A 70,479-nucleotide genomic window follows, 5' to 3' on the forward strand; every position below is an offset into this window, starting at 1 on the left:
GGCCCTAAAATGAGGGAGGAAAAGCTGCTTTTGGGTAGGCTACAGCTGTGGCTTACCTAGTAGAGGGAGGGTCAGAGAAATGGGAAGGGGCTTCCTACTGGGGGCCTGGGTGTGACCTGTCCTGGGTTCACTGGCATTTCCTGTTGAACCAAATCTAAGAGACAGAGCCAAAGGCTTCATCTGTTCTCTAGGTGACCCATAGTGCTTGCCCTGGCAGAGTTGTGTGCGGAGCACTGGGCTTTATTGCTCTGGGCCCTGGAGACCCATAACATGATCCGGCTATTCGACACCTAAAGAAACAAAATCAGAGATTGGGCTTCTGCCACTTGCTAGCATTTTGACCTTCTTTGCATTGGGTTTCCTCCTCTACCCCAGAGAACTATTGTAAAGATCTCTAAAAAGTGAAGTCAGCAGAGACAAACAAAACCAGGTCCCTCTTGAGCACTGTTGACAAAGCTCGTGTGAGGATAGACTGGAGCCCTAACTAAAATAGAAACTATGAAATTATGATAGAGACTCTCTGTAAGATAATATCCTTACAGACTTGTTTCCAAAACTTCAAAAGCACAAAGGACTCAACATTCATGTGATCCCTTTAAAAATAAAGGATGTCTGTAAAATGAAAGACACAATGGCCAAAGATAACGAACAGATAACAGACTGGGCCAGGAGAGTGCAGGAACACCATCTCTAAACCAAGAGGAGACTCAGATCTAGAACAAACAGGACCTCCTGCTCATCCACAAGACAGAAGAACTGAATGGAAACACCAGCAAAGCATAATGGGTAATTTTCCGGATAAGAGACTAAAGATCTGAGCAAACACATGGAGAGAAGTTTACTGGGTACAGCGTAATGGCAGGTTGAACTAAGGAGATCTCCCTTTCCACCTGTTGGGCAAAATTTTAAAAGCTGAGCGACACCTCCCGGGTCAGGGATGTGAAGCCCTAAGTTCCCTACATGACCGAGAGTGAGGTGTAGGGGGTGTAGCTTCTGTGCAGAGCAATCTGCCCTATTTAGCGAGACTATCTCCACCTACCAACCGATAACCCATAATCCGCTCCTGGGACTGTGTGTGTGTATCCTGAACCCTCTCGTGCAGGGGACACGTGCATGTGATGCTCATCATAGCCGAGGGCTCTTGTGGGGGCTAAGAACTGGGTACAGTCCAGGCTGCTTCGGGGCGGGCATGGACAGGTGTAGACCTGGCGGTGGCATTCTAGGGATCATCACACAGCCGCGAGGCGGGAGGGTAGGTGGGTCACACCAACACAGTGCCACGGGAAGAAAGCGCGCATGCGTCCTGATTTACAGGGACATAGCCAGCAGGACTAAAAATGCAAATACATGTGTAGAAAACAAACAGATTCCAACACCACAAACGGGGGCAAACAGGAAACATGTCAGGGTGGTTGTTTGTGGGGGAAGGGAGAATGGGAATTGCGCTAAAAGGAAGACGTTATTTAGAAAGAGGGTTTAGCCCAGAAACTGGTGCTCCCGGAGGGTTCATGGTTATTGGCTCACCAAAAAAGAACAGTGCAGTGTGTTAACTGTATCTTAATAAAACTGGAGGGAAGACAAGGAAAAGTCCAGACAGTGAGTGCTACTCCCCAAGCGCATACTTTGGTAATAAGCTCCAGGAGGAGACAGGGTTCGACGAAAATACACAACTTCAACAATGGTGCAGGCTCTTTGGAAGATAGTTTGGAAGTTTCTCACACAGCGAAACATCCTCTTACCATACGATTCAGCAGAATGCTCCTTGGCACTGACCCAGGGGAGATGAAAACACGTTCTTAAAAACCCTGCACACGATGTTTCTAGCCCTCTGATTCATAATGACCCCAACTTGGGAGCAGTCTGGATGTCGGTCAGCAGGTGACCAGATGAATAACCTGGTCCACCTGGACAACAGGATATTGCTGGTGCTCTCTAGCCATGGAAAGAAGTGGAAGAAACTTCAGAGCATGATACTAAGTGAGAGAAACCCACCTGGAAAGGCCGCATACTGTAATAATTTCAACGAGGTGACATTTTGGAAAAGGCAAAGCTGTGGATATAATAGAAAAGACAGCGGTCGCCAGGCGTTGAAGTGGCGGCGTAAACCTACAGGGCGCAGAGGGTTATGAGGGCAGTGAAGATACTCGGTATGCATGTCCATATACATTCGTCCAAACCCATAGAATGTACAACATCAAGGGTGACCCCTATAGTAAACTGTGGATGTTGGATGATCGCGATGTGTCAATTAAGGTTCCTCCTTGTTTTTTTTTTTTTTTTTTAAACTACCATTCTGGTGAGTGAGATGGGTAATGGGGAAGGCTGTGCATGGGGGCGGGGCCTGGGGTGTGAGGGGACATCCCCATACCTTCCCCTCAGTCTGTTTGTAAACTTAAAACTGCTCTTACAAAAATGAGGTCTTAAAAAAAAAAAAGAAAAAAGAGACAATGCGGCCCACACCTGTCTTGTGTGTGCCATTTTTCAGGGGCCTTGAACAGTGTCTGGCAATGAATATGTCTTGAATGATGGAGCAGAAGCGGGTGAGTGTCTCAGCAGAATGCTTGAGTCTTCTACACCACCCGGAGGAACATTCTGGCCCTGTCCTCAAAGGGCTGAGTTAGAGCTGACCACGTTTTTGTATTTCTACATCTCGTCCACCGAGATCTCAAAGCCTGCACCTGTCAGCCAGCTGTCCCTACAATGCCACCTCCCTTGAGTTAGACCTCAAGACCCTTGCTGGGAGCTCTGGAGGCTTCCACAACTTTCCATGAACCCTGCTGGAGGAGCCATCCCCTGGGTCTGTAGATCCAGGAAGCGCTAGCATTTGTTTGGCTCAGGGAAATGAGTCAGCCTTTTGCCACACGTGGATCCAGACGGAAGGGACAGCAGACTTCAGGGCGTGAAGAAACACATCTGACAACTTTGTTATTACATCAAGAAAGCTGGAGTCAGCAGGGGCACTCGGCGGTCAGCAGACCAACAGGATGTGACAGGGTCTGTTCTGACCGCACCCCTCCCAGCACTTACAGGACAAGCCAAAGGGGAAAGCCCAGGCAGCATGACTGGCAGAAAAGTGGCCGTTTGGACATCTGTTTGCTATTTTACAAAACCACGTCTTGAACAGATAAGGCAGGGCCTTCTTGGTGTTACCGCGTGTGCGCAGACCAAACGGCTTCAGGAGAGTGGCTCCTGACCGTGAAAACACCTGTTCTGTGACCCTCACACTTGACACCATCACTTCCTGGTGGCTGGGCTTCCTTAGCGACCTTTCTTTTTTTTTTTTTAAAGATTTTATTTATTTATTTGACAAAGAGAGACACAGCGACAGCGGGAACACAAGCAGGGGGAGTAGGAGAGGGAGAAGCAGGCTTCCCGTGGAGTAGGGAACCTGATACAGGGGCCGGGATCGCGACCTGAGCGGAAGGCAGACCCTTCACCGACTGAGCCCCTCAGGCGACCCTCCTTAGCAGCTTTTAAGGGACATTTGCTTCTGCTCCCATTTTGCTCACGGAGGCCCTGGGCTTCCTCTAGGAACGTCAGGGCAGCGGTGTCAAATGTTGGTTGCATGTTAGAATGAGGCAGAGAGCTTTCTAAAATCCCAGGACCCAGACTGCACCCAGATCAATTAAACTAGAACCTGTGGGAGTCGGGGGGTGGGCATCAGTGCTCCCTAAACTCCCCACGGTGGTCCCCGTGTGCTGCCAAGGCTGAGCAGCACCGTTGTTGTAAAGATCTGTTCAAGTGTGAAACGATCCCATCAGTGAAGGCTGGTGCCCCCACTTTCGTCCTGGGCGTTTCCTGGGCCAGACTGTAAGTAAGAATCCTCTGTCCAAAGCCCATAGTCTGCTGGCCCTCCCTCTGTGGGTCCCAGGGGATGTGGCTTTGCTGAGGGCACAAGTGTGACCAAGGGCCTTCAAGCCCTACCAGCCATCAGAGCCTCAGTATCTCTCCTCCTAGATCTGCCATTTGCCTGGTGCTGATTGGAGGGGACTCTGGGACCCACACTTTTTCCTCCCGCTCTCCCCAACTCTGCCTCAAGACGGTCTAGTTCTCCTGCCATGGAAGGGTGGGACTAGATTTAAATGGACAAGATAACAGATGTAACTGAGAGGGTGTGAGAAGATTTGACCCTATCTGCCAGAGTTAGGGTCGGCACAGATCCTGGCAACCATTTGGGCTCTCCTCCTAAGAGAAACTCTCCAGATAGCTGAGACTAGAAAGGACAATAGCTAATACTTTCCTTCCTTCTGTTCTTTCTTTCTTTCTCCCTCCCCTCCCTCCCTTTCTCCCTCTCTCCCTTCCTTCCTTCCTTATTATCTGAGAGAGAGAAAGAGGAGGAGAGAGGGCATGTGTGAGAGCAGAGGGGAGGGGCGGAGGGAGAGGGAGAGAAGCAGACTCCGCGCGGATCATGGAGCCTGCTGTGGGACTTGATCCCACAACCCATGAGATCACGACGTGAGCCAAGAGTTGGACGCCCAACTGAGCCACCCAGGCACCCCAACACTTTCTTTTTAAGTGATGGTAAAATAGACGTGGCCCAAAATTTACAGTTTTCACCATTTTTAAGGGCACAGTTCAGTGGCATTAAGTACATCACACTGGTATGCCAGCGTCACCATCATCCTTCTCCAGAACTTCTCCATCTTGTGGAACTGAAACTCTGTCTCCATTCAACAAAAATCCCAACTTCCCCTCCCCCCCACCAGCACCTGGCAACCACCATTTTGTTTTCAGTCTGTGAATCTGACAGTGCTAGGTACCCCGTAGATGCAGAATCCTAGAGTATTCGTCCTTTTGTGACTGATTTATTTTCCTTAACATCACTTCCTGGAGGTTCCTCCATACTGAGTGATACTCCTCTGTCTGAATAGACCACATTTCATCCATTCCTTCATCAGAGATGGACACGTGGGTTGCTACTACCTTTGGGTTACACGAGAACTAACACTTTCCGAGCACTCTCCACGTGCCAAGCGCTCTGTGAAGTTGTGCACTCATTTTCACATTCACCTGTGTAATCCTCCCGACAACGTGTGAGTTAGGTTCTATTATCTTTGCCATGTTTCAGACGAGGGAACTAAGACACAGAGACGTAAAGTAGCTTGCCTGGGTAGCCAAGCAAGTCAGGACTCCAGCCCGGCTTGTGAGCGCAGCAGATTTCGCTGGGTCGCCTACCTGGGCCAGTTGTCTGTGATACAACAACAGGAGGGCACTGTGGCCACCATGTGTTCAGATTATTTGACAGGTAGGAAAACTGAGGATGTAAGGTGTGAAGTGACTTGTCCTGTAGCTATGGTGACCATATTATCTGAACCCACACACCAAGATGCATGGCTTCATTTTTTTTTTTTTTTTTTAAGATTTTACTTACTTATTTGACAGAGAGAGACACAGCAAGAGAAGGAACACAAGCGGGGGAGTGGTGAGGGAGAAGGAGACTTCCTGCTGAGCAGGGAGCCCAATGTGGGGCTGGTTCTCAGGACCCTGGGATCATGACCTGAGCCAAAGGCAGACGTGTAATGACTGAGCCACCCAGGCACCCTGGGTTTGATATTTTTAATACATCTTGGTTTAAAAAAAAAAAAAAGTCAAGGGAGGTTGGAGGAGTAATTTGAATGAAACCTAAACTATCAGTGGTGCTGAATCATCTTGAAGGTTTATAATGGGCTCACCTAGGCAGAACATTCTGGATCAGCGCTGTTCTGGAGGACTTACGCCCCTCCCACTGCAGTCCGAGTTCCGTCTTCATTTAGAGATCACCAGACATGGCTGAGGGAGCCCTGAGTGTGACTCCTCCTGGTGGACGTGGGTCATATCAGGAAGAGCTGATTTCTGCTCCTGCACAACATGGCCCGGGGTTTAATCCCGCCTGGTCGCAGCCTGGCTCACAGGACACGTAGTCTCACAGGGAGACCAGGGAGGACAGAGGAAGTTAGATTAACTCAGTCCATGGGAAGGACGCACAGCAGGGTCTTGGGCTGGAGAGGACAAGGAGACTCTGTTTCCAAGGACTCTTGAGTCACACTTTCCACCTTCAGATTTCATCACGTTCACAGTTCGCAACAGCCCCCTGGTAATCCCCACCTCGGGTCCCAATGAGCAACTCATTTTCACATCGCTACCACATAGATCTTCTAAGACGGGAGGTTACTGTCCTCCTCAGAAACCCACAGTGGCTCCCCATTGCCTGCAAAGTATAATTAGGGTGACCCCACCCGGCTTAGGATGTCCTCCATTCCTGAGCCTCAGACTTCCTCCCCAGCCTCATCTGCGACCTACTTCCTCCCCATGCATACGCTCTGAGACACTCTGTGAGCTGCCATACCTCCCCTGGATCCCTTTTCCTGCTCATCCCACACCCTCGGTGCCGCCTCCTCTGCAGACCTGCCCCTCCCGCTCCTTCCTCAATGCCATCACTGCAGATAGCAGGTGGGTCTACTCAGCCCTCGTGGGGTCCTGTCTTGCCTTCCCGTAAGGTGTTTGCAAGCATTTCCCCATAAACACAGTAAGTTCCTTGAGGGCATTGACCATGAACTCACCTTTGTGAGGGCAGAAACCCGAACTCTGCTAGTTCTCGGCAATATGATATCCTCTCTGGGTACAGCATCCTTTCCCAACCACCATCTCTCTGTCCTTTTTTGTGTTACAGCAATTCTTCAAATGGAATTGGAGGAAGGTGATGAGTGTTGAAAAGCGGTCATGGTGAACATTGTTCCTGCCTAGAGTCCAAGGCACTGATGACCTAGGGCAGGACAGAGTCTCGAAAGGAGGACCACTCAAACAGGCAGCTGCGTAAAAGAACAGCCCTGTTTTGTCTCCTGTTGCCTCGACCCATTGCAGATGGAATGTGGTCCCCAAGGAGTCACCAAAATTCCTTTCTCTAAGCAGATCCCCTGGAGCAAAAGCCCAGCACATTCTACTCTAGGCCTCTAGTAGCTTTTGCCTCATTCAGCATCAGCCTCCTTCCTTAGTCCTCTCCTCTTGTCCTCAGGCTGGTCCTTGCCTAAATCCCCCAAACTGGATTGTCCTCTTGGGATCAACTCACGTCAGTGATGCTCTATCTTCATTTGGGTGTGCTGTCCCCAGACCCCTCGGCCCCTCACAGGAGGTTGTTTGCTACAATAATGCAGAAGAACTAGGCCTTGGTCTACATTGGAGATCTTTCTGAGCTCCAGATCAGGATTGCTGACTCCTAACTGAGTCATCCCAGCTGGGCATCCCAAACAGCCACGATGTCCCTCCTAACTCACTGAGGCTCTTACTGGGAGGCATAAACTTACACTATTGGCCTCAATTCCTTACCCCTCTGTCACCATGCAGGCAGAGTAGATTCCCCCAGCCCTTGATTTTGGGCTTGGCCATATGATGTCCTTCAGTCAAGGGCAAAACACTGCCCTGGATGAGCTTCTCACAACTGCCGTGAGAGGAGCTTCCTCTGGGTAGCTCCTGTCTCCTGCGTCAAGCTCAGAATGAACACACCTGATAGGGCTTCGGTGGCCGATGTTCAAACCTCGTGGGAGGAGCAGACGGACCAGAGCCAGGGGCCCTGCTGACCCCCAGAGCTGTGAGAACAAAGGACCCTGGTTTTAAGCCCCTGAATATTGGGCTGGTTTGTTACACGGCATTTTTGTAGCAATAGCTGACCCATACAGTCTTCCATACAGGTGAATGTATAAAATAGAGGCACACAAATTAAGATTAGTTTCACAGGGAAAACCCACAACACTGCCACCAAGGTCAGGAAGTGAAACATGGCTCATTGTACCTCCATGTGCCTCTCCCTGATCACCAGCTCCCATTTCTCCCTCAGCCCTTGAGGGGATCACAGTTTTGACTTCTTAAAAAATACAATTTTTTACTTTTCTTCATACCTTAGGGTCCAGATATGCCTCCCTCACTTAGATAGTTGGCTTTTGATTGTCCTTGTTCTTGATATAAGAGAAATCTTCTGGTTTGTGCATTCTGTCCCCATTTTATTGGCTCGATACGCTTCATCATAATCACCCTTATTGCTACACAGAGCTACGTGTGTTCATTTCCATCACTGTGTGATGTTCGTTATGGGAACAAGCTATACTTTATTTATTCTGTTGATGAGTAGTTCAGATGTTTCCTGTTTTTGTTATTACAAGTAATCCTGTGGGAGCATTCCTATGGATCAGGGGTTGGCAAACTTTTTCAGTAAAGGACCAGATAGTAAACCTTAGAGGCATTGTGGCCACATATGGTCTCTGTTGCATGTTCATCTTTGTCTTAAAATACATTGAAAAGGCGAGGTCTGGGTGTAAGAAAACCAGTGGAGGAGATGAAGCAGGGCAGTGACAGGGCTGAACTCTGCTTTAAAAGGATCACTTTGTGGATTTGGGGAGGACAAGGAAGGAGGTGGGGAGACATAACAGAAAGTTACTGTTGGGGTCTCACGACAGTGGTAGGAGCTCGGGCCAAGCTGCCTAAGTTGCCGGGCCTCAACCTCCTTCTCCAGCATCAGCCTCTGCTTCTCCCCCTTAGGTGCCCACAGCTCCAGCCACCCTGACCTGAGCCAGTGTCTGGGTCAGCCTGCTCTCTTCCCTCAACTCCCCACATGCCATTTCTGCAATCCCTCTCTGCTAACCCAGCAAGCACTGTTCAGATAGCCTGTGGATCCTTCCAGGGTGGATCCCTATCCCACTAGACTCCTCCTGCAGCCAGTGAGGTCATCCCACACCATAAGATGTAATGATAAATGTGATACAGACCCTAAATCTGTTTCCTCACTGAACTTTAGACACCTCTTATCTTTGGGTTTTATCTTTATAATTATGCCTACCACAGGCCATTGAGTAGGCACTGTAGACAAGAACATGGAGCTCATCCATTATCTGGTAACCCGGTTGGAGATCAGCAGGGGAGATACAAGGCTGACTATGGCGATTAGGAAACAGGGCCACGCAATGAGCCAGGAGGCTGGGTCACAAGGGAAGAGACAGTTTGGTAAAGGGGTCAAACCACCGGAACTTATAGGGTATGTGGACTTCTTGAAAGAATTGAGGAAGGTAGGGATGTCTAAGCTTGGCTTCCAAAGCAATGGGCCCCCAACGATGCTGGAGAGAGTGAAGCTAGAGGTGTCCGGGGCTGGAACTTCCCTAAAGAGGAAGCGAGGAGCATACCTAATTGCGGCGTAACAGATACATCTCTCTTATCTCTTGTCTTGCCAGTTAGCAAGTGGTTTACAGCCGCCCCCGTTGTAAGATGTGACCACAGGCACCGTTCCTGTTCCGTGGGAGTTCCTGGCTCTGTTCCCACCTGTTCTCCAGAGAAGTTGCAACACGGGGCTAAATTCATGTATTAAAAAAAAAAAGGAAAGTCAAACCCTCCAGTTAGTTGGCTATTGAGATTCTAGATAAAGAAAATGGAAGGACAGAGGGAGGAAGAGAGGAAGAAGGAGGTGGAGCTGAGCCAAGGGGAGGGACAGAGAATACTGGGGAAGGATAAGTACATTATTTTGCTTTATTTTGTTGTTGTTAAATAAACTTTTATATTACTTATAATAGTATAAGAAAAAATGTGTTTTACTGAAACACAGAAAATTATTTCAAAATGGGGTTGACCATTGTTTCCCAAACTTTCAGGAACAGGGACCGATCCATGTATTACCAGTTCAAGAAGAAGTAAGTATAAGAGTGAGGAGGAATTTTCTAGAATGTTTCATAGCAATCTGAGAGAATGATTTTTCTTCCTTTCTCCCTCCCTCCTTCTTCCCTTCTTTCCTTTTCTCTCTCTCTCTTTCTTTCTTTCTCTTTCTTTCTTTCCTCATCCTTTTTAAAAGATTCTTTATTTTTAAATAATCTTTACGCTCAACACAGGGCTCAAATTCACAACCCTGAGATCAAGAATTGCATGCAATCTGAGGGTTTTGCAGGGGCGGGGGGTGGGAGATCGGGGTGCCAGGTGGTGGGTATTATAGAGGGCAGGGATTGCATGGAGCACTGGGTGTGGTGCAAAAATAATGAATACTGTTATGCTGAAAATAAAAAAATAAATTTAAAAAATTTTTTTAAAAAAAGAATTGCATGCTTTACCAACTGACCCAACTGGATGTTCTAGAGAGTGATTTTCTCATTGTTGAGTCTAATAATGACAAGAGAATTTATGTTTTGTTCTTTTTAAAATTTCATTTTCTTCAGCAGGGCAAACAAATTCCTTCTCTAGGTTTTTCAGCTATCCTGTGGGTTACACTGGTTTAATACGGAATAACAGGAGAAAAGTATGCACATTTATTTAATATAAGTTTTCTGCAACCTGGGAACCCTGATAAGGGTTCCATAGTAATGAAGACCCAGAGAAGTGACAAAACTTACCTGTTTTGACACCAGGTTGAACAAAGAGAGGCAACTGTAGGTAAGTCACTAAAACATAGGGGAGGCTAAGGGAAGAGAATTATTTTAATAATGTCTGTACAGAACTTTCTCAACTTCAAATTCCTGCCCTTGATGATAAGAAATATTAAAAGTCTTAGGAACCAAAATGCAACTCTCTGAATGGGTTTTCCCCAGGACCACATCTGCCCTCCAGGTGACTGTCAAGATCTCCACGGGTGTCAGAGCTGTTGAAGGCAGTTCAGAATGTCCTGGGTCCTGCTGAGAAATGTCTGCCACCTTAAGCTTCTATCTCAACATTTGAGGCAGGAGGCTATAAACCAAAACTCAAAAGAAGCACTTCTTCTTCTTCTTCTTCTTCTTTTTTAATATTAAGTACAATGTCTTGCATATAGCAGACATTTAGTATTGTTTTTAAAGATTTTATTTATTTGAGAGAGAGTGCAAGAGGGGAGAAGTTCAGCAGGAGAAGCAGACTCCCTGCTGGGCAGGGAGCCTGATGTGGGAATTGATCCCGGAACTCAGGATCATGACCTGAGCTAAAGGCAGATACTTAACCAACTGAGCCACCCAGGCATCCCAAAAGAAGTTCTTCTGAAGGAATCCATAAAGTCCATACATCTACTTCTGTCAGGGAGGCCAAGAAGCAAGTCTTCAAGGAACTCTGAGTCCAGCTGGGAAGATGACACAGCACTGAACGTGCCAAATGACAACGTGGCGACTGGTACAAATATGGTATAATACATTTGTCAAAGCAGCACGTATGCATGTGGAGTTCAAATTAATGAGAGAAATTACTGTGTGAAGAGAAGCTTTTTTGAAGATGGTGAGCTGGGTCTAAAAGGCTGGTAGAAGTTTAATGGAGAGGGAGTGATTTGTTGTTTTGCTTTTTGGCTAGAAGGCGAAGGAGAGAATGGCAGTAGAGTCATGCTGGCCGGAAGTGACCTGCAAGTGACTCAGGTCTGTATCTTGGGGTTATCTGCACGCCAAGGAGTTATAAAACCAGACTCAGAGAGCACCCATGGTGTTGCCTATAATTGCATGAATTGTGATAAGGAAGAGGTACTCTGGAATTAGGGTTGGCCAACCGGGGTGATGACATCTCTGGTCATATATAGTGGAGGAGAAGTAGGAAGCTTGGCATTTCCAAGGAGAATGGTCAGTGTCATCTAAACATAAAATGAATGTGAGTGTGATTGTCTGGAATATGCAGAGGGACCTGTCCCCATCCCAGCCCCTCTATAGTCAGCGTGATCTGTGGGTACCTCTCCCGTCCTGAACCTTGTGCTCTAGATACGTTCCCAGACACACGACGCAGAGAGAGGGTGGGGGGCTGCAAGGTAGAGCTGAATTCTTTGCCCAGAAGAGAGGCCGCTGGAACACAGCCTGGGTAGCTTCTGGCAGGGTGGGACCATCAGTTCATAAGTTAAACCTCTTTCTTTCTGGGAAAAAGGTGAGGTGGTTATTTTTCACTTTCAGAAATCCTCAAGAGACAAAACCAACATTTAAGGACCAGAGGGGAAACAGAACAGATGGTCTGCCAGCTTTCTCTTGCTTAGCACTCAGAGTGGGCCAGTCCTGCAGGAGGCTTGCGAGCCCTTGCTGGATCCCACTATCCAGGATCCTTTGCCTATTCATGTGTAGATACCAGTGTAGGGAACTGAGAGGTAGGGAGCAAACAGTACAGCCCCCACAGCCCAGAGAGCCTCTGCTCTCCGAGCTCATCATGTTCCTCCACTCTGGCTCAGCTCCCGAGTTCTTGCTACCCAACGTGGTCAGAGGCCTAGGATCATCTAGATTCTTCCTTCTCTTTTGCACTCCTTCCCCTCATCACCCTCCTCTCTTCCCTCATCATCTAACTCATCTCACACTCTCCATCTCACATACGCCCGGGTGCTGGGTATGGTGGCTCTCCTTGAGTGCGAGTCTAGATGTCTCCAGAGTGTTAAGTTTAACAAAAGATAAATAAAATTTCTCAAATTGGTCCCATCGGCTCTGTTTGGAACCCAGAAGCTCCCTGCGTCTTTACTGTCTCGGTGCCTCCCGCCCTTGCCCTGCTCAGCCCCCAGCCTCCGTCTCCCCCTACCAGCCAACCTTTGAATGACCAATGTTTTTCCCTCCATACTGAATGTACATGTGGTGGGGGGGTCCCCTCCTTCTACACAATGATTTAAACTGCTTTCAACTCAAGTTGCTGTGAAATGTAGGGCAAGGTTAAGCCCTTTGCCAGGCATGAGTTCTCCTGGGGACCAGGGCTTGGGACCCCGGCTCTGGTCCAGGTCCAGTGGCCCCAAGGTGTAAAGAGGAGCCATACCTGTGCTCCAGTTCCTTCAGAATGACAGGCATAAACATGCCACCGATCCTCGCCAGTGCTTTCGCTTTCAAAGGGCTCTGAAGACTATTACCATCTTGTTTGAACCTCAAAACAGACCCATGGGGAAGTCAGGGCATGTTTTTGGTTCTTTCCCTCTGTGTGTTCTTGGTAAGGCATGAAATGCACGCTTCCCCCAGAGGAAGGCTGACACATGTCGGCTTCCAGCAAATTAACCACCTCCTCGCAACTGACTGACTTGTCTGAAACACGGTTCCAGTGCCAAAGCAAATAGAAAAGAGAAGCCTTGTAGGAAAAAGGAAAGCAGACACAAATTTCAGCTCACTAGGATGTATTTTTTTTTAATTTGTTTTTTATTTTTTGTTTCTTTGAGATTTTATTTATTTATTTGACAGAGAGAGACAGCCAGAGCTGGAACACAAGCGGGGGGGGGGGGGGGGGGTTGCAAGAGGAAGAACCAGGCTCTCTGCGGAGTAGGGAGCCCGATGCAGGGCTCCATCCCAGGACCCTGGGATCATGGCCTTAGCTGAAGACAGATGCCCAATGACTGAGCCACCCAGGCGCCCTAGGATGTATTTTTAAAGGCATGTTATTTTTATGCAACAACAACAACAACAACAACAAAACACTGATTCTTTGGGTGGCCAGCCCGAAATCCCGAGGTGAGCTAATGGGCCCAGAGTAATTTTAGTGGTAAGAGTGAGGTATAATAGCAGCGGCAGACTTATCTCCTGATTCTCTTGTACCAGGAGCGGCAAGAAGAGGTTTTCTCATTGAATGCACAATGACCTTGACATATGAATTGCTCACCCTGCACATAGATGAGGAAACAGAGAATCCCAAGTCCTGGAACCAGAAATGGGTTACCTGATCCCCCGACTCCGTGGCCCATGTCTCTTAACGGCTGCACTAGAGGTCCCCTGGCTACACCAAATGGTTTCCTGGTTAGGGTCAGAGCTGGGATGACACTCGGGCCTGGGATCTCTCCAGCATAACCGTTGTCCTCTCAAATAGTAGCCAAGGGCTCTCCTGGACGCATGGGGGTGTAGCCGGCAACATCCAGATGGTGGGAAACTCTTCACGTCTGCTACAAAGAAATGGTAGTGAAGGGAAGAATCCAGCAGGAAGTTCAGAAATTTAAGAGACTGAAAAGACACATGTCATTAAAGATGCGCAAGCCTAAATAAAATATACGAGGCACACCTGGGTAAGAAACTGCCAAAAGCTGAAGTCTTGATTGCTCTACAAGGCAGGAGGAGAGCTCCCGTTGGGGGAGGGGTGTGGTTGGTGCGGGGAGGGGGGGGGCCCTCAGAAGGGACCCGGGGAGTGGCTGGGAAATCTCTCTTGACCTGGGTAGCGGCTACCACCCCGTGTTCACCTTCCACTGATCTGTTAAGCCGTATGTTTGCTTTGTGTGGTTGTTCTATTTTAAAATTCATTTTATTGTTGTGTGTACTTGGGTTTTATTTGACAGCAAAATGAGTTTAAAAATTTTCCCCAGGGCTAGTCCCAGGGCTGCTCCACGAAGGCCCCTCCTTCTGGTGTCTGTCCTTCCGTCCTGCCTCGGCCATAATCTTGATCCATTCAGAACTTTTCTAGGGCAGGCAAGGTCCAGACAGGCTTATTGCAAGCCCATCTGTGTGTGCGTGTGTGTGTGCGCGCGCGCGTGTGCATGTCCCCCTCCCCCGTCGCAGATGTCCCCGCCTCACTTCTCAGATACACTTTTCTGGGTAGAAGCCTCTCTGTTCACAAGTCCATTTGCCTCTGTGGCCACTTTCAATCTTCACAACTCAGGCGTGAGAAGATCCCCCCGGGGGGAGGAGTCTGACCAGAGTCTCTGCTCTCTGGGAGGTCCTTAGTGCTCCCAAATTGCTTCCTGAATGGAACTTCCCGACGTGGCTTGCAGAGACCTTCTCTCTCAGTTGCTCATATTGGTTTCACTGCCCACCTGGTTGTCAGGTAGGCTTCCTGTTTTTTGGGGGGTGTTTTATTTTTTTTTTAGATTTGTTTATGAGAGAGAGAGTGCACCTGTAGGCACACACACACAAGCAGGGGGAGGGGCGAAAGGAGAGGGAGACGCAAACTCCCTGCTGAGCAGGAGCCGGAGTTGGGGCTCAATTCCAGGACCCCGGGATCCTGACCTGGGTGTAAGGCAGATGCTTAACCGACTGAGCCACTCAGGTGCCCCAGACCTCCTGTTTTTCCCACAGAAAGATCACCTGCCCATCTGCATCTGCTCGTTTCCTCTCTTTCTCTTCGCTCTGGTTTCACACTAATTTTTGCTTTTTTTTCTGCTTTTGGGTAAAAAAATGAAAGGAAAAAAACGGAGCAAGAGAAACAGAAAATAAACAGACCTCCACTGGCTCCATCCCGGATGCTGTCCGCTTGGCCACACGTGCCCTCCACTGCCCCAGGGTAAGGAAGTCACCCCTCCCTGCCCCCATCCCTCACACAGGCCCTGGTGGGAGCGGGCGCTGGTGTCCTGCTGCCGTCTGTGGGGAGGGGGTCCTGTGTACCTCATGGGGCATTTGTACTGTCTCTTCTCTCCAACAAGGCGAGAAGAACCTCCCTGCAGAGGAGCTCAAGGGTCCCCAGAGAGGCCTGGGCAGAAAAGATAAAGTGGAAAAACCCACAGTCAAAAAGGAAAGAAAAACAGAGGTGTGGCCTTAGAAAAGGACAAATGTCTGTGTTTCCCAAACACGGCTGCCAGATGCTAATGACACACACAGGAATTCTGTCTGCCTTTGGTGTCCAGGGGGCCATCATCTTTTCTTTTTTTTGGTCCAGAACCAGTTTTTACTGGCTAACCAACTCTGAGGTCCTTGCGTTTTCCTTGGGTCTGTTATTTCCCCTGCTGCCTTATGGGCTATTTTGTCCTGTCTGTTTTCTCTCCTGCTGCCCCATCCTCGTTGGCCTGGAAAGATCCCAGTGAACGCCATCGGTCTGGGTGTGCACCAAGAGATGGAGCGAATGAGGGACTGGGAACAGAGTCCCTTCACTTTCCGCCATCTTAGCGGTTCCCCTTCCTGCATTCCGTCATTTTGACAATCCTAGAAGTACCAGTCGGAGAACAAGCCTTAATAATAAGTCTTTGCACTGTAGTGAGGCTCAGGGGGACCAAAGTAGCAGGAGCTAAAGGTGGAGTTTGAGGGATTGCAGACGAGGTATGGACAAGGTCCAAATGATACCCAGACCTGTATGAACTCAGGGTTTCCGCAAGCAGCAAAGCTTCCTGGATCCACAATGACACCTGAGCCGTGGCTTTGTAACCCCTCCCTGTGCAGCGGACGTGCAGATACTCCCCACTGGGGATCAGTACCCCGTGCCGGTGCCTGCTCCGACCCCAGCCCCCTGTGTGGGTGGCACCGATAACTGGGACAGGAACTGCCTTCCTTCGGCTCGCAGCTGGTGGAATCTGACAGGTTTGCGGATGGAAATCACGTCCTGGCTCATACGGGTAATTCAGCCTCAACGTGAACACACGGCATGCCAGAAAAATCCAAAAGAAAGTAAATTTGGGGAGTGCATTCGTGTCGTAAGGCAGCCGTAACAAATTACCGCAAACTGGGTGATTCTGAACAACAGAAATGCACCGTGTCCCAATTCTGGAGGCCAGGAGTCTGGAATCAAGGTGTTGGCGAGGCCGTCCTCCGTCCTAAGGCTCTAACGGGGGAGGATCTTTGTTTCTTCCAGATCCTGGGGTCTTCAGATGTTCTTTGGATTGTGGCAACATCATTCTGCCTCCGCGCCTATCTTCACATGGCTATCTCCTCTATGTCTGTGTCTTCTAGGGACATTCGTCATTGGCTATCGGGCCCACCTGGGTAATCCTGGATGATCTTACCATGAGACCTTTAACTTAATTATATCTGCAAAGATCATGTTTCCAAGTGCATGGACATATCTCTTTGGGTTCCACCACTCAAGCCTCTGTCAGTGATATTCCCAGGGTTTGGGAAATGCCCTTGACTCCTTCACGTTGTCATGCCTGTTGTGCACCTACTATGTGCCCGGCACTGTTCTGGATGCTGGGGACACAGGAGAGCAGGTTTCTGCTCTTCATGGAGCTTCCATCCTAGGGGGAGGCGACAGGCCATATCTCATTAGATAAATAAACAAAAAATATTAGGGAATGGCGAGGGCCCTATGGGAAATGCAACGAGGCCCCATAATGGAGCAGCAGGGTGGCCTGCTCCAGACTCAAAGGAGGGGTTTTTGCTGCAGAGGTGATGTGAAGTTGGTGTTCGAGTGCCAGAAGGCGCCACCGTGCGAAGACGTGGCAGAGAGGCTGCACGAACAGGGGCCCTGAGGTGGGAGTGAGCTGAGTACTTTCGAGAAGCAGAAAGACAGCCAGTGAGGCTGGAGCTCGGTGATCAGGAAAGCAAGTGACACACGATGGGGCTGGAGAAGCAGACGGAGTCAGATCACAGGGGCCAGGAGGCCAGGTTGGAAGCTTGGTTTTATTCCCAGAGCCAGGGGAATCTGTTAGGTTTCAAATAGGGGGACACTGTGAGCTAACCTAGGATCTGGCTGTTCAGTAGGGAATGAACCAAGGAAGGGGCAGGTCTACAGAAGAGGCAAGTTACAAGTTAGGAGGTTCCTTCTGTGACAGCCAGAGCAGGGGGACAGGAGTTTGGACCAGGGTCTGGTTATAGGGGTGGAGGGGAAGATTCCAGAAGCCTCCTGGAGGTACAGGTGAGCAGACTTCCCACAGACTGGTCCTATGGGGTTAGAAAAAGAGATACTCAAGAATACATCTTAGGTTTTAGAAGCAAGCAATTGAGTTTCCTTCCCCCCGCAAAAAAACTATAGTGAAATATGTATAACATAAATGTTACCACTTAATCCATTTTTAAGTGTACAGTCAGTGGCATTAAGTACTACCATGATGTTTTGCAGACCATTGCCACTACCCACTTCCAGAATTTTCCTGGGTTTATTTTTGTGGACCGAATGATCTGGTACTCACTGGATTCCATGGAAAGCAGAGACCGGGGATTTTCTTGGCAGTTGCTGCTACCACATGCAAGGACCTGTCTCTGATGTTTCCTCCAATTGTTTCCTGTGGGCTCCTGGGCACTGGGAACATGATGTCATCTTCTATTTTTCTCTTGATTTTGCCTCAGCAAATCCTAGGAACAACCCTGGGCATGGTGCTGAACAGTGAGTTCCTCTTCACCTTGCTGAAGACCAAGCCCTGGGGCTCCATCCTCCCTGCCTCCCTCCCACGATGTGCGCACGAGTGTTCTGAGCAGAGCCGGGGTTAAAGTCCCTTTCACATTAACCTGAAGTCTTGCTCTCTCTTGCCCACAGCAGGGAATCGGTTACAGAAAGGTAGGCCGAAGGACAAAGAGGGCAGATGTCTCCAACTGCAACCCTAGAGGAGGGAAAACAGGGCTGCAGAGCCCTGCAGAGAGGGTGGGGAGCGTGGGCAGCCGGAGGGCCTGGTTTGCAAAGACACCTTGGCCTCTAAGAGCTGGCTCTAGGGAAGTCTCTAACTATTAAAAAAAGCAAAGTCCGCCTGTGGAGAACTCTCTCTTGGGAATGCGGACTAAGGTTGTATGCGCCCTTCCTTCCCGCTCCCATCTTCGGGACAGAGCTCCATGGAGTTATGTGTGTGAAGCAGTAACATTTTCTTCTAGGGTTTAACTCAGGATTAAGACAGTGCAGATCTCTTATTTTTGAAATGGTTGCATTTTGATAGCCATCTGGAAAGATGCTTAGTGGGGTATCCTGTAGATACTCCCGGAGAAGAACTGTCATAGGGTACGTTGGCAAACTAGTTTCAGAGACTGGCACAGGGGAAAACCAACTCATCTTACCATCCTACTGCTCTAAGGAACTTACATAATTTAATCTCCGTATCAGGTTTCACCCAGCCTTTCAAGTAGAAGCAGAATTTATACTGTGTTCACAATGGTCACCAGTCACAGAAATTCAGGTTTGGTCTGTGTTTCAGATCAATTATAAGAGCAAGCGAGGCCAGGCCAGGGTCTTACAACTCCTGCTCCCAACACCGCATGTGAGCTTGGTGAGGGTCATCGTTCATTCTCGGGCACGTCTGTCCTGAGCACTCTCTATGTGCATACTCCTGGTAAAGACTTATGCAAAAAAGAAGATAGCTTCTGCTTTGAAAGGTGGACAAAGACGCAGACATCATGTTCAGGGTAGGATCTCATCTCCCACAATAATTAGAAAGGTAAACCCCCCGGAGACAAATGCAGGGAGAGGGGAGGACCTCAGAGCCAGGTGCGCCCAGAGGGGCTTTTCACAAGCCCTCTCAGAAGACCCTCCTCTTAGAGAAGTCTTTCCTACCTCTGCAAACCACTGACTCCCATCTTCATCCGGCATCAAACCATCTACCTCTAATTCACTTTATAATATTTGGGCAACAACTTCGATCATCCTTTTTTTTCTTTCAAATTATTTTTGGACACATGACGGATGAAAACAAGCATGTTCCTCAACAGCCTTATTTCATGCTAATGAGGATCCCTGGGTGTCAGAAAGAGCAACAGCTCAGCGAGGGTAGGTTTCCATCATCCCAGCTATGGGGAGAACCACTACACCCCAGACTCAGTTCTCAAAGCTCTAAGCATTCAGATGGAAAACACGCTGCATTTCAGGGGCTCCGCAAACCATTACTATATCAAGCCAAGGGCAGTAAAGACACCATGTGCTATTCCTCCCAAGTCACCCCAGGGGCAAGAACCCACTACTGGTTTACTTGTTAACCAGTGTGGAGCAGGTAAACCTAGCCCAGCCCGTTCCCCTGGGAGAACCGGGGCTCGGTGGCCTGGCCTGTCCTCTGGCATCACCAGATGGGTATTTAGGGTTAATCGCATATAGGAAGTTAAAACCACGCTTAACACTTTGGATGAACTAAAGACTTTCTGCCTCAGTTTCTCTACTATTTCATTTGCCTTCTCTTTATTTTTTTTAAGATTTTATTTATTTGACAGAAAGAGACACAGCAAGAGAGGGAACACAAGCAGGGGGAGTGGGAGAGGGAGGAGCAGGCTTCCCGCAGAGCAAGGAGCCCTGTAGGGTCTTGATCCCAGGACTCTGGATCATGACCTGAGCTGAAGGCAGACACCTAATGACTGAGCCACCCAGGTACTACATTCACTAGCATCACTGGACTGGGACCCCGGTGATATTTTTGGTTCCATGTACCCCCAACTGGTCAGACTCTAAATTCAGCCTCAGCTGGAAGAGAGTCACCAGACAACTGAGCTCTCCCTAAATTCTGGGGTCAGCCACTCCCCAAAGCCCAGGCTTTCAACACACATGGAAACAACAAATGAGGGGAAGCTGGTTATTGACCAATGAGTTAATCTTCAAATGGCCGTCAACAGCTAGGTATTTGTCATGTCTACAAAAATGTATGCATTGCTAACTATGGGTCAAGGAGCAGGCAACATGTGCTGAGGGTTTCAGAAGTAGGAGGCACGTTCTGCTCTTTGGAGATACTGAGACTCTAATGTAAATGAGGCAAGGTTTACAGAACTCTGTTCTAAATTATCAGTAGAGGGGTACCTGGCTGGCTCAGTTGGTTAAGCGTCTGACTCTTGATCACAGTTCAGGGCTTGACCACAAGGTTGTGATGAGGTCAAGCCCAGAGTTGGACTCTGCACTGGGCATGGAGCCTACTTAATTTTTAGAAAGTGATTCACCTGAACTAGATGCTTGGACTAATTGATCTTGGATTTTGCTTCCCACTCTGCATCTTTAGGGATTTATGAGATAAGAAAAGCTTTGTGGCTGAAGACAAAACACAACCTTCTCTCTGGTGGTGGTAGCCAGTCTCCAAAATAGTCCCCAGTGACCCTTGTCCCCTGGTATTCATGCCCACATGTAGTCTGCTCCACACCAAATAGGGCTGACCTGTGTATCCAGTTGGATGTTGTGGACAAGATGGGATGTGACTTCTGAATTTAGGTCATAAAGGACATCAAGGCTTCTGCCTGCTCTCTCGTGAGCTGCTTGCTCTGTGGGAAGCCAGCTGCCATGCTGTAGGGACACTCAAGCAGCCCTATGGGGAGGGCCCTGTGGGAAGCAGTGAGACTTCCTGCCAACTATCAGCGCTAACTTGCCAACCTTGTGCACAAACCACCTGGGGAGCAGATCCCCAGCCCTATCCAGACTTCAGATGGACCCTACTCATGGTTGACATCTGACCACAGCCCCATGAGAGACTTGGGGACAGATCTACCCAGCTAACCAGCTCGCCAATTCCTGACCTACAGAAATTACATAAGATAATAAAAATTTTTAAAAGATTTTATTTGTTTATTTGAGAGAGAAGGAGAGAGTGAGAGAGCAGGGGGAGGAGCAGAGAGCGAGGGATAAGCAGACTCTGCACTGAGCGTGGAGCCCAATGTGGGGCTCGATCCCACCACCCATGAGATCATGACCTGAGCTGAAATCATGAGTCAGGCGCTTAGCTGACTGAGTCACCCAGGCGTCCTAAGTTTTTGTTTGTTCGGTTTATTTATTTATTTATTTATTTATTTATTTAAGTCACTAAGCTCTGATGTAATCTGTTGTGTGACAAGAGACAACGAATACAATGGCTTTCATATAGATGCCTCAAAAACTTAAAAACGAGAGAGCAATTCTAATTACTTGAAAAGCATTTAAATGTTTTTATTATTCCTACAAACAGTGAAAGAGACAGAGGGTGAAATGAAAGTCTTAGAGAAAATGAATTATTTCTTTAAGTATTATGGGGATTAGGTCACAGAGATAAAAAGATGACCCAGATTTCAATGCATTGTGTCCTGTGCTTGTGCTATCGGGTAGATTATAACTATTTCAAAAACAGTCTGGCATGTCATATGTGGCTTGATAGTGTTAGGGTGGAGGAGCAAACAGAGCATATGTGTGAGTTAGAAAGAAGCCTTGCACCATTTTAAAGGACTGGAAGTACACTCACTAGCATGTTCTATGCATTCCCATCATTGCCACTCTGTGTTTCCAGCTTTATTTATTTTTTTAAGATTTTATTTATTTGATAGAGAAAGGAGAGAGAGAGAGAGCACAAGCAGGGGAAGAAACAAAGGGAGAGGGAGAAGCAGGCTCCCCACTGAGCAGGGAGCCCAATGTAAGGCTCGATCCCAGTATCTGGGGTCATGACCTGAGCTAAAGGCAGACGCTTAACGACTGAGCCACTCAGGCGCCCCTGTTTCCCATTTAATAAACTGTCAAGATTGATTCCTAGAGAAAGGGTCAATACGTGGGCAAATTCCTGTTTGATAGGCCTCCTCAGCTCCAAATACAGAAAAGGAGGAGTGGGTTTAAAATAATAGAAGAGAAAATAAAATGACAACAAAAAACCCTCCAAAGATGGTTTCCTATGACTGCTTTAACAAATTACTGAAAACCTTGTGGCTTAGAGTGACACGAATTTATGGTCTTGTAGTTCTGGAGGTCAGAAGTCCAAAATCAGTGTTACTGAGCTAAAAATCAAGGTGCCATCTGGCCCGTAACCATTCTGAAGACTCGAGGGGAGACTGCTTCCTTAAAACTTCTAGACGCTGCCTGGCTTGACTTACAGCCCCTCTGTTCTCCAAGCCAGATTTTTGTCTCTGCTGTTTCCAAGGTCACATCTCCTTCTCCGACTCTCTTGTCTCTCCCTCCACCACCACATGATCACATCAGCCCACCCAGAGAATCCAAGAAAATCTCCCCATCTCAAAATCCTGAACCCATCCCATCAGCAAACTCCCTTTTGCTGAGTCAGGTAACTAGAATATGGACATCCATCTCTAGGGGCCCATATTATGCTGACCCCAGGTGGCCTCAGAACCACAATGAAAAACGGAATGGAAATGCACTGTGGTTAAGTGGGATCCCAGATCTCCAGGCCCAGAGGGTCCATAGAAGCCCACATTTTCATTCCTGGGTGGTCACAGGGACTGAACTTCTCAAATTAAACAGAGCCAGACCTCTGCACGAGGTTGTGGGCTGGGCCAGGCCAGACCAGGCCAGGAGCAAAACTTTATTGCTGCCAAACACTATCTAGGCTAAGATGTATATATAACAAGCTCCAAGTCCAGAGAAGTGGGAGGACCACTGGCTCAGTGCTTGGATTTGCTTCATCCTTAGTCTCGGGTGGGGGGGAGAGGTGGGAGGGGGCAGAATTTCCCAACTGTCATAATGACAGCCTGTTCTGGCCTGGAGCCATTGAGGTTGGGAGTGAGGCGAGTGCAAAACCGTAAGACTGGGAGAGGTGAGCACTGAGCAAGAGAGAGATGAGAAGAAACAAACATACAATAAACTCTGAACCTAGTCCCTAAACATAAACATAATAAAACCCTGACAGAATTCAATAGTAAGTCCATCAACAGAATCAGTCACTAGAATTCGAGTTTATTCTGGTGAAATGGATCTAATAAGTTAATCAGACAAAGAGTTTATGGTAAGTATATTTAATTTGCCTGAAGAGATAGACAAAGTGGTTCTGGGTGGTTCTGGGTTGTAGTGTTGCTGAGGTGTTGCCTGTGTTTGGGAGAAGACCAACACTACAATTTGTACTTTGTGAAAGGAGTGTGTCCCTACTGTGGAGGCCTTTTGTGAGGATCTCGCAACTGGGATATTAAGGCCCATGCTTGAGAAGGTGGTTCCTTTGTCAAGTGTATTGAAACATCGTGGGAGGCCATGAAGACCCAGAGGTGTCAAGTTCAGATGAGGAAACAGTTCTGAGACCACAAGACTGACATTTCCCACTACATATTTTATCCACAGCTTATTGGCTTTTTTGTAATAAAAGAGTCTTTCAGAGCAGCAATTCTAATGTCATTCAGGTCATTCCAAAGATTTTTAAAGTGCTCGAATCCACTATACCCGCAATGTTCAGCTAAGTGAGCTTATAGTTTGTAGGCAGGCAGAGAAATGGCCTCATTTGGAGACATAAAATCTTTTGCATGAGTAACCCCCTTTTTGGTCAGTGGGTTTCTAATAAGCAACTACTGTATACAAATGTTAGGCCATCTTGCCTGACATTTAGGAATAGAGTGCTCTTATTCATAGCCTCTAGGGTTAAACTGTAGGTTGGTAGAGACATACTGTGGTTGCTCTGGAATCAGAAGGATGAGAGTTCACGTCCATGTTGCTCCCTGGGGGCCTCTTCTGGGTCCAGAGCAAGCTGGCTTTTGTCTTCGGGACTCAATATCCACATCTGTAAAATGGGGAGTACAGTAACTTCCAGATAGAGTGCTTATAACACTGTATCACAGCACCAACCTTCACTGAGTAATGCCCATAACATATCCAACAGGTGTTAGTGACATAAAACAAACATAACTGATCTGCAAAAGAATTTACAGTGCCAATAACTGAAAAGATGCAAAGAAAAGGGACAATGTGGCAAAACAGTAAAACCAGTCAGACAGCCTTCCAGTTGGAGGTGGGACATTTCAACAGTGGTAGGAAAGGACCTAAGCTTACACATTTGGAGTCTTTGGATATGTGAATCCTTTATTCTAAGGGGCCATTGATTAATCATGTTGTATGCAGCCGCTTTCTGATCTTCACTTACTAGAGGAGGAGTTAGACAAGGAGATATACCGAATGTCAAATACATACGCTGAACCAAATTACAACTATCCTCAGAACGAAGAAGGAAAAGTTCTAGTCTTATGTTTTTAGATGACATTTCATTTACTTATAATTATATTTTTGTAGAGTATTTGATCATCACAATGGAGTGTTTTGCCCCTCTCACATTCTCTGCAGAATGCTCCCCCTTTGAATAGTTCCTGCTCATCTCTGAATAGTCATCGATGGGAAACATCATTCTAACTGGTTTGGCCCGAAGGACTTAACCAGGATGTCACCAAAACAGAAGGTAGAATGAAAGGTTGGGGAGAAGTGTTTAATTTCACTGTAGACAAAAGAAATAGATATAAAGATGAGCTGCTGTTTGTATCTGTTCAATTAATAAGGATTTTGAAACATAACGATGGCCAACATAGGCAAGGCCTTGGCAAAACGGACACATTTTGTAGATTTCTAGGCGGTAACGACAAAACAAAAACCTCATTGTCCTCAAACTCATCAAAGGGAATATTTAAGTAAAACATGTTGCCCACAAGAAGGGATTCCATAGCCCATAAAAGGGAGACTTGTGAAGTGATAGCATGATAAGACACACATGCATTAAAGTAACAAAAGAACACAAGGTTGTTGGGACACCCTGATTACAGCTGTGTTTGAAAGAAAGACACAGAGCCACAGGAATAAAATATAGCCACAGTGCCATCAGGTGGTGAGAGTCTGGTGATCACCATCTAGTTCTATATTTCTCATTTCTTTAATAAGGATATATTGTTTTGACATTTTCTTTTATTTCGAAGTTTATTTATTTATTTATTTTAAGTGATCTCTACACCCCATGCATGACTCGAACTCATGACCCCGAGATCGGCAGTTGCACACTCCTCTGACTGAGCCAAGCAGCAGCCCCTATCTTATTTTGAAAACTGGATGTTTATGATGTAAACATCCAGAAGGGGGACCGTCACAGCTCTCACGGTGATGAAAGCCTAAACTGCAGGGACGGTGGAAGTCTCCATAGCAGTTTCCTGAAGGATTCTAGAACATCCCTAAGAGCCTCAGAGCATACGAACCCTAGTGAAAAAGCCTTTGCCAGTGATCTACACTGAAATAACCAGGGCTTTATTTTCTATAAGATACCAAATAATCACTTTGATGGGATTCTTTTCAGCCACTTGTTCTGGTGCCACTTGAACCCAGCATTTTCTGTTCTGTTGCCCGACTTGTGTGAAGCCACAGAACCTAGACTCCCAAGCTCCTGCCTCTTGAGGACAAAGAATAACCTGGTGGACAGTTTTGGAGAAAACTGTGTGAACCCACAGTTTAATAGCACATAAAGTCCTTAAACCTTTCTTTGTATTTTACCTTCTTCCCCTCGTTCAGCCCATCTCCAGCCAAACCCAAGTTCGTCCACCTGATGCACCGCAAGCAAACAAAAACCGACACCAAGCTTTTGCAGTGAGGAAGGTAGGCTGTTTTGTTGCTGTTGTTGTTGTTTTAAAGATTGATTTATTTATTTGAGAAAGAGAGAGAGAGAGAGATTGAGAGCACAGAAGGAGAAGCAGACTTCACTAGTGCAGAGAGCCCGATACGGGACTCGATCCCACGACCCCAGGATCATGAGCTGAGGCAAAGGTAGACGTTCAACTGACTAAGCCACCCAGGTGCTGTGAAATAGGCTATTTACTGGTATGGTACCACCCAGGAGAATGGGGAGCTCATACTCAAAAGTCCCAAAGGCCCCGATGGCTTACGAGCAGGGGTGCAAATTCATGGTGAGGGTCTTGGATCATGCTGATGGGTTAGGGACTGAGTCAGCGGTAGTATTTCCTTTCTCGAGGCCCTGGTGCCTGGCAACTTCTTGCTGGTTTCAGTGTGATTGCAGCGAGGAGGCCTTTCAACTTAGGGACCTGGGAACCGCTAACCCTCCTGGGCTGTTTGCATTCATGACGTCATCTCTAAGCGTACAAAGGCAGAAGTCCTATATCCTGGGACTATTGCTAAGCTACAAAGTTACTATTTTTTTTTTTTCTTGCAAACACTGCACATTACATTTGCTATTTCAGGCAGGACGGCATCCCACAGACCACTGAGGAGGCAACTTCAGGTTATTTCCTGAGGCCGGTTTGCCGCTTTCTCGGACAGTGACTAGAGGCTGAGCCCTGTGTCTAAATTGCGGAGTCTGCAGGGGCGTGCACCCCCCAGTTTCACATAGAATGTTTTCTTTTTTTTTTTTTATTTATTTTTTTCTTTTTTTTTTTTTAAAGATTTTATTTATTTATTTGACAGAGAGAAATCACAAGTAGGCAGAGAGGCAGGCAGAGAGAGAGGAAGGGAAGCAGGCCCCCTGCTGAGCAGAAAGCCCGATGCGGGACTCGATCCCAGGACCCTGGAATCATGACCCGAGCCGAAGGCAGCGGCCCAACCCACTGAGCCACCCAGGCGTCCCACATAGAATGTTTTCTTTCAGCTTTTCTGAGGACAGGAGATCTTTGGATAGAACTTCAAGTCCAGGAGCGATGTCATGACAAGAACCCCTCTAGCAGTTAGGGTTCCAAAGCAGTTCCAAGCAGTTAGGGTTTCCTGTTTTCCTGCAGAAAGCCTCTAGAGTTCCTAGTTTTCTCAGGAACCCGCAGTGCCTGGGGCATGCCCTGAATGCCCCTACCATCCAGGAAGAGCTCTACATTGATTTTCTCCTCTTAGAAGAAAAGGGGCAGAGTATAGTTAAGAGATAGCAAAATGCAACATTATTGATAAAAACAGAACATGGGTACGGTCTTTTTTTTTTTTTTAAGATATTTATTTATTTTAGAGAGCGAGAACGAGAGAGAGAGAGCAAGAGACAGAGCAGAGCATGAGAGCAAGGGGGGCGGGCTACAGAGGGAGAAGCAGACTCCCGCTGAGCAGGGAGACTGATGCGGGACTTGATCCCAAGACCCTGGGATCATGACCTGAGTCGAAGGCAGATGCTTAACTGACGGAGTGACCAGGTGCCCCATGGGCACAGTCTATGACCAAAAGGGAGTTATACCCTGACTTGTATGTACCTAGTAAATCCCACAAGGGGATAAAGTTTTGTTTTTTTGAAGTATATCTTTTCTCAGATAATATAACGTAAGAGACGGAGAAAGTGGAAAAAGTGGAGAGCCCGAATTGCTGTGAGGAACACTGATTTGCAAAACTGTCACATTGTTTAAAAAGAAATTCTAGCATTATCCAAGTGGCTATTGCTGGCAACTTTATAGCGCACTTTAAAACCTTGGACTGGGATTAGACAGTCTGCCAAAAAGCCACTGAGTAAATAAAAGCAGAAATTCTGGCTTCTCAGTTCATTGCTGAAGGGGAGTGTGAGCGGCCCACAGGGCGGCAGTCCCCAGTCTAGTTCTAGGGTACGACCCCCACCTTCCTGGTCCAGAATGTTCTCATTCACAGAAGGAAATGTTCTTAGGCCTCAAGAGTGCTTTATCATATACGAATAGAATTCCCAAATCTTCTCCCAGAAAGTTCTTCCTAAATTCAGCTTGAACAGACATATTTTCCCACCCTCCTTGTTTTCTCTTACCAGCTAGGATATGTTGTCAGCTTCCCCGGCTCTTGAAAGGAGCCATTCATAGGCAGAAGGGCTCTTTGTAGAGAAACTTGTATAACGCTGGCCAATTCCTTGAAGCCGTGGTTGCCGAGGCTGATCCGTAGGCTGGCTTCAGTGGGAGACAAGGATTTTACTGACTTGGACAAAATGAGACAGATAACAATGCCAGAGCTTTCCACATGGGAATGTATTTATCTCAGTGGGATGTATTTGGAGATCGTGCACCCTCTACTTTAGGTAAAATCTCTCTTCTTTTATAATAGCAGGATCACAGTAAGAGGTGGGTTTAAAATTCAAACCTGCATATTTACTCAGTAAAATGAACCCGATGTAGATGACCATTTTTGTTAATTTTACCGCTTTGTGACAACCCCAGGTCCGGGGAACCACTCTTGTCATGGATTTCATCAGAGCTTTAATTTGAGATAGTGGATTTAATGGGATAATATAACTGAAGCCCATTCTGATGAGGAAGGTTTTGAAGAATACATCTCTGTATATTCAAAAAGTCAACCTACAAGAAGCGACTGAGATGTGCTCCAGCAGGTGAACACATGAATAGATATACCCCGACTGTGGAATGCTATTCAGTGCTAAGTGAGCTAGCTATCTGGGCGCCTGGGTGGCTCAGTCGGCTAAGCGTCTGACTCTTGATTTCGCTCGGGTCACGATCTCAGGGGTGTAGGAACGAGCCCCATGTTGGGCTCCACGCCGCACTAGGAGTCTGCCTCTTCATCTGCCCCCTCCCTCTGCTCACATACAAGTGCTCTTTCTTTCTCTAAAATAAAGAAAACCTTTTTTTTTTTTTTTAAAGAAATGAGCTATCAAGGCATAAATATTGCCAGGTGAAAGGGGCCCATCCTGAAAGGTGACATACTGTATCATTCCAACTATGTGACAATCTGGAAAAGGCAAGAGCTTAGAGATGGTAGAAGGATCTGTGATTGGCAGGGGTGGACGCCAGGCAAAGCACAGAGCATTTGGGGGGAAGTGAAACTGCTCTTCTGTGTGAGACTCTCACGGTAGATACATATTATTATAAATCTGTCTAAATCCATAGACTGTGCAACACCAAGAGCGAACCCCATAGGGTCGCAGTTACAGCAAACGTACCACTCTAGAGGGGCATATCAACAACGGAAGGTCGCTAGGCATGCTTGGGGCCAGAGAGCATATGGGAAATCGCTGTACCTTCTACTCAATTTCGCCGCGTGCCTAAAAGTGCTCTAAAAGAATAAAGTCTATATTTTAAGAAAATCAACCAATCAAGCAAAATGTAATGCTTAATTAGAACCACCAAGGGGAGCAGGGATCACTGGTCAGGTGATCCAGTCAGGCCTGAAGGAACCTGAGATTGATTCTCCTTACACAGCAGAGGAAGTTGACGTTGATGGTTTCTGGTTCTGGCCCTGCCACTCTGTGACCTTGAACTAGCCACTCACCGCTCTGGTCTGTTTCCTCAACTGCAAAGTCCTTCCTTTTCAGGACTTCTGAAATTCTTAACAAGTCTGTGATCTCCAAGTTCAAAATATGAGGAGAAAGAGATGATTTTTTATGTGTGATGGGCCAGTTCTTCCTCTTCTTCCTCTTCTTCTTTTTAAGATTTTATTTATTAGAGAGAGAGAGAGAGAGATAGCCCAAGGCAGAGGAAGGGGGAGAATTAGACTCCCTGCCAAGTAAGGAGCCCGATGTGGGGCTTGATCCCAGGACCCTGAGATCATGACCTGAGCAGAAATCAAAAGTCAGATGTTTAACCGACTCTGCCACCCGGGCACCAGGTGAGGGGGATCAGTTCTGGGGAAATTCAGTCTGATGCAGAAAGCAAGAGAACACACAGTTTTTCTTATTGCCAAGGCTGTGACTTACAAGTCGTTCTTCTAGAGTAGTTTGGTATTGAGGGGAAAACTAAAAAGAGATTCCTTATCTGACCCCTTCTTTTTTCTTTTTTCACGAACGGACATCAAGTCAAGGTGAGGCATCTATTCAAAGAGCCCTGGATCCACACACAGACAGCTACTGCCTCCTAGTGGACACTGACACGGCATTCATGTCTAAATTCAGAGATTGTGACTGGATTCCCCAGATGCTCCAAGAATTCGCCTTATAAGCCGCAGGGACCTGAAGAAGCCACCTGTTTCACTTCCTTCACTTCGATAGGAATGTTGAGGCTTGAAGTCACTCAGCGTGGCCCAGGGTTTTTTGTCCCATTGCATCACACTCCATCTCCATTCGGCTGCCTGGGCTCCACCTCCCCCTGTAGACCTTATGCGTGGTGAGAACTGCCATTACCAGTGGCTGCGAAAGAAAGATAGCAGCCCCCCATGTAGGTTTGCCTCCCCCTGAAACTTCAGTTGCTGGAGGATGTCTCAGACACTGTCATGTGACCTAAGAAAGCAAGAGCACGGAAGAATGCCATGGAACATGAAGTCAGAGATTAGGGTATCCCAAAGACCACGGGCCAACCACCAGAACCTTCAGGAGAGCATCTCGGATTCTCCTTTCAAGCCCTCTCAGGAGGGACCAGCCCTGCCAACCCCTTGATCTTGCACTCTGACCCCTAGAAAGGTGAGACAATACATTTTGGTCACAGGAGCCACTCAGTTTGTGGGACTTTGTTACTGAAGCCCCAGGAAACTCACGCAGGGTTTGCAGAGCATTCCCTGCTGAGCCCTTTCCAGTCGGTCAAATACACGTTGAAGCTGCAGAACCAAGTTAACTTGCCTTTTCTCCCAAGTAGCCCATGAATGGTGACATTTCAAAATGTGAACAGGACCTATGTTCTAAGCATTTCAGAACTTAGCATTTCAGAATCATTAGCTGGAAGGAATGTGGTCCAACTAGTCATTGTGAGTAGGAACACCTTAAACACTATCTCCTTCGGCCAACACCAGAAAGGAGGTAGGGCAGCCCAGAGCCACACAAGAGAGTCTGTAAAAGAGATGAAGACTTGGAATGGAGCAAAGAATTAATGCACATGAGACCTTCAATCATTGGAGTTACGGTGAGGTGCTCCTTACGGGTCTTGAAACAAAGGAAACAGGATTGTGAGGTCAACTCGAAGATACTTGTTGGAGCAGAGAAATTCGAATTCACCCAAACAATGCAGAAAGAAGGTCTGAGCAGCAAATGCTAGCATTTCCTTTCCCAGGGCTCTCCCAGGAGATACTGAGTGATAGTCACCAAATTTTGAGTATTTCCTGTTCCAGAGGAAAGGATTTCTCTTAGGCGGAGATGGATATAAGGAGTATGGCTGACCTCGTGCATCTCTTTTTTTTTTTTTTTTTAAAGAGTTTAACTAATCTCTACACCCAAAGTGGGGCTCAAACTTACAACCCCAAGATCAAGAGTCACTTGCTACAACAACTGAGCCAGACAGGCACCCCACGACCTCATGCATTTCCAATCCCATCTGTAAGACTTTCCCCATCAAGCTCTCAGGTTGATGCCATTAGGCTGTGATTCATTCATCTCCCACGCCTTCCCATGCCGATTCCAGTAGCAGGACAACTTTCAGATTACATCTGGCTTCCATTGTGCTTCAGGGAAAGAAACATATGATTATATCCAGGCTCATTCTGGCTGCTCAAGACAATGGTTCCTCATTAATAAATCCTTTGCGAAAGAGTTTTGGGCTATTTCCCTCTGTGCCTTGCTTCTCAGGAAGACTGCACAGATAATACACAAGGATTGTAGTCCGATGAGGTTTATCTTTCACTGCAAATGAATACACTTGATCTTAGCCAAAAGGCCGAGAAGCGATTCACTGCAAATGAATAGACAGACACTCTCTTATTAACTTTCCTTCAGCCATTATCATAAGGCGGCAACAAAAAAGAGTGTTTTTTTTGTTTGTTTTGTTTGTTTTTTTACGACCTCAATACAGAGGCTCCCCAAATAAAACACACATCACAGAGGACTTCCTCTACCAGCTGTGATGAAGGAACAGGACAAATTCCTCTACCAGCCGCGATGAAGGAACAGGGCAAGGGACAAGACCTGTCTTAAACAATGGTAGAAATGGACCTCCACAAATGAGACCCTTCTTTTTACGCCTTGGACCGAAGGAAGAGCCAGAGCGTAATCACTGATGTAAGGAAACATCTGGGATTGAGCCCCTGGACTGCTTGGTCTCTCTCTCCTGAGGTGGTGCCGTGAGCTGAAGCCCCGCGGAGTTGCAGATGCAGAGCTTTGACCCACGGACAGCTGAGGTGGTTGGAATCTTTGGGACAGAACAGCGCTCAGCCCGGGTATACTAGTTGGATGATAAGATTGTTGGTAATTCCTGTACAATAACTTTGAAGAATCTGGTGGTGCCCTTGAGAGTGGCCTTTGTGCGTCAAAAGGTAAATCGAGAGTGACTGGATTTTGTTAAAATATTTAGTTTATTCAAGTTAGATGTTAAAACCCTGATTCGTCTTGAAGTTTTAAAGTTCATTTTACATGTATAAAGCTAGTAAATTTTAAATATTTTAAAAATATTTTTAAAATTTATGTATTTATTATTTATTCTTAGGGTGCACCAAGGACTCCCTAACTTAGAGAAGGGGCTGGCCGTGTAGCTTCCATCTTTATAATTGCGGTTGCACACATCTCAATTATTATTTCTGGTCCCAGAAGTCAGAAATCCTCTAGCCAGGCACCACAGTTAAAACCAAGCCCAGGCAGAGGTGGACATGACTCCAATGTTACCACCTTGCTTGGCCTTACATGCTAGATCAGGATACTCCTTGCCCAGCACACAGAACAAAGGTTGTTTGATTTCGGTAGTCATTCAGAGCCCACGTTGTATCTTTGACTATAGCTTCTACCCCAGAGGGTTTCAGTGTAGGGAGGAGGTTACATGCAGCCTGGCGGTCTTTGTGCATCAAATTGGGAAACTCTTCCCACAGTGACGGTAAAAAAAACAAAGAAAAGAAAACAGAAAAGAAAGAAAGAAAGAAAAAAGACTTTCTGAGAGTTTTAAGGAAGCCTATTTTATATTCTCCTAGATTTGGCCTGTATGTGCTTTTCTTAAAATATATTTTTAAAGATTTTATTTATTTGACAGAGAGAGACACAGCAAGAGAGGGAACACAGCAGAGGAGTGAGAGAGGGAGAAGCAGACTTCCCACTGAGCAAAGAGCCTGATGCGGGGCTCCATCCCAGGACCCTGGGATCATGACCTGAGCTGAAAGCAGATGCTGAACGACTAAGCCACCCAGGCAACCCTCTCCAGAAAATTCTTGAGCACGAATGGTCAAGTCACACATGACTCTTGGTTTCCTCTCCTTTTGTGATCTCACAGACCTGAGATTGAGACCTGGGTCAGGCTCAGCGTTCAGTGGGGAGTCCGCTTGGGATCCTCTCTCTCTCTCTCTCTTTACTCCTCCCCTTTCTCTTTCTCAATCTCAAATAAATAAATAAATAAATATTTCAAAAGAAAGAAAACAATACAATTCTCAATAGCAACAGAGAGAATTAAATGCTTAGGAGTACACTTACCAAAAAGGTAAATGACCGGTGCACTGGAAATGATTAAACTTTGACGACAGGAAATAAAGAGACGTAAAGAAATGGAAAAACATCCTGTGCCCATGGCCGGGAATACTTGGTATTGTTAAATGTCTGTTCTATCTGGGGTAATCTACAGGTTCAGTGCAATTTCTACCAAGTTTCAATGGCATTCTTGATAGAAATAGGAAAAATAATCCCAAAGTTCACACGGAACCACAAAAGACCAAATTGCTCAAATCAATCTTAAGCAAAAGAAAGTTGGAGGCATCGCCTTTCCTGATTCCAAAATATATCACGGAGCCTTAGTAATAGAAAATGTGATACTGGCACGAAAACAGACACACAGACCAATGGAACAGAATAGGGAACCCAGAAATAAGCCCACACATATATGATCTACTAATCTTTCATGAAGGCACCAGGAATGCAGAGTGGGGACAAAACAGTTTCCTCAATTAAAGGTATTGGGAAAACTGGATATTCACAAGCAAAAGAATGGGCCTCCCCCTTTTTTTTTTTTTAAGATTTTACTTATTTATTTGAGAGAGAGAGAGGGAGAGAGCGAGCACGTGTGAGCGCATGAGCATGAGTCGGGGGCGGGGAGGGGCAGAGAGAGAGGGAGAAGCAGGCTCCCCCTGAGCAGGGACACCACACCCCAATCATGACCTGAGCTGAATGAAGGCAGATGCTTAACTGATTGAGCCACCCATATGCCCTGAAACTGGGCCCCTATCTTAAAAATTAACTCATTAACTCAGAAATTAACTTAGTGCCTGGGTGGCTCAGTGGGTTAAGCATCTGACTCTTGATTTCAGCTCAAGCCATGGTCTCAGGGTCGTGGGGGTCAAACCTCCGCATTGAACTTGGTGTTCAGTGTCTGCTTGTTTCTCTCCCTCTGCTCCTCCCCCCACCCCTGTGCGCTCATTCTTGAGCGCGCGCTCTCCCTCTCTCTGTAAAATAAATAAATAAATAAATAAAATCTTAAAAAGAAATTAACTCCTAAATATTAACTCAAAATGGAGTAAAGACTTAAATATAAAACCTGAAATTGTAAACTCCTAGAAGAAAACATGAGGAAAAACTCCTTGGCAGTGGCCTGGCGATGATTTCTTGAGTGTGACACTAAAAGCACAGGTAACAAGAACAAAAATAGACAAATGGGACTACCTCAAACTTTAAAATTTCTGCCCAGTGAAGCAAATAATCCATAGAATGAAAAGGCAACCTACAGAATGGAAGGAAATATTTGCAAACCACATATCCGATGAGGGGTTCATATCCAAAATATATAAGAAAATTCCTACCACTCAACAACAATGAAACAAACAGTCCAGTTTTAAAACGGGCAAAGGGGGCACCTAGGTGGCTCAGTGGGTTAAAGCCTCTGCCTTCGGCTTGGATCATGATCCCAGGGTTCTGGGATCGAGCCCCAAACCAGACTCTCTGCTCAGCAGGAAGTCTGCTTCTCCCTCTCTCTGCCTGCCTCTCTGCCTACTTGTGATCTCTATCGGACAAATAAATAAAACCTTTAAAAAAACAAAAAATAAATAAATTAAAATGGGCAAAGGAGGGTGCCTGGGTGGCTCGGTTGGTTAAACACCTACCTTCAGCTCAGGTCATGATCCCGGAGTCCCAGGATCAAGTCCCGCATCGGGCTCCCAACTCCATGGGCGTTCGCTTCTACCCCTGACCTTCTCCCATCTCATGCCCTCTCTCACTCTCTCTCAAATAAATAAATAAAATCTTTCTTTTTTTTTTAAATAAAAACTTTAAAAAAAAGAGTAAGTTTAACTAATTCTTTTTTTTGGGGGGGGGGCCAGGGTAGTCTTCCTGTGATTTGAAGGCATCTAAATACATCTCTTTTCTCACATCTGCCCTAAATAATTCTTCCTAAAGAGGAGGCAAGCTCTTCCAGATACTTGAGGGTTTTTTTTTTTTAAAGATTTTACTTATTTTTATTTGATAGAGACACAGCGAGAGGGGGAACACAAGCAGGGGAGTGGGAGAGGGAGAAGCAGGCTTCCTGCCAAGCAGGGAACTCAATGCGGGGCTTGATCTCAGGACCCTGGGATCATGACCTGAGCCAAAGGCAGACGCTTAACGACTGAGCCACCCAGGTGCCCTAAGACTTGAGGTTTGGTTCCAGTTCTTTAGCTACTCTATCTCCACAGGTTACTTACCCTCTTTTTTCACCAGTTAAAAGGGGGATAAAACTCTACAGCCTGTTGTGAGGAGAAAATGCATGGAAGAGTGTGGGAATGAATATAGTCGCGGAGTGGGCGTTCAGGAAATGGTAGCTTGGAGGTAAGTTTCTGCTCTTATTGGCCAGGTTGTTCCTCCCTATGTTCCACAGGGCAGTGGTCCAAGGTAAACAGACACGGGCCTCTAGGGCTGGGTGGAGTAGAACAAGACTTCTCCTTACACACACTTTCCTCTCACTTTCCCGCCTCTCAGTTTGCTTTTACATGATTTGGGGGTTGAAATGGGCAGTGCTGGACATCTCTAAAGGAGGCTAAGTAAGACAAACATGGGGGGCCAAAAAGGCATCCGGGGGTGAAGGCCATTGTTATTCCCCTGTGAAAGGAGGCAGTGGAACTAGACTGGGTAGGAGGTTCAGGGGCACCTGCCTTCTGCTGGGGATGTGATCCCAGAGTCCTGGAATCACAGCCCCCAGGCTGGGCTCCCTGCTCTGTGGAGAGTCTGCTTCTCCTTTTCCAACTCCCGCTGCTTGTGTTCCCTGTCTTGCTATCTCTCTCTCTGTCAAATAAATAAATAAATAAAATCTTAAAAAAAAAAAAAAAAAGCTATGCCACAGAAACATAGGAACTGGAAAGATGATCCAGCTTAACTTTTTTTCCCCCAATCTTGGTCAAAACATAAAAATTTACCATCTTAACCATTTTTACATGGACATTACAGTATATTAACTACAAGCACATTATTGTGCAGCAGATTCCTAAAACTTCCGTAATTTTCCATCTCACAAAACAGAAACTATATTGAATAATTCCCCTCTCCCCTCCTCTTCCCCAGCACCTGGCAAACACACCACTCTACTTTCTGTGTCTAAGAGTTTGACTGCTTTAGATACCTCTTGTAAGCAAAATCATGAAATGTTGGTCTTTCTGTGACTGACTCATTTCACTTGGCATCGTGTCCTTAAGGTTCACTGTGTCATAGCAGATGACAGCATTTTATTTTATTTTTTTCCCTGCAAGGCTGGGGAACAATAGTCTAGTGTATGCCTATGCCCCATTTTCTTTATCCAGTCATCAACTGATAAATATTTAGACTGCCTCCACCTCTTGGCTATTATTCATAATGCTGCAGCAATGAACACAGGTGATGAGTACCTCTTCCAGATTTAATTGCTTTGGCAACCCTGACTCAGAGTAAAGTGAATGACTAAAGAAATTTCTCGATGTGGTAATATTGCCATTTGGGGTTGAGAACACTGTTCCAAAGAAACACTCAAGGGCCAGTATAGGTAGGACTCAGGCTGCTGGGCTCTGGAGAAACACAAAGTCTGGCGCGCTCTATAAAGAATATCCTTTTAAATTCTCAAAAATGGCAGAGGTCAGATAGATGCCATCCAGCATGAAGAAGAGAGCTAGACCAAGAAACTGCAAAGCTTAAGGTTCCCGCGATGTAAGCAGGGTTCTGAGGTCCGGCCCCACCGATGCCCCGCCCCACCGATGCCCCGCCCCTCCTCAACGACTTCCCCCGCCTCCCGCGGGGCCTCGCAGTGCATGTTGGGGCTTGCAGTTCCGGCGTGAGGGGTCGTGCGCGCGCATCCACCGCCGGGCGCGACTTCCTCCCTCCGCCGCCTGCCGTCGCTCCCGGAAGCTGAGCAGGTTAAAGTTTCAGCCCTTCCTTTCCCCTCCCCTTAGTCCCGCAGACTGCCAACCCACGTAGCTAATAGGTGGCCGGGCTCGCGCTTTCTCTTATCTGATTGGCTTAGAGTCTTGTAGCGTCTAGACAAACTCGCCGGGGATTGGTCGAATCTTCAGTTTTGAAATTTCGGAGGTTTCGCCGCGCTGCGCGGCCCCATTGCGTCTCCGAAGCGGTGAGCCCTGGAGACCCAGAGCCGAGAGTTTTGGGCCGGCGGGGGGCTCTGCTAGGGAGGCCGCCGGACTTGGATCGGAGCAGCACTTAGCAGACGCGGTGCAGTCGAGTGAGTGCGCGGGGCGGCCGGCGGGGCTGGGGGTGGTTGGCGGTTCTCTACCCTCCCGCCAACTCCGGACCGGGGGTGTGACACCCCCCGCTTCGCCCCGCGGCCTGGAAATGCACGGGCCACTTCTTCAGGTGGCGAGGTGATCTGCCTTGGCCCCGGGGCCTGAGATGACCCCTTATCCTCCGCCTAGGTCATCAGATTCCGAAAGAATAATATTCCCTCCCCTTTCCGGTCGGGTGCCTTGTTTTGTGCTTGGAGACCCTTTGTTGACCTGCACGCACATGAAACGCACACCAACCCGGGATTATGCCAGATGGCATTTCTGTACAGTTAACCCTCGCTCAACACCTCCCCCACCAGCCAAGCAACGTTTTAAATTGACCATTTCCGGAGGCCAGGGCCGCCCCTCATTTGTCCCTCCGCAAGGACTTTCGCAGTCAGCGAGCGGTTCGGTTCCATCCCGCCGCCGTGGTCTTCCCTGCGGGTGTCCAGGCCCAAACCGGGCGCCCACCCTTCAAAGACTGAAATCGAGCCGGCGGCATAGATTTTGGTCAGGAGCACGGTTTAAATCCAGGCCCCGCCCCTGACTTACTGGGGGACTTCGACTTCTCTTTGCCTCAGTTTCCTCATCTGCACACGGGTGTCCTTGAGATCATGGTGGGCGGTAAATGGGATGATGCTCTACCTGAGCACTGAGGCAGGGCTCAGTACGTGGGAGCAGCTATTTATGATCGCGACCAGACCTTCGCTGAGGTGTGGTAGACGGTTAAGTGCTCCACTTCCTGCACCTCAATAAACGGGCCCCTGTCTCGTGGGTGGTGTGAGGGAAGCACTGGGAGAGGAAGGTGCGCTCCCTTCTCCCTTGGTGGGATGTTGGCTGCCGTGATTTGTGCACACAGGTTCTTCACGGGCAGAAGAGATTTTCTTACTGTTCTTTCCAGGAGCCTCTGTGGTACACTGATCCTTTCTTAGAGTCATCTCTCTGTTCTAACTTAGAGTGACCCTTTTTAAAGAGCCAAGCTGAGATCTCAAAAAAACACAAAAAACAAACCACCTTTATCATGGAAGAAGCCTAAATAAACACTTTTTTTGCACGTTGTGAAAGAAGCTCTCACCAACTCTGCTATTTTGAACAATTACTTAAAAAAGAAAAAAGATAGTATAGTGTTGCTTGCTGTATCTCTTCAGCGAACCTTTGTTTTGGTTTTGGCTTCTTTAAACAATTTTCTCTTTCCTGGCCTGGAACTGGGGTCCTGCAGTTTACCAGGGCTGAGCTCTGGGACAGAGGGTCTGAGGGGAGGGATGGCAGCACAGAGGCCATGCCTGTGATTGGCTGGCTTCAGAACTGTTACTGCCCAAAGCTTCTGCAGTTCTTCCTAACTGGCCCTACCCTGATTAGGGCTGCTCCTGGCATCTAGGAGCAGGAGCCTAACCTGTGTATGGCGTGCCCTAACCTGTGTCGAATGGTGTCCCTGTGTGTTGCCTGGGCGGAGAGGTACATATAGGACGTTTATTTCTAGGTGTAGAACTGACAGATGAATTAATTCATTCAATAAGTAGTCCGTTTATGCCAGGCACTGTGCCATGCTCTGGGCTTTCATCTGCAAGCAAGACAGACAAAGGCTTACAAGTGGGGGAGCAAATGTTTAGTGGGCAGAGACAGGCAGTAAGTGAACAGATAGATACACAGTTACCCAAGTGCCCTGCAGAGAACTGAAATCTATAGATGGGATCTTGGTGGTGGTCGGGTCCTTCCTGTGTTGCTGAGATGCAGGTACAAATCGGAGACAGAAGTTTCCAGACGGAGGACAGATCTTGCTTGAGGAACAAAGGCTAGCGTGCCCTGGAAATCAGGCCCCAGGAAGTCTTGTGAAGCTGCAACAAGGGCCTGGTGTTAAGCTCTATGAGGTGTCAAGGGATCAGTGATTTAGAACCTCCTTCTGGGAGCTTCAGTTTTTTTTTTTTTTAATATTTATTTATTAGAAAGAGAACTTGTGCAGAGTGGGGCAGGGGCAGAGGGAGAGAGAAACTCTGGACTCCCAGCTGAGAGCAGAGTGACCCTGGGGTCATGACCCAAGCCAAAACCAAGCCACTTAACTGACTGTGGCATCCAGACGTCCCAACCAGGGGCTTCCATCTTCAGTGGGAGGCTGAGCTCTGCAGTCTCTTGCTTTTAGGGGTGTAGATCAGGGTGGTGGGTCATTGTCGTGGCATGAGACAGGAGACATGCCGTCTGTTATGATGGCTGATGTCCATCACTCATTCATTTCCCTGTAAGGATGTTTACTGAGCTCCTGTTATGACTGTAATGAACACTTCTTCCTGGCCTGGGGCTTTGATGATGATTTTATAACTGAACCTTAAGGAGGATACCTGAGTTGCTGGTTTGTTTTAGAAATGAAGAGACATTGATTGTGTGTTTTTTGTATTTTCTGAAAATTAAGACATGGTTTATCCACTCCCCTCATTCTCTCTCATTCATTTCTAGGGCATTTCAGTTTAAGGGAGAAGGTGGTAGGGGGCTCTTTGGAGAGGAGCATGTCTCTGAACCCCTACTTTCTTACCAACTCCCGTGGAATGCAGAACCCTCTGTTCACTGACCTTTTGAAGAAGCTGTTGGAGCTGATGTTCTTTGGCCTGATGCCAAGGGTCAGCTTGTGTGTAGCTTGTGTGTAGCTCAGGGTGGCTGTGTCTAGCCCTTGCTCACCCCTAGGTAGTAAGAGGAGAGCCCACAGGCCTGAGGTTGTGCAGGTAGAGAGGGGCCCTGTGCTGCCTGCAGTTTCTCCCTGATCCAGGAAAGCAGTTGGCCATGTCTTGTCATTTTAAGCCCCAGAAAAGACCACTTGTAAGGACTGTTGCTACCGGAATTGGCTGGGAAGTGTGGACTTAAGGGGATAGTGGGCTGGGGGTTGGGGGGGTCAGCTGGGAAGGCATTTGAACAGCAAGAAGGGGGGCCCTCCTTTTTCTAAAATGTGGTTAGTGGATTGGCATTTGGGATTTTGCCCCTGTGGGGGTGGCTGTGAGCAGGAAGGGGATCTGATTCAGTTATTGGGTGATTGTGGCTGAGGACGGGAGCTGGGCCCTGGCAGGCTCTTCCCCTGGGGGAGGTCCTAGCCCCCAACCCTGAGCCCTTGGGCTTCTTGTTCCCTTTCACCAGCCAGCGCCACCATGGGGTCGACAGCCCCAGGGCCCATTCACCTGCTGGAGCTATGCGACCAGAAGCTCATGGAGTTCATCTGCAATGTGGACAATAAGGACTTGGTGTGGCTGGAAGAGATCAAGGAGGAGGCCGAGCGCATGTTCACCAGGTAAAGGCAGGCGTGTGCTGGCAGGAGGTGCCTTGGGAGCACAGCAGCCTTCATCCCTACCTGACCCGCGAGACAGGCTGCCAGGGTTCCCTCCAGAGTGCAAGGTGTGCTGGGGGCTCCCCTAGGATAATGGGAAGAAGGGGAGGTGGTCCTGGGCTGGGCCTCAGGATGGGGCTGCAGAGGCTTGCCTGGGAGCCTTGCTCCGCTCTGTGTCTCTGGGACGAAGCCCCGAATGCCTGGCAGGGGGCTTGCAGGTGGCCTACAAAGCCTGGTGTGGGTCACCCGGGCTCAACCTGTCACTGCCAGGAAAGGGGTGGGGCCAGGCTGGGTCAGGGAGCTTGTGGTTCTGGAGCAGCTTCGAACATCACTGTCCTTGTACCAAACAGAGAATTTAATAAGGAGCCTGAGCTGATGCCCAAAACACCTTCTCAGAAGAACCGACGGAAGAAGAGACGGGTTTCCTATGTTCAGGATGAAAACAGAGACCCCATCCGGAAAAGGTGCGAGGAGGGTCAGCTGGGCAGGTGGGGTCCGTGGAGGCTTGGCGCCCGCCGGGGGGGCATTGGTTCGCGGGCGTTCATGGGGAGCGGAGGCCGGCAGGGGTAGTGGTGGATACCATGAGGACCATGCTGAGGGGTAGAATGTCCCAGGGAAATAAAGTGTGACCGAAGACCCCTAGACTGTGGAGTCCAGACAGAGTGTGCGCGCGTGTGTGTGTGTGTGTGTGTGTGTTTGTGTGTGTTCTGGGTCTTGGGGGATGGGAAGGATTTCCAGAGGTGGGAGAAAAAAGAGAATCCAAACTTTTGCTTGGGAGCAAGGAACCAGAGGTGTGGACCAGGGTTCCTCCTGTTGCTGGGTTTGACGATGCCCATGGAAATGACTATGGATTGCAGAGTCCTGGGGGAGAGAGGCTGGGTCTTGGGGTCAGGTAGTCCCTCACGCACACACCCTAGCTCTGCCCCTTCTCGGCTGGGTTAATTTTCTACCTTTGAGCCTCAGTTTGCTTGTCTCTAAGGTGAGGAGGGTGGTCCCCGCCTCTCAGAGTCTTCTTGTGGATTTAGCGACAGCATGACTAGAGCTCCTCAGCTCAGCATGACTAGATGCGTGGCACAGTGCGCTCTCAGTCAGCGGGAGCTTTGTGTGAGTTTAATCTTCCCAGCAGTTCTGTCCGATCTGGCATTGTCCCAGCTTTATAGGTAAGGCGGCTGAGGCTCAGAGAGGAGCAGCCAGCGGTCTCGGCTGGTGTTTGGCCTTGGTCTTCCTCCTGCCAGCCCTCTGAGTCATACGCCATGCAAGCTAGTGGCTCCTGGGGAGATGGGTGTGCCGCTGCTCGATTGTGGGGTGCCCCTTGCCGTGTGGGGTTGTCTCAGCTTCTGCTCCGGCTGCCTCCGGCAGGTTGTCCCGCAGAAAAACCCGGAGCAGCCAGCTGAGCTCCCGCCACCTCCGCAGCAAGGACAAGGTGGAGAAGCTGGCCACGGTGGTGGGCGAGAACGGCTCTGTCCTGCGGCGGATGACCCGCGCCGCGGCCGCAGCGGTAGCGGCCACCGCGGCGTCCGCTGCCCCCTCGTCCAGCCCCGAGTCTCCCACAGCGCTGACCAAGAAGCCCGCGAACAGCCTGGCCGAGGGCCAGCTGGTGCCGGTGGTGGAGATCAGCGTCAGCGAGCGCGGTAGCGCCGAGCAGCACCTCCGCGGGATCAAGTCTGCCCAGTCGCCTTCCGGGGCTCCCTCCCCTCCAGCCGCAGCTCCTGCCTCCCCTAGCATCTCGATGTCGGAAGAGGAATCAACCCCCAAGAAACCAGAGGCCGGGAGACTGGAATCTGTCACCGTGACCTCCCTAAAGGCCACACCCCAGGACCCCAAGGGCCGAGGGGTCGGAGCAGGCCGGTCAGCCTCCAAGCTCAGGATCGCGCAGGCTTCTCTGGGCCCGCAGGACCTGTCGGGCTCTCCGGCGTCCCCATGGCAGGAGCGGGTGCTGGCTCCCATCCAGCCGGACAACTGCTCCACGCCCACGGGCACCCGCGTGGACCCGCAGTCAGTGCGGCGCAGCCTGATCGCGCCGTCCTCCCCTGGCTGCCAGGTGTCGCTGGCCGAGAAGTACTCGCTGGTGGACCGGAAGGAGAAACCCGTCCGCAGGTCTAGCAGAAGGATTGGCAAGAAAGCGGCGGAAGAGCCGGCCGCCTCGGCCCGCATCATCTGTGAGTCTGGGGCGTGGGGATCCGCAGCGGTTCGGGGCGCCGTGGAGGGTCCTTGATGCCTGGCTCAGCCAGAGGAGCTCCGGGGAACCATCTAGCAAGGCGCTGTCCCTAGAGCTTTCCTCAGCCGAGTAAATGTGCCCTGTCTGCTGTCCCCTACCATAGCTGCTGCTAGCCCTATGTGGCTGTTGAGCTCCCCCAAAAGTGGCTAGTGTGATTGAGGAACTGAATTTTTAGTTTTATTACATTTTACTTAATTTAGATTTAAACTAGTGGCTCCCATACTGGAGAGCACAAATCTAGTCTGACACTCTAATTTTACAGACGAGGAAACTGAGGTCCAGGGAGGTTGGCCACAGTGTCCCTGTGATTAATGGCCAGTGTTGAGGTTCAAACCTAGGTCTTTTATCCAGGGCCAGTGTGTTCCACTTTCTTCCCACAGAGGCTCTAGAGCCGGGACGGGGGTGGGAGAGAGACTCTAGACAAGTCTTCCACACTCTGAGCGCGGGGCTGGTCCACCTTGACGTGGGAGGAGGAGGAAAGGAGGGAGATGGGAAAACCTGGCAGTGAAGCCCTGGATTCACACAGAGCCTCCGTGACCTTGGGCGCACCCTCTCAGGACCTCAGTTTTCCCGTCCGCTGAATGGTGAGAACACTTGCCTTGAGTGTTGGACCTCATCTTAGTGCGAGGGGAGGGTACCAGCTCCGTCAGTCTTAAACCGTAAGACCGCAGAAGGCCTGTGTTCCTGAAGCTCCATCTGGGTGTGGCAAGGCTGACCTTGACCTGAATTGGGCTGCAAGGGTGTGGAACAGTGAGGAAGAGAGGCTTCCTGGAGGCCTTCCTGATGCTTAGGCTCTGGGGCTTGGCTGACAGGCAACTTGCGGGGGGGTTGTCTTAGTTTGTGTTCCCAAGCAGCCTTGATGTCAGGATTTGAGTGCGGCTTGTTAATTTTGGAGGTGCGGGAAATGCCTGCAGCGGGCTCGTGGGGAAGTGAGACAGGAAGGCCTGCCCGTGAAGGGGCCTGGTGCTGCCGGGGGCGGGGTGGGGGGCACCCCTGGAAGTCAGGTGGGGCACCGAGGCGAGGGGCTGCCGGGCAGGGGCATTCATTCCCTGCGCTTTTGGCCTGGTGCGCGTTGGCCAGAGGGAGCCACTGGGCTGGTGTTGGGGGTAGGGGGGTGGGTTGGGACGTGGTTAGGCAGAGCCTGCTTCAGCGTGTTTGGAGGGTCCTGCTCCTTGGGCCAGGCTCCTCTTTGGGGTCCCCCAACCACCGCTGTGTTGGGGAACAGCCCATCCGTCCCTTGGCCAGGACTGACGCCATCTCCCTGCCACCACACCTGGCCCGAGGCCCCAATGGCATGGAGATGGCACTTAACATTCCGGAGGAGTCCTTGCGCTGGTGGAAGGTGCATCACGTGGTGTCTCCCCACCCCTCGGCTCCCTCAGCGAGCGCTGAGCTGGGATGTGAGACAAGGAGGGGAGCCATAAGGCTGCTGGCCCCCGCACGTGGCAGCAGGCCCCCCCGTGACTGCAGGCGGGCTCGCAGGGTCCTGCTTCTCCTCTCTGTGTCTCAAGTTTGCTGCTCCAGCCCTTTGTTCTTCTTCCTGCCTTCCCCTATGCCCATGGGCACTGCCTGGCCTCGCCTCAACTGCCTCTCAGCCTCACCTCAGGAAAGTCCGCCCTTTCCTGCCTCACGGCCTTCGCAGGTGCTGTTCCTGCCGCCTAGACCAGCAGCTCTCAACTTTCGGTCTAAGCAGCTGCTTCCAGTCTTAAAAATTATGGAGGACCCCAAAGAGCTTCTGATGATGAGGGTTCTTTCCACTGGTAGCTACCATATCAGAAACTAAATCTGAGGGATGTAAAATGTTTCAGTACTATTGAATGTTATATTCTCTGTAGTCCTATTACTTATTTCGACAGTAAAGATTAAGAATATTATTCAATACTTTGATATAAAAAAAGCCCATTGTCTATTAACATTAGTTTTTTTTTTTTAATGAATAGAATAAGTAACTCTTTTCTAAAACAACTGTAAGGAGGAGACTGGGCACGCTCTACGTCTTGCAGATCTTTTGCATGTGTGGCTCGAAAAGACGCATCTGGGTTCTGTACTCCCATCTGCTGGCTTGTGTTGTTTGGGTTAAAGCCTATGAAGAAAAGCTGGCCCCACGCAGATACGTAGTTGGAAAAGAGAGGAGTACTTTAAAAGTCTTTTCAGATAATTGTGCACATTCATTTTTTTTTTTTTCCAGATAATGTTGTGCATTCTTAACACAAGTGGTGGCTTCTTAGAAGCTCACTGCAGTGGAGAATCAGAAACTATCCTTGATCCCACCCTGGTCTGTCTTCCACTTTGAACGGAACTTTTAGCCATGTCTCATTTTGTAGCCTCGTGCATCGATCATTTGGATAATACTGTGTTACTGAGTTACGTGGATCTTCTAAATGTCAACACCCTTCATCATCTGTTTCTTCAAAAGGAGCATATTTGCTTTCTGATCTTACCAGAAAAGTCTTTAGGTATTGGGAAGCTATGAAGCTCATGGTAGTGCATACATATTTTCAAAATTCTGTTTTTGGCCTTTTTTGGGGGGGGCTTGTTTTTTGAATTATTGGCAACAAATATTTATTGTTTCATATTAAGCGACAGGCTCACTTCATTTTTTAAGATACACCCAGCCGGCCTGGGTCCTCCTCACAGGAGCCCCTCCCCACCCCATCAGATGCACTGGCCTGGGTCACAAACCCACAGTGCCAGGCAGGCCAGGAGGACGGTAGCCAGAGCCAGCAGCTCCCTGGAGTGGCAGTACTTGGGTCCTGCCAGCTATCCAAGACTGACTAGCCATGGTTTGCCAGTTGCCTTTTCAATGAAAAATAGTTCTGTGAAAAAGTGGCTAGTTGAGCTGGGTACTCAAACATGGGCACTTTCCGCAGAGACATGGCTGTGCACCAGAGGGCACTGTGCAAACTTTCCACCCTCCACACGGAGGGTTCAGAAGACACACACTTACATTTAGATTTGATAAAATTCATAGTTTTTACTCCTTCATTGAGGACATTCTTAAGGGAAACATTTCTGTGCTGAGTGTGGCGTACAGCTGGTTTCGTGACTTCTGTCGAGTGCTCACGCTCCAGCAGTCTCACCTAGCATTGCTTTTGCTCTTTCAGGGCAAACCCCAGCACAGTGAGAAGGGAAAATTGTTTCTGTGTTGCAGTGGAAACAGGACTTCACGGATCCTGGCTGAAAGGGTTGGGCACTTGACTTCCAGGGATCCGAGAGTACGCTTTGGGAACCACTGAGCTGGACATCCTTCTCCCTGCCAACCCTGCCCCGTTGTGTCCTGGTTTTCCTTCATGTCCCAGCCCCTAGACCAGCTCAGGTCCTGGCCCCCTTATAGTCTTTCAAAATCCTCTGCTCTTTCCTGTCGTCACACATACCACCCGTCTTTCACTGCATCGTTTGATGGTTCTGTAGACCGGAGAGTGGCTCTGTTCGTTTTGCTCACCATTGGGTCCCCAGGGCCTGGCTCAGGGCCTCGTACATAGTAGGCCCTCAAAGAATAATTGCTGAATGAATGAGCTGCTTTTTGTTGGGCCCCATGCTGGATGTTGGGGGCCTGGAATCAGATAGTCACTAGATACTCCTAGCCCTGTGAAGGAGCCAAGACTTGCCCTCAGATGGGCAGGTTGCCGGCTAGGGAGTAGTAGGAGACATAAGCCAACAGCTCTACTGAGGGCACTAGGAGCAGGGAGAGTGTGCTCAGGACCTCTGCGCCCAGTGAAGGGTGGGGTCTCTGGGATGGAGAGGGTCTGTGTTTAGTGAGAAAGGTCTCTGAGGTAGAGAGGGCCTGGGTCTGGTGAAGAAAAAGGTTTCTGAGGTGGAGAAGGTCTGGGTCTGGTGAAGGGAGGGGTCTTTGGGGTGGAGAGGGTCTGGGTCTGGTGAAGGGAAGCCACACCCCAACCAGCACCTGGCTCTCTGGGCCTATTGGAGTGGCACCTGGCCAGTTTCTGCGGCATCATTCGTTCATTTGTTTTCCCCTCAGGTCACAGTTACCTGGAGAGGCTCCTGAATGTTGAGGTGCCCCAGAAAGTTGGGTGAGTTCAGTTCTAGGGCTTGGGGACCTTTCCAGGGCTGGGCAGGGTACATGGATTTCTGTGTACGTGAGCTCCAGGCTAGAAGCATTTCCTGTGCCTGAGCTTTCCCTCCTGGTGGGGACAGCCTATGGCTGTAGCCGCACACATTTGTCAGCCTTGGCCTGGCCTTGACTCTTCCAAGCCTTACCCTAGGGGCGTGGGCTTCATGGGTTGGCAAATCCAAAGGGTCTGCTGGCCCTTCTGTGAATGGAAAAGTGGCCTCACAAGACACGAGAGACAGTGGCTTATTGGGACATGCGGGATTAGGGTAGAGCCGGGAAGGGGCTGACATCCCCAATGCAGCTGAATTCGGAAGCTGACCATCCTCGTCTGCCCAGGCGGCAGCCACTCCAGGGAGCTGCTGCCTCTGGCTACTGTCCTCCTGGCCTGCCTGGCACTGTGGGTTTGTGACCCAGGCCAGTGCATTTGATGGGGTGGGGGGGCTCCTTTGAGGAGGACCCAGGCCGGCTGGGCGCATCCCACATGCCTCTTGCTCTGCTTTCAGCCCTGAGCAGAAGCCCGGCAAGGAGGCTGAGCCCGTGGAGGCAGCTGAACCGGAGGTAAGGCGAGCAGGTCAGGGAGAGGAGTGCTCAAGGGCCTGGGAGTCCCAGGGGAGACCCCAAAGCCTTGGTTTCTCCCTCAGGTCCTGAAGAACGCGCCCCGCAGTGCCACCAAGATTGCCATTAGCACACCTGGCTCGCGACCTGTGGCTGGTGGCCAGGAAACGCCCTCTGAAGGGCAGCAAGGTGAGTCTGACCTGCCATGTACGTGAGCTCCAGGGCCGCGTGCTGGTCCAGCTCCAGCACGAGACCAGGACCATGCTGGCCTTGGTGGCCTTGGCCTCACTCTGTCTGTCTGTCAGAGGCTTGTGCCCCCCCTCCTGGAGGCAGTGGGGGGATCCCTGTGCTGGGGCGTGAACACCTGGCCTTGTTATGTCTTGGCCGCTGGCTCACTTCTCACCTTTGTGGGTCCCCTGTGTGAAGAGGACAGGAGAGCTCTGGGCTCTGGCACCCCCAGACTAGCTGCCACGGGCGTCCAAGGCCTGGCTTATGTCTTCTCGGTGGGAAGAGCATGAGAACTATGAGGTCTTTGAACATGGCTTCCCAGCTTTATGCGGGGGTCAGGGACAAGGGCCGTGCCAGCCCTGCAGCCCATGGGTGAGCTCTAAGGTCCCTTTGGGGGAGAGTATTAAGCAGGAGGGGGAGATGCTTGCTCTCCTTGGGCAGTGAAACAGAAGGTACTACCCCACATCGCGTGTGAGGAGCCCTTCCCTCCTCCCGGCATGCCAGCCCCGGCCCACAGGCCCTGGAGGAGTGCGGTTTTGAAGCCGGGTGAGGGGTCTGTTAGAGTTTCCAGTTTCCACAGGCTTCTGCTCCTGAAGTGTACCCACCCCCACCAACTCTCAGTGTTGGTGGAGAGACGTGGTTGGGGTCACCTCAATAGGACTGTCCTGCCGTTCTTGTCACAGGGCCAGGCTGGGGGGTGAGGGAGTCCACGGGCAGGAAATAGCATGCTGGGCTCCGGATGTCCCCAGATGTCTTGAGGCCATTCGGTGCTGAGGCTGATGGTGTCTGCCACTGGCCACCTTGGGGTCTTCCAGGAAGAGAGCCTTGCCCCTGCCGTGGCTGCTGCTTGGGGCGGGGGGTGGGGGGGCTGGCCCCTCCAAGCTGTCCCTGTGGCCTCACCAAAATTGCTCTCTTTACAGAGCCCAAGACTGACCAAGCAGATGGCCCCAAGGAGCGCCCCCAGAGTGTCAGGTTTGCATCCAGTCAGGGCCTTGCAGGCAACAATTCTGAGGGGCCCAGAGGGGCATGAACCTGGAGTCCTTGTTCGGGAGGGTGGGCATGGGGTTGGGGGCCTCAGTTTCCTCTCAGCGGGGAGGTGAGGGGGCCTAGTACCCTGGCTGAATGAAGGAGCTGGCTCACTGCGATGACACAGACCTGGTCCGGGAGTGGATGACCCGATCCCAGACCCTGTCCTCTGCACCCTCCTGGCTGTGTGACCTGGGACAGGCCACTTCCCTTCCTCTGGGCAGCAGAGAGTCGGTCAGGGAGACCCCACCTCAGCAGAGCTTTTAAGTCGGGAGCCCTGTGCTGGGCCCACTTCTGTTCGTGGGGGACCTCTTACAGGGTGAGCTTGGGGCTCTGGGGAGGGTCCTGGGCTCAGCCCTGCGCCGCGCCTCTCGCCCCGCTGCGGCAGGAGGAAGCGCAGCTACAAGCAGGCGGTCAGTGAGCTGGAGGAGGAGCCGCAGCTGGAGGACGAGGAGCTGCAGGCCCCCAGGAGCAAGACCCCTTCCCCTCCCTGCCCTGCCAGCAAGGTGAGCGGGCACCTGCCAACCCTCCCTCCCTCCTTCGGTCCCCTGCCCCCCGCGGCCTTGTCCTTACCTTGGTCCCCTCCCGCAGGTGGTGCGGCCCCTCCGGACCTTCCTGCACACCGTGCAGAGGAACCAGATGCTCATGACCCCGACCTCGGCGCCCCGCAGCAGCGTCATGAAATCTTTCATCAAGCGCAACACTCCCCTGCGCATGGACCCTAAGGTGAGGGAGCCCGTGGCCCTGGCCGAGCTTTGCTCCAGCCGGCTGGTGCGGCCAGAGACTCCAATCCCCTCGGCTGCCGGGAGGAGCATGGGTCTGGACCAAGGCAGCCGTGACCTGGCCCTGGCCAAGGGCCAGCTCCCTCCTCTATGGCTACTGGAGGACTGTCCCTGCTCCCTGGGCTCTGCACCACAGCTTAGAGGCTTAGCTGGTTGCCCGTGACACCTGGGCCTTGGCCGCTGGGCTGAGAAGTAGTAGAAGTGGCGTAGCTGGCCATGGCCATGACCATCCATCCCCACGCCCACTCTGGGGGCTTGAGTAGTTAAGGTGAGGGACACACGTGGACGCTGTGCTCGCTGGGGATGGGGGCTGCTGAGCTGGCAGGCACCGGGGGGCTGCTGATGAGAGGCTGCGGGCCCCACACCGATGCTGGCATGGCCAAGAGGGTGGCCGGCTTTCAGGGCGTCCCCCAGCCTGCCATTAACTCCTGGCTTTTTCCTTGTCTCCTCTTCCCCACAGTGCAGCTTCGTTGTAAGTAAAGCCTTTTCCTGTCCCGGTAACCTAGCTCCCCCTAGCACTTACCTGCTTAGCCCTCCTCCTGCAAACCCACCAGCGCGTGTAGAAGCACTAACGTGGGAAATGGAGGGGTGCGGCCGAGGGGGTGGGGGAGCCGGAGGCGCTGGGTGGCTGCCTGGAGACGCCCAGCCCTTCCGGGTGCCCTCCCCGTGCAGGCCCCATCCTCTCTGCCCTTGTGTCTGCTCCCGGGAGGACGGACGTTGATCTCAGAACCTCCCTGAAGCCAGGGAGGCAGAGGGGGTGCGGCCTGCGGCCGTTGGCGGGGGCCACAGCTTGGATTTCCCCACAGCACCTCCCTCCCTACTCCCCAGCTCTGGGCTCCCCCTCAGGGTTTGGGGCTGTGAAGAGAACAGATAAGTTGTCTCTGGTCCCCAGAGCCACCAAGATGGATTGGGTCACAGACCTTCGCTACTGCCCTGAGGGGCGGAGCTAGGGGGGAAACCAGGGTTCAAGGCTGAGTTTTGTGGGCGTAGCAGTGGAACTGCCAATAGCAGCCTCTGGAGAGAAGGCCACGGAAGCTGTTCTCTTCCCAGATACCTCAGAGCTGAGCCAGGCCACGGGCCCTGAGGAAGGAGCCCCAGATAGCCGGGATCGGCTTAGCTTGGAGTCTTGGCTTCCTGGGGTCTCCTTGGTTCCCACTGGTGCTTTGAAGGGCCTAATGCTAGGACGGCTTCTACCTCTTAGCAGAGGGCCTCGGGCTAGACAGATCAGGGGCTTCCCAGCAGTTAGACAGGTAGGCCCTGAACTTGCCTCTCCTGCGAGGAAGCTGGTCCCCTTCAGCTGAGCATCTGGGGCCGGTGGGCCGTTTCTATGTTCGGAGACAGGGGGCATAAGTGGGTCACAGGGACCTCGGACTCCTTTCTTAACCTTTGGCTGAGTTTCCTTTGGCTACAGAATGAGATCAAGGTCGTTTCATAGAAATGGATGTGCCAAAGACCTGTGTTCCAAGCACCCAGCACAGGGCTTTGTACGAAGTGATTTTGAGTAAAAGGCAGAGAGACTGCTTGGTTGAGGCTCCTGGAGGCAGAAGGGGCTCAACAAGCTTGGTTTTCTCCCCTGCTGCCTTGGCCTCAGTGCGGCCTCTGGGGAGGAGGGACAGCCCAGCCCACATTGGAGGCATGGGACAGAGGGCACACACGGATTCTATGACACGGACAATTCTTGCTTTCTCCTATAAAGTTCACAATGCCCAGGACAGTTTCCCTGACCTGTGTTGGGCAATTTTAGCACTCAGACTTCCAGAACAAAACTGGTTTTGCTGAGCCCTGTGGGAAGCAGGAGTCTGCTCAGCCCCTGGGGCAGGAACAGAGGGTGGTGGGTGCTCCAGGTACCACGTGAACTTTGCCTCCCAGGTGTGTTCCTCAGCGGACAGCAGGGGGTGGGAGTTGACTTCTGCCTGGGTGACCTTGAACCTGCAGAGTTACATCTTTGACCAAATGTGGAGTGTTCGCAGCCACTGTTGCTAAGAAAGTTTTAGTATTATGTCCTTTCTCTCCATCGTGGGTGGCGACGACACCCATGCAGGCGGTGGGCCTTCCTGTGTGTCCCGCAGTCCTTTGGGCTCCGTTTCTCTTCAGTAGCTTTTTCTCTCTGTTTGGATCAGATGGCGTTTCATTGACTTATTTTCACGTTTATTGATAACTGCCTATCTTTGCCATTCTGCTCTTGGACCTAGGTACTGAGTTTTTTATTTTTTTTAATCTCCGTTACTGTATTTTGAGCTCTCAAATTCCCAATTTACTTTTTTTCTGGATCTTCTGTCTGCTGAGATTTTCTGTTTTGCCAGTTGTCTCAAGAACCGGACTACTGTCGAAACATTTTTAGAAGAGCAGTGTGATAGTCAGGGTCGTGTGTATGCGTTTGCCCCCCGCAGCTGAGCCTTGGCCTTCGCACACAACCTGACAGTATTGTTTTCTCCATCCATACTGTACGCTTCCTGTCTCTGCGGTTCTCCCTCTCGGCCCCCCAGCCAGGAAGCTGAGGCTTTATTACCCTGCCATGCCTCATGCTTCCACGGCCGCATCCGGAGTCAGCTGCTGGGCGGGAGAGGCAGCCTTGGCCCAAGCTTCCGGGATCACAGCCCCGCAGTAGGGAGGGGAAGCTTCTCCTCCCTCAGGGTTTTGACGCTGCAGTTTCTTCTAACTGTGGCTGTCCCCACTGTCACAGGGTTTTTCATGGCCTGGGGCATGAGAGGACGAAGAAAAGGACAAACCAAGATCGGGCTTCCTGCATACTCTGAGCATTAGACGTCCCCTTTCCACCCCGAGTCAGAACGAGAGGGCCTTTCCCACATTCTGTCTGTCTGCACTGCACAGGGCCCTTTGGGGTTTCAGACCTCATTGAGTTTAGATGAGAGGAAAAATAATAAACTTCCTGTGGATTCGGTGATGCTCCGAAGCCTGCTCTTCCCCCTCTGTCTGCCCGCATAGCCCTCACACAGCTGCTCCATGCAGGCGTTTATGGCCACGTTGAGTGGGAGAGGCCGCGCGGAGTGTCTGCTCTCAACCGGGAGGAGCCCTGCTCTCCATCTTTAGGGCCGTATTACCTTGGGCCCAGATTTCTAGGTGGGAAATTTGCAGTGAGGAGCAGAGGCCAAGGGGAAATGGACAGTCACTCATGCAGGGAGAGGGGCCTCTGGGTGGCCGAGCCCAGAGGCGAGAGAGCCTGATGGGAGGCAGGAAAGGGGTCCAGGTCCCAGCCACCACCCTCTTGCCCTGGCCGGCAGGGAGCAAGTACCACTCTTGTCCTTGGCCAGGGAGTGCTCCGTGTCCCCACCTGTGACCTGTGCTTGCCCCCTGCTGTGCCTCTGGGGCTTTCGGGGCACGTGGAGGAGGAGGGTCCCAGCACTGTTCTGCTGAACAACCAACTAGTACTTTACAAAAGTGCTAAAAATCACAATGTTCCTGTATCACAGAGACTCTGCCATCCTTAATTTTATCTCCCCAGCCTATAGTAATCTTTGTTAGCATTTGGCTGTATTCCATTTTTTTCAAATATTGAGAAACACAAAAGAGCCTGTGTGTGTGTGTGTGTACACATAGCATAAAAGTGACAGCCTAGTACTAATAGATGAACATTGTGTGCCCACCATGCCCTGTGTGGAACGTTAACCGCAATTTCTACAGCTGTCTGTCTCTTCCTGATCTTACCCTTCCTTCGCTTCGTAAGTGCACTTTAACATAGTTGTAATCAGAACTTAGATCCAATTTTGAGCCCGATTTTTGTGCTGCTGCGATGTGGCAGGGTTTAGTCAAGGGCAATCAGGAGGCCTTAGGGCCCCCCCAAGGACTGTAGCCGCAGACTTCAATCTGACTGGGGAGGGAGGCATGTTTGGGGGCAGCTCTGCCTCTCTAGCAGTCTGGCAGGGGGCCCGGGGGGCACCCCTGCTGCACCAGGGCCTCACTTACCCCCCACCCCGCCTCATCCCACCCCACCCCACCTCACCCCAGGAGAAGGAGCGGCAGCGCCTCGAGAACCTGCGGCGGAAGGAGGAGGCCGAGCTGCTCCGCAGGCAGAAGGTGGAGGAAGACAAGCGGCGGCGGCTGGAGGAGGTGAAGCTGTAAGTGCTCTGCCTCCGGGCCCCTGCCCTGCCCCGGCCTCGCCTCCACTCGCTGGGCTCCCCACCACTGCCCTGTGCCCGCAGGAAGCGCGAGGAGCGCCTCCGCAAGGTGCTGCAGGCCCGGGAACGGGTGGAGCAGATGAAGGAGGAGAAGAAGAAGCAGATTGAGCAGAAGTTTGCTCAGATCGACGAGAAGACTGAGAAGGTGCGAGCCTCGGGCTGCTGGGTGCTGCGCTCTGGGCTGGGCTGCACCCTGGTGGGCCCCAAGCAGGTCAGACTGGGGGGGGGGCGGGGCGGGGCTTCCGGGTGCCCCTCCCTTGGGTCGTGGGGAGCAAGCATGTCTTGCAGGGGCAGGGAGCGCAGGGTTCGGCGCCCGTTCTGCAGGGCTGAGTGAGGAGGGGTGTGCTCATGGACACATCTGGGTGCGCTCTGCAGGCCAAGGAGGAGCGGCTGGCTGAGGAGAAAGCCAGGAAGAAGGCAGCAGCCAAGAAGATGGAGGAGGTGGAGGCGCGCCGGAAGCAGGAGGAGGAGGCGCGGCGGCTCCGGAGGCTCCAGCAGGTATGAGGGCAGGTGGGCCGACGGGCTCGGGCTTCAGGAAGGGAGGGGAAGGCTGGCATGTGCCTCAGTCCCCCGGCACCACTGGGCGCACCCCACTTGGTTGGGCTGGGCTTGGGGGCTCCCGTGGCTTCAGCCCCGGAGGAGGTTCAGCAAATGCCTGGGAGACGTGGATGGTGACAGGAACTTCCCTCCCGTTTGCTGTGGAGGTGACCGTTCGAGAGTTAAGCGTACAGACCCTGGAGCCAGACTTCCAGTCTCGGCTCTGCCGCTTGGCAGCTGTGTGACCCTGGGCAGGTCACTTGACCTTGCTGGGCTTCAGGTCCTTCTGGTAACAGTGATATCTACTTGATAGGGTTGGTGTGCAGAGGAACGACAGGGAACCCAAATCTGTCACTAGGGGGTTAAGTACAAATAAATAACTATAATTTATTTTTTATTTTATTTTATTTTTTTAAAGATTCCGTTTATTTATTTGACAGAGATCACAAGTAGGCAGAGAGGCAGGCAGAGAGAGGAAGGGAAGCAGGCTCCCTGCAGAGCAGAGAGCCCGATGCGGAGCTCGATCCCAGGACCCTGGGATCATGACCTGAGCCGAAGGCAGAGGCTTTATAACCCACTGAGCCTCCCTGGTGCCCCAAATAACTACAGTTTAGTTAGTGTCTGCTACATGCCAGACACCGAAGTATGTTCTGTGTATGAACTCGGCAACTTCCTGAGGTTGTGGGTATTACTCTTGTCCCCATTTATTCATGAGGAAACCGAGGCCAGAGAGCCTAAGCCGCTTGGCTGGGGTCAGACAGCAGGTGGGTGGTCTGGCTCCGGTCTCTGCCCCTGACTGCCGGCTCTGCTGCTGCACAACAGGCACTTTTCCTGGTGATTCTTGGTGGAGCTCTGCCCGGGCTCTCGCCGCTGGGAGGGAGCAGCGCTCTGCCCACACTGTCCTTGCTCCTTCTGCAGCCCCTTCCCCTCGCCCCCGACCTTGCTCTCCCTTCACAGGAGGAGGAAGAGCGGCGGCACCAAGAGCTGCAGAAGAAGAAGGAGGAGGAGCAGGAGCGGCTGCGCAGGGCGGCCGAGGCCAAGAGGCTGGCGGAGCAGCGGGAGCAGCAGCGGGAGCAGGAGCGGCAGCTGGCCGAGCAGCGGGAGCAGGAGCGCCGGCGGGAGCAGGAGCGGCTCCAGGCCGAGAGGTGAGGGGCCCACGCCCCGCTGGCCCAGGCGGCGTCCTGGCCTCGCGCGCGCAGCTGTCCCCAGGAGGTGGCTGCCCCCTTCACTTGGGGTCTGCGAAAGGGCAGGCTCTTCTGGTACTGGGAACTGGGCCAGGCCTCGGCTTCCTGCCCTGACAGGCTCTCGCTTTGGTCCTCAGGGAGCTGCAGGAGAGGGAGCGCGAGAAGGCGCTGCGGCTGCAGAAGGAGCGGCTGCAGAGGGAGCTCGAGGAGAAGAAAAAGAAGGTAAAGGAGAGCGGGCCGGGGGCTCCTGTGGGGTCCGTGCCGAGCTCCGGGCCGACCTGGGGGTCACCGGCCCAGCAGATGCCTCGCCTGCCTGGCTGTGTGGGGTTGGCGTGGGGGAGGGGGCGAGGGCACGCGGCTTGCGCGCTCGGTCTCTGACACCGGCCTCCGCGCGCCCCAGGAAGAGGAGCAGCGCCTGGCGGAGGAGCGGCTGCAGGAGGAGCAGCAGAGGAAAGCCAGGGCGGCGGCGGCGGCCAGCAAAGGCCTGAATGTGACTGTGGATGTGCAGGTGAGGCCGGGCACCCGAGTGGAGAGGCTCTGGTCCCTGGTCCTTCCCTTCCCAGTAGCTGGAGGCACAGACTATGTACTAGGACCGGAAGAAGGAGGAAGGATACAGGTGGCCCAGTTGTTTTTACCATTTTCTTACTCTTAAAAGTGGAATTTGTTATGGAAAAAAAAAAAAAAAAAAGGAAGAAGAAACTAAATTCTTTTAGAGAGTATAATGTGAAAGAAAGGTACCCTTACAGGAGAGAGATCATGACTTGAGCCAAAATCAAGAGTTGGACACTCAACCGACCGAGGCAGCCAGGCGCCCCTCGTACTAGAATTTCTGTAACGAGCCCTTGTAACAGTATAATGCTCTTACAAACAACGTACGTGGAAGGGTTTTCATTGCAGTATAGCTTATGAGGATGCATTGAGCCAAATGTTCATCTATAACAGATGGTTAAGGTAAGCACCAGTTATGGGGTTCCCAGGGGGATATTCCTGGCTGCTGGAGACACACTGACCAGGAAGAATGTTTGCAAAGCACTTTAACTTGAAAAAGGAAGATACAAAGAATGAGTTCTGGAGTACTGAAAAGAAAGAAAATAAAATGGAAAAAAAATTTTAAAAAGGAAAGGAAAGGGAAGATACAGTCATTGTGGTATGACTTTTTTAAAATTAAAAAGTGAGCCCCTGAACCTATCTTACTCCCCATGAAATGAGAGGTGCTGACTAGAGCCCCAGCGGCCCTCGGCGGTGAGAGAGGCAAGAAGGCGGGCCAGGGGAACTGACAGCCATGTTCGTCTTCTCCAGTCTCCAGCTTGTACCTCCTATCAGATGACGCCACAGGGCCACAGGGCCCCCCCCAAGATCAACCCAGATAACTACGGGATGGACCTGAATAGCGACGACTCCACCGATGACGAGGCCCATCCCCGGAAGCCTATCCCTACCTGGGCCAGAGGTAAGCAGGACTCAGAGTTCCTCAGGAGACCTAGGTCCTCTCTTGTGACATCTTGGATCTTGGACATAGTGGCCTGCCAGCTGTGGGTGCCAGGAGGCTCTTGTACCCATGGGCTGGCTACTCGCCCAACAAGCCTGTGGTGGACCTTGGGATGTGCCAGGGGAGGGCGGGCACTGTATAGCCAGTGGGCTTATCTGAGGACCAGTTGGACGGTGGGGGGCGCCTCTCTTCTCAAGAAATGAGTTAAATTATGGCTGGCTGCCCGGACGCCTGGTGCTGGCTGTTCCCGCTTGGCTCTGTGCCCCCCCCTTGGAGCCCTACCCAATGGGCCAGCTGGAGGTAGACCCAAATAAGCAGCTTCGGGTAGGAGTAACACCAAGATGGGCTAACAGGTTTTAGGCAGCACCACAAGAACTGGAGCTGGCAGTTCCGGGCAGCTGGGGAACACCTGAGGCAGGGACGCTTGAGCAGGATATGATCCCAGAGTAGACAAGCTGCGATGTTTAAACAGGCGCGTGGGTGAGGGTGACCAGGCCACTGAAGACCGGGGTGCAAGGCCTACTGGGAAAGGGGCGGGGCCCGTGCGTACTGTGGGCACTTTATCGAGTGAGCTGAGCTGGGCTGAGGGTGGAATGCAGTCTCACTGCCCGGAGAGAAGGGCCCAGAGCCCCATAGGGGATCAGCTCTCTCCAGAAGACAGCTTGCTTTGGTGTCACCTTGCTTGAACTCCCTGTTGGCTAGAATCTGATTTAGTCTCCTTAACGTCTGACATCAGGTCATTTGGGAGGTGGCAGCAGGCAGGGGGGTCAGCATGCCCGAGTGGCCCCCTAATGGTGCTTGACCTTCACCAGCTTAACCTGGCTCGGTTTTCTCATCTGTGAAGTGGGGGTGATGCCTGCTGAGAAGGGTTATTTAGGATGAAGTGAGTTAGTGTTTATAAGTGCCAGGCGCATGTTTCACTTCCTGACCTCCCCCAGGGACCCCCTAACAAGGCTGTGTGCCACCCATAGCCTTGGCCCAGGGGCCCCATTGGTGAGCTCCCTGTGCCACGGGACGTGGCAGTGGTCAGGGGAAGGGGGAGAAGCACCCGAGCACAGCGGTCGGGGATGGCAGTATGTGCTTACGTTCTGGAGCTGGACTGGTCTCCAGACCCCAGCTCCCCCCAGTCACTAGCCGTGGGCCCTTGGGCAAGTCTCACCATTATCAAATGGGGAGGATGAAGGAGCGGCCTCCCTGGTGGCTGTGGGGATAACGAGGTCATGCAGTGACCCAGGGCCTGGCCCACGTGAGCACCTGGGGACCCGTGTTCAGGTGAAGCTGCCAGAGGATGGCAGTGGGAACAGGCAGGAAGAGCGTTTTCAGGGAACGAGGGTCCTGAGAAAGGAGCCAGTGTGGCAGACCTGGGGGCATGCTGGGGCGGAGAAGGCGACAAGGGGCCGGGGGTTGGAGAGACTCACGAGGAGCCCCAAGGCAGTGACCTGACCCTCCGTGTCCTCCCGCAGGCACTCAGCTAAGCCAGGCCATCATCCACCAGTACTACCACCCACCGAACCTGCTCGAGCTCTTTGGAAGCATCCTCCCTCTGGACTTGGAGGACATCTTCAAAAAGAGCAAACCCCGCTACCACAAGCGCACCAGCTCTGCTGTCTGGAACTCGCCGCCCCTGCTTGGTGCCAGGGTCCCCAGCAGCCTGGCCTACAGCTTGAAGAAGTACTGAGGCCCCCGGGCCTGCTCAGCGGTCTCAGCCCCTGTGTGTGTGTCTACCTGTCCGCCCCTCTGTCGCTCGGTGCCATCCTGCCTGGTGTTCTGTCTCGGGGGGTTGCCGTGTGTATATAAATGTCCTCTGTGTGCTGCAGGCAGAACGGGGCCCAGGCCTGTTTGGAGGCTGCACTGGGTGGGGGGTTGGGGGAGAACCAGCCCAGCCCCGCCTGGCCTGCACACAGCACTCTGTAAATAGGTTGGTAGAATTCAGCGGAATTTTAGCCTCTAGTGTTCGAGAGCTAGAATAATAAAGTGTGTTCCTTCAAGCCTGCTGTGGGTATTGTGGGGATGGGGGGCCTTGGCAGAATGTCCCGGACCCTGGCCCTGCCGCCCCGTGTCTCAGGCCGCTGGTGGGCTGGGGGCCAAGGCATTCTTTCTTCTCTGGGCTGTGCTTCCAGATCAGCCGGGTCTCCCATGTCAAGATGCTGACGCAGTGGGTGATTCTGATTCTGTCCTTGGGCAATGCTGAGACTCAAGTCAGTTACCTGCACGATGGGGCAGGTGAAGCTACTTTCTTATTTTCTGGGGAGCTCCTTCCTTGTAAAGGGAGGCTTGTTCAGTGGGAAAGACGTGGAGGTTGAGGTCACGAGGACTGGGCTCTTTACACAGCTCTGCCACCTAGCCCCACAGGCTCCACCCTTGCTGCATGAATAGTCAAAGGACTTGACAAGGTGTGCACACTGCTAAAGCAGGAATTCTGATTAGAAAGATGTCTCCGGAAACCACGTTGGGACCAGTGCTTGCAAGCTGTTGAGGTTTCTCCAACAGTCCAGGCAGCTACTCGTTCATTGCTTAGTGCTTGACACTTGGCGGCTGTGGTTGTGCCCCAGAGCTGCCTGCTCAGCTCCTCGTCTGCTCCAGCCTCTAGGACAGGGGTTGGTGAACTATGGCCTCATGGGCCAAATGAAACCTCAGGCAGTTTTTGTAAAGTTTCACTGGGACCCACCTAATAGAAACAAATATCTGTTGTCTCGGGCTGCTCTGCTGAGGGCAGAGTTAAATAGTTGTAACAGAGGCCTTATGGCCCCCCAAGCTGAAAATACGATGGCCCTTTACAGGAAGTTTGGTGACCCCTGCTCTAGGACCCCTGCTTTGCTGACCCCCTTGAATAAAGGCTAAATTCAAGAGCACTTGAAAATGAGGAAATAGTGAGCATACACAATAGACTGAAGTTCAAAAGGACTCCACCCATTTAAAAAAACATAACATTTGATGGTTCATTCAAATACCGCGCACAGCTCAAATTGGTTCCATATGCTCTTGGACTAGAAACTTGTGTGGAGTCCGTTGGCGAGTGTGTCTTTACCTAGGACTGATCAACTATTTTTCTTTTATGGACTGAACTTGTGTCCCATCTTCTACATCTTTGTCTAGCCCCAGTTGTCAGAGATTTCCCTTATATTTTCTTCTACATGTTTTATAGTTCTATCAATATTACATTTAGGTTTATGATCTACTTTGAGTTAATTTTTTTTGAAGCGTGAGGATTATGTTTTTGGTGTATTTGGTTTTGGGAGCATATGGTTATATGTTCAGTGGTTCCAGGACCATTTGTTGAATAGACTTTGTTTTCCTCTGAATTTCTTTTGCATCTTTGTCAAGAGTCCGTTAGCCGTTTTTGTATGGGTCTATGTCTGGACTTGTGTTCTCTTCCACTGATCTGTGAGTCTCTCCTATTACCAGTACCACATCATCAAAGTTATGGTAGCTTGTATCCATCTTAAAAATCTGTTAGTGTGACTCCTCTAACTTTATTCTGCCTTTTCAAAATTATTTAGACTTGTCCATCAATTTTGCCTCTCCATCTAAATTTTAGAATGAGCCTATTTATACAAAAGCCCTGCTAGGACTTTGATTGGAATTACATTAAATCTATAGATAAATTTGGGGAGAATTCACATATGATAGTGAGTGTTCTTAACCGTCACGTGTCTTGTCTCTCTGTTTATTTGCATCTGGGGCTTCCGTCTGTGGTTCGTGGTCTCAGCATACAGATCCTGTACAAGTTTTGTTGAACTTACAGCTTAGTATTTTATTTTTTTGGAGCTACAGTAAATGGTATTGTTTTTCTAATTTTTGTTACCAGCTGTTCATTCCTGTATATAGAAATACAATTGATTTTTTGTGTGTTGACCTTGTATTTTGTGATACAACCCAAGCAGTATGTGGGGGGACATTTATAGTACTAAGTGTCTGTTAGATAAAAGGTGTTGAATCAATAACTTCAGCTGCCACTTTAAGAAATTAGAAAAAGAAGGGCACCTGGGTGGCTCAGTGATTAGGCGTCTGCCTTTTGCTCAGGTCATGATCAGGGTCTCTGGGTCCTGAGATCAAATCCTGCATCAGGGTCCCTGCTCGGCGGGAAGGCTGCTTCTCCCTCTCCCACTCCCCATGCTTGTATTCCCTCTCGCTACCTGCCAAATAAATAAATAAAATATTTGAAAAAAAAATTAGAGGAAGAAGACCAAATAAAAGTAAAAGCAAAAGAAGGGACAGAACAAGGGTGGAACAGAAATCTATGGCACTGAAGGAAGAAAGAAAATGGAGAAAATTTAACTAGACCAAAAGCTGAGTCTTTGAGAAGCTCAAAAAAAAAAAAACAAAAAAACCATAAACCTCTAACTAGATTGATCAGGAGAAAAAGAAGAAACAAATGGCCATTGTCAGGAATGAAAGAGGTACAAACCAGTATAGAGTCTATAGATAGTAAAACAACAGAATATTACAAGCAATTTGTAATAAATTGGACAATTTAGATGAACACAAATTCCTTGGAAGATCCAAATTATTTTAGTTCACTCAAGAAGAAATAGAAACCTAAATAGCCCTACTTATGAAAGAAATTGAACTTGTAAGAAGAAACTGAATTTAAAGAATTTGAATTTAAAATATCAATTTAAAATTCAAGAAATTGAATTTAAAATCTCACAAAGGGGAGTTCTGGGTGGCTTAGTTGGTTGAGCATCTGCCTTTGCCATGAGTCTGGGGTCCTGGGCTCCAGCCCCATGTTGGGCTGGGGGGGCGGGGTCTGCTTCCCATTTATCACCCCCACCCCAGCTCATGTTCTCTCTCTCTAATAAATAAAATCTTAAAAAATAAAATCTCATAAAGAATACTCTAGCCTAGGTCACTTTAGTGGTAAGTGCAACCACATATTCAAGAAAGACATAATACCAATTCTACATAACCTCTTTCAGGAAATTAAAGAGGAAAGAATACTTTCTCTCTCCATCAATGAGGCCAACATTGCCCTGATCCCAAAACCAAACAGACTCTGCAAGAAGGGAAAATTAGACACCTATCCCTCATAAACCTCAACACAAAAATTCTCAACAAAATTGTAGCAAATTAAATACAAGTTCTATAAAGACAATAATACAAATTAAACAAATAGGGTTTTTCCCAAGAATGCAAAGTAGTTTTACCATTTGAAAGCCAACTAATGTAATTTGTCATATTAATACAGGAGGAAAATTGTGTGATTAATAATAGATGCAGAGAGTGCATCTGACAATTCAGTGCTAATTTGGGATAAAAGCTCTAAGCAAATTACAAACTTTTTTGGTATTCTAATCAATTCTGTGCCCAAGCTGAAGGTATGGTCAATAATATGACTTAAAGTATCTCAAAAAATAAATGAGTGAATGAATTAAAACAGCAAGTTAGAATCTAGAAGGAACTTTCTCAGTTTGATAAACCACATCTACCAAAAAAAAAAAAATTCCAGCATCACGGTCAATGTCTTCCTAACAGGTCCAGTGCAAAGATGTCCACTGTCATTACTTCTGAACATTTTACTGGAGGTTCTAGCCAGTGCAATAGGACAGAAAAAGAGGCAGGAGAGAGGAAGGGTTACAACTATATTCAGAGATGACTTGTGGAAAATCTGGTAGTGTCTACCAGGATTAATAAGTGAGTTTAGCATGGTTGTAGGATACAAAATTAATATGAAAAATCACATGTATTTTTTAAAAAGATTTTATTTATTTATTTGACAGAGATCACAAGTAGGCAGAGAAGAAGGCAGAGAGAGAGGGGGAAGCAGGCTCCCTGCTGAGCAGAGAGCCCAGGACTCTGGGATCATGACCTGAGCAGAAGGCAGAGGCTTTAACCCACTGAGCCACTCAGGCACCCTGCATGTATTTCTTTTAAGTTCAACATTTTAATTGGAAATAGTTCATATGGCCCATTCAGTGTAAGGTCAGATAAGCCAAGTGTAATAATGAAATATGAAAATTTACCCTAGATATCTGAAAAGGAAAAAAAAATTATAAAATAAGTACAGTGAGTCCATTGTGAAACTTTTTTCCCCTTAAAGTATGTAATAGTATTTTTTAAAAGATTTTATTTATTTATTTGACAGAAAGAGAGACATCACAAGTAGGCAGAGAGGCAGGCAGAGAGAGAGAGGGGGAAGCAGGCTTCCTGCTGAGCAGAGGGCCCTATGCTGGGCTGGATCCCAGGACCCTGAGACCATAACCTAAGCCAAAGACAGAGGCTTAACCCACTGAACCACCCAGGCACCTCTATGTAATAGTATTTTTGCAAATATTGTTTTGTAATATAAAACAAAATTTATGATAATGTTCAAAACATTTACTAAATCACTTAATCACATGCATTTCTATATACTTACCTTGCAAAATCAGAAATCAATATTAAGAAACATTGCAATTTATGACTGCCAGAAATTATCAAAATCTTAGGAATAAATATGACAAGAGATGTGAAAGACCTATACATTAAAACATTAAACTTTCCTGAGAGCAGTTAATGGAGACCTAAATGGGACATACATAATGTTTGTGGATTGGAAGCAATTTTCTTAAGATGTCAATTTCCTCCAATTTGACCTATAAATTTAATGCAATGCAATCTCAAAGCCCAAATAGGATTTTGGGGGGGGGCAGAAGTTTATGATAAATTCAGTTTCAAAATGTATATTTAATTGCAAAGGACCTACAATAGCCAAAACATCTTTGAAAAGGAAGAACAAATTTGGAGGTAATACGTACATACCTTCGAGACTCACTATACAGTTACAGTGGTAAGAACGGTATTGGTGTTGGTGTAAGGATAGACAAATCAGTGGAACAATACGGAGTCCAGAAACAGAACTACACACATGGGATCACTTGGTTTTTGACAAAAATGGAAAGGCAGTTCCGTGTGGGAAGGAAAATCTTTTCACGAATTGTGTTGGAGCATTTGGATATGTTAAAAGAATCTGCACCCCTTCCTCACACCATATATCAGATTTAATTCATGATAGATCATAAGCCTATACGTACCACTCCCCACAGCTGTGTGTAGTTCTGCTTCCGGACTCCGTATAGTTCCACTGATCTGAACTTGAGGAGTGTACTTGTCTCTGAATTGCAACTTGAGAGTAGCAGAGGCAGGGGCCCTCTGAGGGGCTCTTATCACATGTGCACCTGGGATCCCAGGGACTCTAACAAAGCAAGCATAGGATCACCTGTGAGGGCTCCTCTAGCTGCTCAAACTCAGAAGCCTCATGAGGTGCTGGGGTAGCAGCAAGGGCTGAAGATTCAGTCAGTTCTGAAGGAATGCAGGAAAACAGACATCAGCTTGGAAGGCTGTCGCACGGGGGACATTGTCATGATGTTATTTGCATGTTTATGATGCCACTGGACTAAAGTGGACCGCAGATGCTGTGGCCGAGAGTGAGGTTTGAGGAGACACAGGGAGTTACAAGCTCGGGCAGTGACGGTGCCTTCATTCGATCAGCATTTCACCAGAGATCCCCTCAGGGCTAAAAAGGACCCGTTTTAATAGCCACGTGGGCAGCCCCAGCTTGATCTAGGTGCTTACCATCTTCCCTGGATGGACAACTTGTGTGGCTCCCAATCCTCTCCCTCTTACCCCAGTACCCCTGATTATTTCAGCCGCCATGCCACCCTCTTCCACCCACAGCACCCAACCCTCACTGGCTCCACCTCTGTAGGAGAACCCAGCGGGGAAGAGCCTTGCCAAGAAAGCAGTTGCAGTGCTTTTATTGAGAGGAGCTGAGAAAAGGTGGCAGTGAAGTGTGTCCAGGAGAAGAACGTGGCCCTTGAGGGAGCAGGACTGTGTCCCCACTCAGGACCAGCCTTAGGAGCTCCAGTGGGAGGTGCATTTTCTGCGGAGCTGCTGTCCTTAGGACTGGGTGCCACTGCCCCTTCACCAGCTGTGTCACATTTTGCTGTAATAGACCAAGAAGAGAGACTCAGGTGGAGAACACAACATGGCAGTAACTCATCCAGTAAATTCACTCTGTCGGGGCCCAGGACATGGGGTTTTCATTTAGTCTCACCTAACTCCTCCTGGGGAATAGTGTAGGATAATAAGGCCCCTACTGTGTGTGAGGCAAAGTGCAAGGTGCTTGGACTTGGCTATGTTCTTCAAACACCTCTGCTCCCCAAGTTGGGGGCGGCTATTATTTTCATCTTCCTCTTAAGCTCACAGAAAGTGAGACTGAAAACCTTCGTCGCTCGTTCAAGGCTACATAGTGCGTGCAATGCCCTGGGCAAGTTATAGGTTTCAGTGGGGACACAAAGGTGAGGTTGGCCAGTCCTACCCCCTGTGTCCTATTCCCTGCCGCAAACTACCTGGGTAAATCAAGGCATGCTTTGGGGGGGTGTTCCTTGAGCTGAAGCTTGAAGAATGCATCGGAGTGGGTCAGGTAGGTGAGGTGGGGAGCAGCATGTGGGTGTACAGGGGTTCTGACCTGCACAGCGGATTGGGTGAGGGATATAGGAGTGGTTCCTTACCCTCCAAGCAACCTCTGTGAGCTTTATCTGTCAGATGAATGTAAGAATAGCGCTCTCACAGCGAGAATTAAGTGAAATCTCATCACCATGCTTCCTGTAGAGCTCAGCATCAAGGACTTTGCTCATTCTGTGTTTATGGATCTGGAATCTGAGGAATGGGGGCTCCTGCTTTCTGGTTTGGGGGTACTTCCAGGGTCTCAGAAGAGCCATCCATATGCAGTCAACAATTGTCACTTTTTGGCTGCTCAGCATCTGGCCCCTTCCTATTTGATAGGAATCTGAACACAGCGGGGTGACAAGACCCACTCCCCCTCCCCTTTTGGAAGCTTGAGAAGTGACAGGGTCATGTTTCCTGCTCTCTGGCATAGAGTGCTTAGTTAGACACGAGGCAGGTGGCCTGGGTTTGCCAAGGGCATGCTCTTGTCCAAGACTTTCAATTTTGAGGGAATGACAAGAAGATTCCCGAGCAATCATGATTATTCATGGCGGCCATGAGCATGAGAATCTGGAGCCCATGAAATCCCGTGGGGTGACCAGGAACATTTGATGATGCCATCATCAGGGGCATGCCTAACCCTAACCCAGCCTCACTTGTTCTGGTGTGTAGTCAATCTAATCCTTCCCCTTCTTTAGGATTTCCCTCTTTCTTTCTAAACAGCTTTTGGGGAATACAAATCACGTACCACATAATTCACCCATTTTTAAAAAAAGTAAGCTCTATGCCCAGTGAGGGCCTTGAGCTCACGATCCTGTGATCAAGCATCCCATGCTCTACTTACTGAGCCAGTCAGGTGGCCCACCATTCAGCCACTTAAACTGTAAAATTCAGTGACATTTAGTGAATTCAAAATGCTGTGCACCTAGGGCTACTAATACATTATATGTTAATAAAAAAATTAAAAAATTTAAAAAATAAGAAAATATAATGCTGTGCAGCCATCACCTATCTCTGGTTTCAGAATATTTTCGTTGCCCCAAAAAGAAACCTCATACCTGAATCCATCTCCCCTCAAGCTTTAGCAACCACTACCTTGCTTTCTGTCTCTATGAAGTCTCCTATTCTGGATATTTCATATAAGTGGAATCAGGACCAATATGGTCTCTTGTATCCGACTTCTTTCACTTAGCATGTTTTCCAGGCTCATCCGTGTCATAGCATAGCATGTGTTAGTATTTCATCTTTTTATTGAGGTATAATTGACATTTCACATGATATTAGTTCCAGGTGGACAACCTAATGATTCCATATGTGTACATATTGCAAAATGACCACCACAATCTGGTTAACAAGTCACCATACACAGTTAGAAAACTTCTTTTCTTGTGGCGAGAACTTTTAAGGTCTATTTTCTTAGCAATTTTTCAAATATGCGATACAGTACTACTAGCTAGATTTACCATGCTGTATGCTATTTCCCCATGACTTATTTATTTTATAACTGGACGTTTGTACCTTTGGATCCCCTTCACCTTTTCCTCCAACCCCCCCACCTTTGCCTCTACCAACCTGTTCTCTGTATCTTATGAGTGGGTTTTTTTTTCTTCCGATTCACAGGTAAGTGAAATCATACAATATATGTCTTTTTCTGTCTGACTTATGACTTATTTCACTTAGCATAATGCCCTTAAGATCCATCTGTGTTGTTGCAGAAGGCAAGATTTCATTCTTTTTTATGGCTGAGTAATATTCCAATTTATATATTTATCTGGAACAGATAGAGAGAGAGAAAGAGAAAGAGACCTCTCTCAAGTTCTTTTTTTTTTTTAAGATTTTATTTATTTATTTGACAGAGAACACAAGTAGGCAGAGAGGCAGGCAGAGAGAGAGGAGGAAGCAGGCTCCCTGCTGAGCAGAGAGCCCGATGCGGGACTCGATCCCAGGACCCTGAGATCATGACCTGAGCCGAAGGCAGCGGCTTAACCCACTGAGCCACCCAGGCGCCCTCTCTCTCAAGTTCTTTATCCATTCATCCATCAATGGACCCTTAGGTGGTTCTATATCCTGACAACTGTAAATAATCCTGCAATGAACATAAGGATATAGAGAATCTTTTCAAGTTGGTGCTTTCATTTGCCTTGGATAAATAACCATAAGTGGGATCACTGTATCACATGGCGGCTACACCTGTAACATTCTGAGGAATCCCATACTGTTTTCCACAGCACCAATATACATTCCTACCAACAGTGCACAAGAGTCCCCTTCTCTCTACATCCTCACCAACACTTGTTGTTTCTTACCTTTTTGATGATAACCATCCTAATAGGTGTGAGGTGATAAATCATTGTGGTTTTGATGAGCATTTCCCCAGTGACCAGTGATGTTGAGTATCTTTTCATCTTTTTGGTCACCTGTATGTCTTCTTCAAAGAAAAAAAAATGTCTGTTCAGGTTTTATTCCCATTTCTAAAGGAATTACTTTATTATTATTATTATTATTATTATTATTATTATTATTTGCCACTGAGCTATAGGAGTTTGTTGTATATCCTAGATAGGAAATCTCCTATCAGATATGTGATTTGTAAATATTTTCTCCCATTCAGTAGGTTGCCTTCCATTTTGTTAATGATTTCCTGTGTTATGGAGAAGTTTTTAGTTTGGTATTGTCCCCTCTGTTTATTTTTGCTTTTGTTGCCTTTGTTTTTGGAGTCAGATCCAAGAAATCATTGCCGAGGCTGGTGATTCAGGGCTGCCATAACAAAGTACTATTACCTGGGTGGCTTAAACAGCAGAAATGTCTTGTCTCCTCATTCCAGAGGCCAGAAGTCTGAAATCAAGGGGTCAGTACAGCTGATTCCTTCAGAGGCTGTGAGAGGGAATCTGCTTTGTGCCTCTTTCCCAGCTTCTGGTAGCTTGCTGAGAATCCTAGGCTTGTGCTGCTTCATTGCAATATCTGCTTTCAGTTCCCATGAGGTTCCCCTTGTGTGTGTGTGTCTGTCCAACATTTTCTCCTTTTAAAGACACGAGTTATATGGATTAGGACCCATCCTAATGTCCTCTGACCTCTACAAAGGTCATTATTGATTACCTCTATAGAGACCCTATTACCAAAATAAGGTCACATTCTGAGGTACCAGGAGGTTAGGACTCCATAACCTTTTTTTTTTTTTTAATTAAAAGATTTTTATTTATTTATTTGACAGAGAGAGAGAGATCTTAAGTAGGCAGAGAGATGGGCAGAGAGAGAGTGGAAGCAGGCTCCTCGCTGAGCAGAGATCCCGATGTGGAACTCGATCCCAGGACCCTGAGATCATGATCTGAGCCGGAGGCAGAGGCCTAACCCATTGAGCCACCCAGGTGTCCCGCCTTTCTTTTTTTTTTTTTAAGTGGGACTTGAACTTATGACCATGAGATCAAGGCCTGAGCCAAGATCAAGAGTAGGATGCTTACCCGACTGAGCCATCCAGGCACCCAAGACTCCATCTATTTTTGAGGGGACACAATTCAACCCATAACACACCCTATCATCACATTTGCTCCTCTGAGGAGGATTGTGGTATAATCATCTCTATTTTAGAGGTGAAGCAACTGAGGCCCAGAAAAGTTGGATAACACGTCAAGGTCACACAGCGTGTATAGGCTGATTTGAAAAGCAGCTGGCCAACTCTGAAACCCAGGCTCCTACTCACTATGGTGTACCATATTGGCCAAGTTACTGGAACAGGAGCGTTGGTGGAAGCAACAAGGATGAGGGCATTTGGGGTGGGTGTGTGGGATAAGCATGGGCATAGCAAGTGGTAGGGAGTGAGTAGAGTAGATCACCTGAGGGACTGAAGAGGGTGGGCAGTGTGGCCACTTGTATTATCCATGGCTTATGGTGGTTTGAAGGCTAGGGAGAGGTATTCGGGTTTGATGAATAAAGGCATCAAATACGTGTATAGGTTCTGGAAAAAGGGGGTGCCCAGATGAGAGGTGATCTCCAGAAGCATAAGTTGTATCAAACTAGAGGTCAGGTCTGCTTCATTCATCTCTGTATCCTTAGGACCCCCTCCTGGGGGCAGCCCAAGGAAAGTTCTCGATTAATCCTGTAGGGTGAATCAAAGAATACAGGCACAGTATCAGAGTGGGTTAGGACACGAGGCAGGAGGACATCCAGAGATGCTGTTGCGTTGAGATAGGTCCCGCCATTTTTGTTTCCTGCGGGGATCTGCACCCTCTACCCCACCCACACTCTCAGTCCCAGCACTGGATTCCAGGAGGGGAGGAAGAGGCGGGCAGAGGCACCTGGCCCAGACCTGGCCAATTTGAGCATCATATTGTCAGTTGGCACTATGCATGCTGAAGTCTATGGGACTCACTTGTAACATTTTGTTTCAGCTCCTGGGAAAGACTTTCTCCTTGGACAAAGCACTGCCAGATGTGAAGGAGCTGCAGGGTCATCGTGGGAGAACAGGAGACGTTGTGGGACAACCAGGCAATGGCAAGAAAGCAGAGCAGAGACATGGAGAGATGGAGAGATAACTGGGCCCTGCTGCCCCTGGACTCTGAACCAACATGAGGCAATGAAGTCCCTTTGTGCTAGCCATGCATCCTGGACCACAGGAACCAGGAGGGGGCTGTTTAGAGAAGCAGGAGAACAGCATCTGTGTCAACCCCTCTTGAGTATGGGCCATGGGGAGCAGGCTGGCCCCTTGAGCTTGGCCCTATGATGAAATCTTGCTCAAGAGCACTGGACTCACACAGAAATCAACGCTGGCCCAGAGATCCCTCAGCAGGGTCACACTGACTGACCTCTTCCACAGAATCACAGGGCTCTTGGCAGTCAGACCCAAGGAGGTGTGTTGTTCCTAGCATTTATTTCCCACCATTTTTTGTTTGCTGGTACCTTGGGGCCTCAGCTTCTGACAAGCTGTACCTTGTTTCCCCATCCACATGGGACAGTGACTTGGCTTGGAGGGTCTGATTTGCTGA

The 70,479-nt window shown here is 49.5% G+C and overlaps 1 protein-coding gene across 3 annotated transcripts; it reads left to right on the top strand.

Moving 5' to 3' along the window:
- Nucleotides 1-31,631: 31,631 nt before the first annotated feature.
- Nucleotides 31,632-59,305, top strand: INCENP (inner centromere protein). 3 transcript variants are annotated; one of them, XM_032358467.1, is made up of 19 exons: nt 31,632-31,924; nt 40,660-40,810; nt 41,197-41,310; nt 42,206-43,005; nt 47,044-47,095; nt 47,640-47,694; nt 47,778-47,880; nt 48,840-48,891; nt 49,334-49,451; nt 49,537-49,671; nt 50,188-50,199; nt 53,694-53,803; nt 53,888-54,008; nt 54,239-54,361; nt 55,358-55,545; nt 55,722-55,806; nt 55,985-56,092; nt 56,884-57,034; nt 58,537-59,305. In XM_032358467.1, exons 2-19 carry the CDS (start codon nt 40,671-40,673, stop codon nt 58,749-58,751), a joined length of 2,682 nt encoding a protein of 893 aa, XP_032214358.1. In that variant the 5' UTR covers nt 31,632-31,924; nt 40,660-40,670; the 3' UTR covers nt 58,752-59,305. The 3 variants fall into 3 exon arrangements, with proteins under 3 accessions (XP_032214358.1, XP_032214357.1, XP_032214359.1); XM_032358466.1 differs by lacking the exon at nt 31,632-31,924 and adding an exon at nt 37,194-37,502; XM_032358468.1 differs by lacking the exons at nt 31,632-31,924; nt 50,188-50,199 and adding an exon at nt 37,197-37,502.
- Nucleotides 59,306-70,479: the final 11,174 nt, after the last annotated feature.

Source organism: Mustela erminea, chromosome 9 (assembly GCF_009829155.1).
Source record: "Mustela erminea isolate mMusErm1 chromosome 9, mMusErm1.Pri, whole genome shotgun sequence".
NCBI classification, from domain to species: Eukaryota; Metazoa; Chordata; class Mammalia; order Carnivora; family Mustelidae; genus Mustela; species Mustela erminea.

Bases quoted from the DNA above. Each gene is read 5' to 3' on its own strand.
- INCENP (XM_032358467.1), top strand. From the start codon at position 40,671: ATGGGGTCGACAGCCCCAGGGCCCATTCACCTGCTGGAGCTATGCGAC. The intron at 48,892-49,333 runs GTTTGCATCCAG...CCGCTGCGGCAG, and splicing joins GAGCGCCCCCAGAGTGTCAG to GAGGAAGCGCAGCTACAAGC. The intron at 55,546-55,721 runs GTGAGGGGCCCA...TTTGGTCCTCAG, and splicing joins GAGCGGCTCCAGGCCGAGAG to GGAGCTGCAGGAGAGGGAGC.